This window comes from Homarus americanus, unplaced genomic scaffold (genome assembly GCF_018991925.1).
Source record: "Homarus americanus isolate GMGI-L3 unplaced genomic scaffold, GMGI_Hamer_2.0 scaffold38554, whole genome shotgun sequence".
NCBI lineage: Eukaryota > Metazoa > Arthropoda > Malacostraca > Decapoda > Nephropidae > Homarus > Homarus americanus.
In genome coordinates this window covers 120,713-192,801 of record NW_024744508.1, presented here as the reverse complement: position 1 = coordinate 192,801, position 72,089 = coordinate 120,713, and the positions used below count along the sequence as shown (strand labels likewise).

The following is a 72,089-nucleotide window of genomic DNA, read 5'->3' as shown; positions in this document are numbered from 1 at the left end:
GTACATTAAGATTAACAACCCAACCTAACCTAATCTCCAACTCTAACCCGCCCCCAGCTTATTGCACCTTAAGATTAACAACCAACCTAACTAACTAACCTAACCTAACCTAACCTAACCTAACCTAACCTAACCTAACCTGCCCCCACTTATTGTACCTTAAGATTAACAACCCAACCTATCCAACCCCTAACCTAACCCGCCCCCAGCTTATTGTACCTTAAGATAATAACCTCACCTACCTCACCTAACCAACCTGCCCAGTTATTGTACCTATTAACAACTCAACCTAACCTAACCTACCTAACCTAACCTAACTAACCTAACCTAACCCGCCCCCAGCTTATTGTACCTAAGATTAACAACCAACCACCTAACCTAACCTAACCTGCCCCCAGCTTATTGTACTAAGATTAACAACTATCTAACAACCTAACCAACCTAACCTAACCTGCCCCCAGCTTATTGTACCTTAAGATTAACAACCTAACCAACCTAACCTAACCTAACCTACTGTAACCATCTGCGTCAGGTACCGTTAAGGTGTTTAATATATTACGATGAAGTAAACTGAAGAGGATAATCTACAAGTGTTCCTCAAAACTTAATGGAAACAGTAGTAGTAGTTGTAGTAATAGTAGTAGTAGTAGTAGTAATAGTAGTTGTAGTAATAGTAGTTATAGAAGTAGTAGTAGTAGTAGCATAGTGTTCATTAGTATTAGCCCTAATCAATGTAGGGGTCAGGAGCTACCATGAGGTACGCCGCCTCACTATGAACAATATGTAAACAGGGGTGCGTGGCCGCGTCTCTGAACCTGCTTAGGACGATGACCTTGGACTGTTGCACCCTCCTCCCTCTTCCGGCACTCCTTCCTCCTCAACACCTCCTCCCCTACTCCTCTCACCCCCTCCCCTCAATTTGGGCATCTTCCTCCCTTCCCCCTCATTTTGTTGTCCATCCTTCGCCTTCACTAGATGCCCTTCGTTCTGGTTATCTCCCATCCCCCTCCTTAAATACTCCTTCGTTATAGCCACACCTTCCCCACCCTCTCCCTTCCCTACAAGACCCCCCTTGCCCTCTCCCTCCCCCCGACACTCCTTCGTTTTGGCCATTTCCTCACAACACCCCTCTCTGGCACTCCTCCCTGACACTCCTTCATTCGAACCCTCCTCCCCCTCCCCCACTCTGTCACCCAAACGCAATGTACTAAGGGCGCTACAATTCACCCATCCTACCAGCAGTAGAGTGACCGGCAGTTGAGTGACCGCAGTTGGGTGACCAGCATGATCAGATAAATCCTCGCCTTCTGATCAATCTCTCTGGGTGTAACATCGATCTCTTATCAGCTTCCGGGAGACTGTCGTGTTAGCCTCCCTTGTGTAGGTTGTGAGGTGTAGGTTGTGAGGTGTAGGTTGTGAGGTGTAGGTTGAGGTGCGGTCCGTGAGGTGTCGGTTGTGAGGTGTAGGTCGTGAGGTGGTTGTGAGGTGTAGGTTGTGGAGGTGTAGGTCGAGGTAAGTCGAGGTGTAAGTTCGTGAGGTGTAGGTCGAGGTGTAGGTCGAGGTGTAGGTCGAGGTGTAGGTTGGGGAGGTGTAGGTCGAGGTGTAGGTTGTGAGATGTAGGTTGGAGGTGTAGGTCGAGGTGTGGGAGGTGTAGGTCGAGGCGTAGGTTGTGAGGTTGTAGGTGAGGTGTAGGTTGTGAGGTTGTAGGTCTGTGAGGTAGGTTCGTGGAGGTGTAGGTTGTGGGGAGGTAGGTTGTGAGGTGGGTCGTGAGGTGGTTGTGGGAGGTGTAGGGTTGTGAGGTGTAGGTTGTGAGGTGTAGGTCGTGAGGTAGGTCGTGAGGTGTAGGTCGGGAGGTGTAGGTAGGAGGTGTAGGTCGAGGTGTAGGTTGGTGTGTAGGTTGTGAGGTGTAGGTCGTGAGGTGTGGTCCGTGAGGTGTAGGTCGAGGTGTAAGTCGAGGTGTAGGTTGTGGAGGTGTAGGTTCGTGAGGTGTAGGTTCGTGAGGTGTAGGTTCGTGAGGTGTAGGTCGTGAGGTGTAGGTTGAGAGGTGTAGTCGTGAGGTGGGTTGTGAGGTGTAGGTTGTGAGGTAGGTCGTGAGGTGTAGGTCGTGAGGTGTAGGGTTGTGAGGTGTAGGTTGTGAGGTGTAGGTCGTGAGGTGTAGGTCGTGAGGTGTAGGTTGGGAGGTGTAGGTCGTGAGGTGTAGGGTTGTGAGGTGTAGGTTGTGAGGTGTAGGTCGAGGTAGGTTGTGAGGTGTAGGGCTGGGGAGGTGTAGGTCGAGGCAGGCGAGGTGCAGGTCGGAGGTGTGGTGGGTGAGGTGTAGGTTGTGGGGTGTAGGTCGGTGGGTGTAGGCTGGAGGTGTAGGTCGAGGTGTAGGTCGAGGTGAGGTTGTGAGGTGTAGGTCGTGAGGTGGTGGTCGAGGTGTAGGTCGAGGTGGTGGTTGTGAGGTGTAGGTTGTGAGGTGTAGGTCGTGAGGTGTAGGTCGTGAGGTGGGTCGTGAGGTGTAGGTCGAGGTGTAGGTCGAGGTTGGTCGTGAGGTGTAGGTCGAGGTGTAGGTCGTGAGGTGTAGGTCGTGAGGTGGTCGTGAGGTGTAGGTCGAGGTGTAGGTCGGGTGTAGGTTGTGAGGTGTAGGTCGTGGGTGTAGGTCGTGAGGTGTAGGTCGTGAGGTGTAGGTCGTGAGGTGGTCGTGTGGGTGTAGGTCAGAGGTGTAGGGTCGTGAGGTGGTGGTCGAGGTGTAGGTCAGAGGGGAAGGCAGAGGTGCAGGTTGTGCACCTCCCCCCCACACCAGCACCCCCCACCAGCACCTCCCCCACACAGCACCTCCTCACACCAGCACCCCCTCACACCAGCACCTCCTCACACCCAGCACCTCCCCACACCAGCACTCACACCAGCACCTCCCCCTCGCACCAGCACCTCCCACACCAGCACCCCACACCAGCACCCTCACACCAGCACTCCCCTCAGGTTCTCACAGTTATAAACAGTAGTAGAGAGTCATTGCTACACCACAAGGCACTAACTACCCCATTAAGGTCGTTTGGGTTGTTAGTGCCTGTAGCCATAACTACACCCAGTGACTCGCTATGAGGGAAGTGATAGTGTTGTCGGATCACCTGAAGAATAGCTCCCTTGCTTATTTCATCTGGTGATTAAATAACCTAACCTAACCTAACCTAACCTAACATAAAACTAACGTAATCTAACCTAACCTTGAAAAGAAGCTTAGTACTGGGCGGGAATCACCACAAGTAAGGAGTGACCAGGTAGTTTGTTGAAGAGTCATCACCTTTCATTACCTGCCAGTGGTCCTATTAACGCTCTCTCCTCTCTAAATATGACCACATTATTTTCCTCTTCATAAAAAAAGCTTACAGTCGTTTTTCCTTCAACCTTCCTTCCACCATCACTCTCCCCACCATACCCCTCATCCTGACCTACCTCCCCCACCATACCCCCACCATACCTCATCCTGACCTCCTCCCCCACCATACCCCCCACCATACCCCTCATCCTGACTCACCTTCTCCCCACCACCACCTCAAGACATCAACAAAACACTTCACAGATTTCAATGTGTTTTCGTCAACAGATCTCACCCCTTAACCATTCCTTCCTCCCCTTCCCTTTCCTCCCTTTCCCTTCTTGTTGTTTTGCAGTTGTTGGTCATTAAACGACCCCCGGTGGTTCGTTTAATGACTAACACCCCCCCACCACCCCCCCTCCTTCAAGACCCTTCCATGGTCCTCCTCAACCATTATGCAGAAGGTCGGTGGGGGGAGGAGGGGGGGAGGAGGAGGAGGGGAGGAGGGGGGGTGGAGCACTTGGTCAAACACTAAATGTTCCCTTTCTGCGTGATTTGACTCCCATGGTCTAAGTGCCTCAACGATAAAGTCGAGTCCCTTCACTGAGTTCAAGTTACTACCGGTATTAAACTCCCAAGAAGACGGCAGTAAAAGTGTTCATTCTACGTAAGTTTGTGCCGTAAAATAAATGTAAATGAATGTATATGTGTGAAGGAAGGGGAGGGGGGAGGGGGAGGTGAGGGAGGGGAGGAGAGGAGGGAGGATTCTGTCACAAACAAGTTTAAGTGCCTTCCTTGTCTGCCCAAGAGTGTGTGTGTGTGTGTGGTTGAGTTTGGTTGTAGGTATTGGTGATGATGGTAGTGGTAGGTGGTAGTGGTAGTGGTGGTAGGTAGTGGTAATAGTAGTGGTAGGTGGTAGTGGTAGTGGTGGTAGGTAGTGGTAATAGTAGTGGTAGGTGGTAGGTAGTAATTGTGATGTTGGTAGTGGTAGTGGTGGTAGATGGTTGGTGTGGTAGTGGTGTTGGTGGTAGTGGTGGTGGTAGTAGTGATGGTATGGTAGTTGTGGTAATTGGTTCTTTCTTATAGGCAGCAAGTGGTTGAATGGTTGTGAATGAAGGAAGATTAAGGATGAAAGAAGGAAGATGGAGAATGAAAGAAGGAAAGGGGGGATGAAAGAAGGAAAATGGAGGATGAAAGAAGGAAGATGGAGAATGAAAGAAGGAAAATGGAGGATGAAAGAAGGAAATGAAGGATGAAAGAAGGAAAATGGAGAATGAAAGAAGGAAAATGGAGGAGGAAAGATGGTAGGGAATGAAAGAAGGAAGATAGAAGAATGAAAGAAGGTAGGGGATGAAAGAAGGAAGATAGAAGAATGAAAGAGGTAAAGAAAGAAGGAAAATAAAGAATGAAAGAATGAAAGAAGCATGTAGACTCCAGGGATAACGACGTCTATATATATATAAACTCCACAGTTACAAGGTAAAAATATAACAATGCATTGAACTGAACCACTTGAGATCATTGCATACATTGTACCGCCACTTGACCAGCTTCTATCACTACTGAGGGCTGGTGGGGGCTGTTGGGGGCTGGTGGTGAGGGCTGTTGGTGAGGGTTGTTGGAGGTTGTTGAGGGCTGGCTGGTGAGAGCTGGTGAGGGCTAGTGTGAGCTGGTGAGGGCTGGCTGTGAAAGCTGTTGGGGCTATTGGGGGCTTGTGAGGGCTGTTAGAACGACGTTATCATCACATGTAGTCACTATTGTTATTGTTATTATTATTGTTATTATTGTTGCTGTTGTTGTTGTTATTATTGTTGTTATTGTTGTTATTATTGTTATTGTTGTTACTTGAATCAACACTCGTGGGCCTCCAAAACGGTCATCACACCCTCCAACAGGTAACAGAACGACCTTTGAAGACCCCTCATAACGGTAATAACAGGAACTAACCGACAGCGTAATGATCTCTAAGGACCATTACGCAACGGTCAAATCACCAATACAGTAATAATGACAATAACGACGTGTCCGGCTGTTTGTTTGTCCTGTTGGGGCCGTTTCCGTTGTCGCTTAGAGAGAGAGAGAGAGAGAGAGAGAGAGATCAGCGTCACAACACAACCATATAACCATCTTGAAAAAAAAAATCCCCTTCATTTCTAAATTACATCATTCAGCAGTAACTAATGACTAAACCACAACTAATACCACCAAGTTAGATGTAAGGGGCGAGGGGTAATAGTGTTTATGGTGAGTATGGTGCCTTAGGAATGCCCATTGACCCATTAAGATAAGAATAAGGGGGATAACTCGCTTATGTATGCATATTCCTCCGGGCTGCCTTGAGCTATAGTACGCATCCCGCTGCTTACCACCGTCTTGATGTAAACAATGTGTTCGTATCCCTGCATGAGTTGGTGTGGCTGGTGGCTATGTGGAGTTATTATTATTATTGTTATTGTTATTATTGTTATTATTATTGTTATTATTATTATTATTATTATTATTATTATTATTATTATTATTATTATTATTATCTGTCTCTCTCAATAGCTGTTATCTTTTCTATCTACCTGCTGTCTAAATATCTCTCTCTCTCTCTCTCTCTCTCTCACTCTCACTCTCTTTACCTCTCCCTCTCTCTCTCTCATATATATATACACCCTTTAACACTACTAATAACACTCCTACAAAGCTCACAGCAGAACTCCATGAAGTTAAACACAAGAGAGTGACAAATACACAAGGTTATTCCAGCCCCAACACTTCACAAACTCTCAAACACAACGAATCACGTAGAATAAACAACCCTCCTGTGACAACAAACTGAAAATACACCTTTATTTATATCTTACATTGAGGTTATATTCCTTTAAACTGGAGATGAATTATGTTATATACCCAAGAAAGGGTAATAATCACCCTTATTGTATTTGTTAATAAGGACGATATTCATTTGGTATTGTTGGCTTTTCTTAGTCTCTCCTCCTTTCTCCTCTTCACCTTCTCTCCCCCGTCAGCTTCCAGTGTTACCAGATAATTAACCCCTTCTGCCCTCTCCTCCTCAACCTTGACTAAAAACAATGTTACCATATTTTTTTTTCTTTCTATTCTTCATGGCAACATTTGTCTGAGTGAGTGTTTGTCTTGTCGAGTTTGGTCAACCCTTCAGTGACGAAAAGCTCTTTCAAACCAGGTGCTTAATTAAAACCTTTACACCTGGCTTAGCATTTGTTTGATTAGTGTTTATATAATTAAATCATATATTAATTTAATTCCCTATAATTCTATTCCTATAATATCTAATACGCTTAATTATACATAACTTCTATAACTTCTTTATCATAATTATGCAAAGTTGAGTAATATTTAATTATCTTAGTGTTGATAATTTATGATAATTTGGGCTTCATTTTGGGTCATTGTTTTAGTGGTGATATTAATTACCTACTGGTCATATAAACTACTGGTCACAGGTCACACTTACAGGTCACAGATAACACACAGGTCACAGGACACACAGGTCCCACTCACAGGTCACAGCTACAGATATAATTAAGGACAACGCAACTTGGGACAAATAATAATAATAATAATAATAATAATAATAATAATAATAATAATAATAATAATAATAATAATAATAAAACACTAACTTCATCGTATTTAAGAAGTAACTAATGTAACACGAAACTGAAGTCAAAGCTACATATATTAGGAGACGTACAGGTAAGGCAGTGAGGGAGGGAGGGAGGGTGTGTCAGGCCCTGGGGTGATGTTTTCGCGTAGGTACTTGGAGGAGAATGTAGAGGAAGAGATAGAGAAGGAGGGAGAAACGAGCTGTATGGTCTCCTTCTCTCTGTCTCTCTCCCGTCTCCTCTCTGTCTCTCTCTCTCCCTCTTCCCATCTACCTTAAAATCATTTCCATTTTAATCTCATCTTTCACCACAACTGTCTCTCCTGATGGATCTCTCGCCGTCTACCACCACAGGCTAATAAGACCCTAAATCCCCTAGCAGATAGTACCCATATATGCCCAGCTACACCCCACCTTGGCTTGTGCCCACGGGGGTATTTCATCTAATCTGATTATGATGGAAATAACGCGAAATCCATTTGGCGAAGTGGTCGGACGGGGGAGTAGTTTTGGCGGTGGTGGTATTGTTGTCCTGTTGTTGTAAATAAGGTGGAAAATATGTAGGGGGGGTGGGAGGGGGAGGAGAGTGAGGAGGAGGGGTATTAAGTGTCTTTACCTGTGAGTGATTAAGTATCGCTGTATGACCTGTAGATTAGACACTGTTATTTTACCTGATGATTTAAACACCTTAATGTTAACTTGATTTAATTTTAACACTAATCTAATCTAACTCAACCTAATTTAACCCATAGGCCAAACCTCACCAACCTCCAACCCAACCCAACCCAATCTAATCTAACTAATCTAATCTAACTCAACCTAATTTAATCTCAGTTAAACTAACACTAACCTAACCTAACCTAACCTAACCTAACCTAACCTAACCTAACCTAACCTAACCTAACCTAACCTAACCTAATCTAACCTAACCTAACCTAACCTAACCTAACCTAACCTATACAATTAAATAATAAGGATAATGATTAAAAATTACTAGTATGTATGCAATTGTAGTCATGTAAGTATGAAAATATACATATAGCAATGATGTGTAAATTCATACATAGTTTTATACATTCATACATATACGTAATGACCTGATTGGGTGATTAAGACTTAATTGGTGATTCGCCATACATGAGGTAGTTAGTGTATGGGCTATGTATGGGTGGATGACGACGAAGGTGATGAATCATTGTTTGGTATGGGAGTCATCCAGCAGAGATTTATCCAGCAGAAAGTCATCCAGCAGAGAGTCATCCAGCAGAGAGTCATCCAGCAGAGAGTCATCCAGCATAGTCATTTAGCAGAGTCATCCAGCAGAGTCATCCAGCAGAGAGTCAGGTAGTGAGGTGAGAGATAGTCCGAGGAAGTGAGAGATAGTCCAAGGAAGCGAGAGATAGTCCAAGGAAGTGAGAGATAGTCCAAGGAAGCGAGAGATAGTCCGGGGAGGTGAGAGATAGTCCGGGGAGGTGAGAGATAGTCCGAGGAGGTGAGAGATAGTCCGAGGAGGTGAGAGATAGTCCAAGGAAGTGAGAGACAGATCTGAGAGATATTCAAGGTACTTCGACCACCACCACCACCACCACCACCACCGGGTAAAATATAGCTGTGGTCAGGGCACGGTAGCGATGCCCCGCCCCCTCGGTCAGTAGTCAGCGGGGGGCCCCACACCGTGCCCCGCCCCGCACTCCTCCCCAGACCGCAGTACATGGGCGTGGGCAAGAGGATTATATTCATTGTAGCGCTGACGACCAAGCATGTTGGCCTCGTGGTGGTAGTGATGGTAGTAGTGGTGGTGGTGGTAGTGGGTGGTGGTGGTAGTGATGGTGGTGGTGGTTGCGGTAGTGGTGGCGATGGTAGTGGTGGTGGTGGTGGTGGTGATGGTGGTGGGTAGATGGTGGTGGTGGTGATGGTGGTGGTAGTATGCAGGTGGTGGGTAGGTGGTGGTGGTAGGTGGTGGTGATGGTAGTGGTGATGGTAGTGGTGGTGGTTATGGTGGTAGTGGTGATGGTAGTGGTGGTGGTGGTGATGGTAGTGGTGATGGTAGTGGTGGTTATGGTGGTAGTAATGGTGGTAACAGAATACCAACAAACTAATTCCCCTCAGCACCACACACACATAGGTGAGGGGTCAGTTAGTTACCTTTCACATTATTATAAAGGGCAGGTGAGTTATGGTTCCACCTCTGCTACACGTTGCTTACCTGTTAGACGTGGCTACCCTGACCCTTCCTGCCTTAGTGGCGCTGAGAGAGAGAGAGAGAGAGAGAGAGAGAGAGAGAGAGAGAGTCATTATCACCCACAGGTCACTAAGGTATTCCACTATTCAGCCACTCTCTCACCCTGGTCACTACCTGGTCCTGTACCGTACGTGTGTCTGTGGCCTCCTGCAGGATCAGTGAGGTGTAGAGGGCACTGATCCCTTCATTCTTCTCTCCCTCCCTCCCTCCTTCCTTTCTTACTTCTCTTTCTTTCTTTCTTCCTTCCTCTCCCACCTTTCTTTTTCCTCCATTGTGTTGCCCTCCTCCTCCTCCTCCTTCCTTCCTCCCTCCCTCCCTTCCTTCCTCTCATCCCTCTCTTCCTTCCTCCTGCCTCCCTTCCTTCCCTCCCTACCACGGCCCCATGGACAATAAATCTCTGCTTGGTCAACAAAAGCGACAATTTGTAACAGGTGAAAACTGACGATTTCTTAAGTTCCTGTACACAAAGATCTGCCCAGGGTGGTGTGGTGTTACCTACCCAGGGTGTGGTCTTGCCCAGGGTGTGGTCTTATCTAGGGTGTGATCTTACCTGCCCAGGGTGGTGTGGTGTTACCTACCCAGGGTGTGGTCTTGCCCAGGGTGTGGTCTTATCTAGGGTGTGATCTTACCTGCCCAGGGTGGTGTGGTGTTACCTACCCAGGGTGTGGTCTTGCCCAGGGTGTGGTCTTATCTAGGGTGTGATCTTACCTGCCCAGGGTGGTGTGGTGTTACCTACCCAGGGTGTGGTCTTGCCCAGGGTGTGGTCTTATCTAAGGTGTGATCTTACCTACCTAGGGTGTGATTTTACCGAGGATGTGGCTTCTTGATGTAGAGAGAGAGAGAGAGAGAGAGAGAGAGAGAGAGAGAGAGAGAGACCCATTCCTTCTCCACCCATTAAGACGACCCATTTACATTACTTCTCTTATTTCTAACTACGATAAAAAGTTTAGGTAAGATAATTAGAGAATTTAGCCCACTAGTTCATTATTATCAACTTTATTAGTGTAAAAAAAAAGGCCCCGGGTACTTTAAACAGAGTCTCTGTGGTATAATGACGCCATCTTGGATTCTCACTCACTTGATTTTTAGTTACGAGGAAAGTCTTATCGTATGATCCTTTGAGGCGGGGAAAGGCGGCGTCTGTCTGTCTTCCCGTCGACCACACGTTGTATACAAAGAGGCGTGAAGACTTTTAATGTGGGGTAGACCGGCCTCTCACCACCTACCACCTCCCTCCCGCTCGCCCTTCCTCCCTCCCCTGGTGTGGTGACGAGGTGGTGACGGCTGGATGATGATGTGACGAGGTGGTGACGATGGTGTGATGACAGTGTAGTGAAGACGTTAAAGCTGTCCACACACACACACACACACACACACACACACACACACAAAGGTCCCTCAAATTTGCATAAGTAGCATATTTATCTTGTAAGCTAATAAGGTTGTTGATATTAACTTTCAAAGACAACTAATGACGAGCAAAACAGCTGATTCACCAGCCGCTCCCTGACTCATGTAAACAAACAAAGCTCCTCGGATTCTGAAGCGTTCGTGGCGATGAATCCGACTCACTCGCCCCTTAAAAGTAGACATAACAACGCCTTAAATTACCCTAAATATCTAAGCAAAAATATTCGACAAAAAGTCTAAAAATGGCGTCTAAAATGTGTTAAGACTTTATGGTAAATTAATATATTGTGTTTATGTTAATTTAGTGGTAAATATAATGTGAAATATTAAGGGGTTGAACGGTGATTTGTGAGCCTGAGTGCAAGCTTACCAGGCAGAGGCAGAGCTTGTAAGTGATAACACACACACACACACACACACACCCCGGCAACAGCTACATGTAAGGCACTCAGCGACAGTCGTGTAGGGATAGATAGCAACATTCGCTTTTAGGGTAGGTGACCTGAAGGGCGTCAGATGGTACACACACACACACACACACTTGGAGACAGTACCACTCAAGGCATCCATATATACTCGTACACAGTCAGCAACAGTCAGCATCAGTCAGCAACAGTCAGTCAGCAATAGAGATGAAAACACTTAATTATGACTTATGTATAATTATTAAATAAAAATACAAATAATAATGATAATGATGATGATGAAAAAAATGATAAACACAACAGTTAACATAATTTTAAAAGCTCAGGTGACACATTTATCACTTTCTTATTCACAAAAATTCGGTCAATGCTTTTCTAAATTTCGTGGTCGGGTGGAGGCGGGTCAGGGGGTGGTCGGGGCATATCGGGTCAGGGCGTATCGGGTCGTATCAGGTAGGGGCGTGTCGGGGCGTGTGGTTTTTAGGGAAAGGAGCAACAACAGCTGTGATGGTAGACACATGGGGCGTGACAGCTGTGCTCACCTGACAGCTGCTTCGTCCGCCCCCCTCACCTACCCCCTCACTCACCTCCCCCGCCTCCCTCACCTACCCCCTCACTCACCTCCCCCGCCTCCCTCATCTACTCAACCAGTAGATGGCGTTTGAGATAGGATCCTAGAGAGAGAGAGAGAGAGAGAGAGAGAGAGAGAGAGTTTTTAGTTTAACAAATTTATTGACAAAGCTTGTAGTACAGTTTGCCTATTCTGAGTAATTCAGTCAGGTCTCGACACTGAGGGTGGTATCACTACTCACTGCCACACAGGACAGAGGTTCATACACAAAGAAATAACTATATTCATTAGCAGTATATATGGGTCAGTGGATCACATACATTGGAGTCATATTCTAATTGAAGACTAATCAGTGTGGGCCAGCAGCAAATTTGGGATAAACAGCAAGAATGTCCTCAAGCACACCTGATTCAATGTAGTAATTACATAGTTCAAGATACAATAAGTCAGGTGGCTTGAAGTCTTTGACAGTGTCACATTCAATAATATAGTGTTTAAGTGTATGCTGTAGAGGTGTATCACAAAGTTTACATGCTGAGTGCTCCGGTATGGGTACAGCGTTACTAACCTGCCAGATGTGTCTGTATCCTAGCCTAATTCTGGCCACGACTACATCACATTGTCTGGTTCTGTCCTTATGCTGGCCATACCGGTACCTCCTGTTACAAAATTTGTCATATTTACTAATGCTACAACTGTCAGGTCTCTGTACTTCTCACTTCTTCTAGATCAGAGAGAGAGAATATGAAAGAGACGGAGAGTGAGCGAGGGACGGACGGACAGACAGACAGACAGACAGACAGACAGACAGACAGACAGACAAACGCTACAATGGAAGAGAGATAAGGTAAACAAAGAGGAAACACAGATAAAGAACAGAAAGATAAAAACGAAAGGAAAAAGAGAGAAATGATAAGAGATTAAAGGGAGAGAGGGAGGAAATGGCACGTGTGTGTTAGGGGGAAGGAAGGGGGAAGGAAGGGGGAAGGAAGGGGGTTTAAAAGTCAGTGACTATATATAGAGGCGTAGGGAGAACCTCATGAATGTCAGGGTAAGAAGGGCGTTTACATTCCTGGACGGGTTAAGGCCACACGTTAGCCGTTAAGGTCAAGGGTGGGAGGGGGAGGAGGAGGAAGAGGAGGGGGAAGAGGAGTACCGGAAGAGAAGAGAAGAGAGGAAGGGAAGGTAGACAGGAGGAGATAGAAGAGTTTTAGTTTAACTTTATTGGCAAAATTGAGGTAAAATTTGGCTAATCAGAGTACATAGGTTAGGTTAGGTTAGGTTAGGTTAGGTTAGGTTAGGTTATACTTGAGGACTAGTCAGTGTGGGCGAGGAAATTTAGAATAGACTTTCAGAATGTCCACAAACACTCCTGGGTCAATGTAGTAGTTAGTTAGTTCATGATACGATAAACTAGGTGGAATGAAGTGTTTGTCAGTGTTACATGTGTTTAAGTGTGTGTGTTTTAAAGGTTTATCACAAAGTTTACATGCTGAGTGTTCCGGTATGGGTACAGCGTTACTAACTTGCCAGATGTGTCTGTATCCTAGCCTAATTCTGGCCACGACTACATCACATTGTCTGGTTCTGTCCTTATGCTGGCCATACCGGTACCTCTTGTCACAGATTTTGTCATATTTACTAATGCTACAACTGTCAGGTCTCTCTCTATTTCTCAATTCTTCTAGATCAGAGTTCATGATTCTGTCTTGTATGTTTCTTAAGTACAGCATTGGAGAGGCTTAGGTAAGGGTCTATATGCGGTTGGTGAGGTGGGGCAAGGAGGAGGAAAGTCAGGGGGAGGAGTTGAGAGGTGAGGTGGGGCAAGGAGGAGGAAAGTCAGGGGGAGGAGTTCCTGAGGTGAGGTGGGGCAAGGAGGAGGCAAGTCAGTGGGAGGAGGAGGAGTTGAGAGGTGAGGTGGGGCAAGGAGGAGGAGGAGAGGAAGGTGAGAGATGTGGATGAGGTGATATCGTATGACCAACGAGGAAGCTGTCCATTGGTTGTGTTAGAAATCTATCTTAGTCTAAGTTAAGTTAACTCCAGAGCGTGTTGCTGAATAGCAATCCATCACGCAGTGTTATTCATCAACACGCTTTCATGGCAGACCTAAAGCTAGAGTCATTCTCAGTTGTCACCTCCCGGAGTACTGACGTGAGGCTCTGAATAGCAGAATCCCTGAGTGTAGCAACTATAACGGATCCACTGTGTTATGCCGTTAGGTACAGTACTTGAGGAGATGAATAATAATCATAATAAACACAGGCGTCACATTGACCACTCACACGTTATCCACAAAACAATGTTGCTGAATAATTTGTCCTTATTTGAGGCAGGAGGAACTGCATCTTAAAACAGTTTGTGTACCATGATCTAGGTACAGTGCGTGGGAGTCGTTTGTATACCATGATTCAGGTACAGTGGGGAGTCAGTTTGTATACCATGATCTAGGTACAGTGGTGGAGCAGTTTGTACCATGATCTAGGTACAGTGCGTGGGAGTTAGTTTGTGTACCATGATCTAGGTATAGTGCGTGGGGGAGTCAGTTTGTGTACCATGATCTAGGTACACAGTGTGGGGGAGTCAGTTTGTGTACCATGATTTAGGTACAGTGCGTGGGGGTCAGTTTGTGCACCATGATCTAGGTACAGTGCGTGGGGAGTCAGTTTGTGTACCATGATCTAGGTACAGTGCGTGGGGGAGTCAGTTTGTATATCAATATCGCATGTAATCATTATTTTCCCACGAGACGCTGGCTGGAGGTTCTCGATGACCTTAGTCAGTGAGGGAGAGCGAGTCCTTGGGGATCGTTTTAACGGTTCTCTATCAGAGCTGGGAGAGAATTACCTCTTTCATCAGGAACCCGAAGGAGTAAAACATCTCCGGTTGTCGTTAAGAGCCAAGATAATATCCATAGTAATATCAATATGAGCTATGCGGTTGTTGTGATGTATCTCTCGTAAACTTGGGCCAACGGAGACAGTTGCCTTCAGCCAATAGGTCAAATGATAACCACTTTTTGCTACGATCTCGACGGAGGACTTGACTACCCCGACCAGACCCCCTCTCAACGATAACGGGACTCAGTTGGACTGGAACCACACCAATGGAAGCGTCTCTATCCGTCCCGTTTACAGTAATCAAAAGACCTGTCTCACTATTCAGTAAACTCTTGAGCCCCGTCGCCGTTTTCCTACGTTTAGACAGGCGAGTTGACTTTCGGGACACTGACAGATACAACTATAGACAGACACAGATACAGACATACTGATGACCTCCCCTGAAACGACTGTAACTTACATTGTTGTGTTGTATCATGTTGTAGTAATGTATTATTGTTATTTACATTGTTATTATTATTGGGGTTATTATTCTTATTAGTGTTGTTGTTGTAGTTGTTATTGATGTTATTACAAGATACCACGTCTCCATTCAAACCTCTCGTTCTATCATCACCCCACGCCCTCCCACCCCCACCCCCTTCACACGCTTCTCCATGTCCCCCCCCACACCCCCACATGTCCTCCACGACCTTACCATGTTCCCCACACCCCCCCCCTCACGCCATCCTCCATCATCCCACACGTGTTAGTGGCAGCCGCGCCCCAGCCCTCACGCGCCTCCCCAACACGTGGCACCGTATGTTCCTCTCCCTCTCCCCCTCCCTCTCTCTCCCTCCCTCCCACAGCTGTTCCCTAGGCCAAGACCTTTAACTGCCTAACGAGAACACATGGTAAAAGAGAGAGAGAGAGAGAGAGAGAGAGAGAGAGAGAGGACGTGTTATTTTCACAGTTCAACAGCCACATTATCTTTCTCCTTGACCACCTGCGGTTAGTGATTGCTAAGATAAACCTTTTTCACCCACGCCTCCCTCCCTTTTTCTTACCCTCCCTTTTTCTTACCCTCCCTTTTTGTATCTCTCACTCTTCCTTCCTTCTTTTACTTTCCACCCTTTATCCACCCTTTCTTCCTTCCTCCTTTACCCTGTTTCTCCCTTTTTTCTTCTAATCACCACTCTTCTCTCTTTCATTCTTTCTTCCTTCTTCACCCTTCCTTCATTCCTCCTTCCTTCCTTTCCTCTTTCTTTCCCTCCTCCCTCTCCACCCCTCTTTCTCTCCCCTCTCCACCCCTCTTCCTCTCCCCTCTGTTTTTTTATATATTTTATTTACCATTATTATTTTTTTTAACCTTCCCCTCGTAGCAAAATATAATGTCTCTTCCCCTCTCTGTCTCTCCCCTCATTCTTCCCCTCACTTCCCCTCACTATTGTCCCCTTCGTCAATATAATCCCTTGGCGTTTATCGGTCACCCCCTCATCTCCCACACCCTTATCCCTGACCTCACCCAGTAACCTCCTCCCCTCATCCTTTCCCCTTATACCTCACCCCCTCATAGGATATATCTGTACGTGAATGATGGACCCAAAGTACTATAAAAAAAAACACGGACGCTACGTAAGAAACACGAACAACAATGAGGGTCGATCATCCCTCAAAAAAATGCATCGCGAAAAAAAATGAGTTTGCGGAAATCCAATTATCGCAAAAATATTGACGAATGCGATATTTGACGAGATTGCGAAGGCTTAAGCGAAACAAGTCGGACAGGTTTTTGATCGGATTAATATTAGCGATTTTGGGCGATTTTTTGGGGGTGGGGGTGGAGGGGGGTGGAGGGGTGGGGGAGGGGGGCGACTGCTTGAAGGGAAATTTACATATGAAGAGTCAGCTTACCAGAGTTGATTGTGACAGTCAGATGCTTCTAATCAGACAAGTTTCGAATAGGATTAGATAAAGGGTGATTGGAAGACGTGATCGGATTATTAATACAAATCAGGGGAAGGGGGAGGGAGGGAGGGAGGGGAAGGGGAGAAGGGAGGGAAGTGGGAGGAAGGGAGGGATTCGTAGGCAGAGGGATGTTCAAGGATAGATTGTGTGATCGACTTTAGGTAACGAGTGTATTTTCCCCTCCCTTCCTTCCTCCTTACCCACTACCCACCCTCCCTCTCACCTTCTCCTTTACCCCTTCCTTCACCATACCCCTTTCCTCCCTTTCCTTTCTCTTCAATTCTTCCTCCCCCCATCCCAACCCCCACTTATGAACGATACCTATGGCTAAAGAGAACACACACACACACACACACACACACACACACACACACACACACACACACACACACACACACACACACACACACACACACACACACACACACTCAGGGCTTTTCCCCCTACACGATCTGCCCACACTCAGGGCTTTTCCCCCTACACGATCTGCCCATTAACTGTCCCGTGTCGCTATAAGATGGTCATAATATATTCAGGTAGTTTCTTAGGGTTCCGATTGTCTGTCTGTCTGTCTGTCTGTCTGTCTGTCTGTCTGTCTGTCTTCCTTAGTCTTTTTCCTCTCTTCTTCCTTCTTTTCATCCCTCTCTCTCTCTCTCTCTCTCTCTCTCCTCCCTTCTCTCTCTCCCTCTTCCCCCAACACCTCTCACCCCACCCCCCCCCAACCTACACACATGGGTATAGTACACCCCAGGGGACACACACACACACACACACAGACCCCCACCCTATATACTACAAATAGGTGTACATGACTAAGTACTGTGTGGTGTACATGGTGTGCGTTTTAACATACAGTGTGCATGTGTGTGTGTGTGTGTGTGTGTGTGTGTGTGTGTGTGTGTGGTTTAATTGGTTCGTTTAAGTGATCAAATAGGCCCCTTTATTAATAGGTTCTAGTTCTATTAGGCCCTAACCTGATAATAACCCACCCATTAGAATAAGGGGTCCATTAGGATTGGAATAAAACCTTTGGAGGCTCCATTAGAACTAAGATTCATTAGTATTTCTCCCTATTAGAAATATGACCCCATTAGAATCATGACCCCTTTAGAATCATGACCCCTTTAGAATCATGACCCCTATAGAATCATGACCCCTTTAGAATCATGACCCCTTTAGAATCATGACCCCTTTAGAATCATGACCCCATTAAAATCATGACCCCATTAGAAATAGGACCCCCATTGATAGGCCAATACCCAAATATACCTCACCTACCCATTCTAAGGCAGCCATACCCCCACCTGAGACACACACACACACACATACACACACACACACACACACACACACACACACTGTTAAATACCCTCTGTTTCAACCCAAAATGTTATTTATGGTGAACGCTGCCCCAACAGACTCCCCCCACCTTATCTCCCCTCCCTCATTCCACCCTCCCCTCCACCCCCCCCTAGCTCGCGCGTGCACGTGGTAGTGAGGGGGAGGTGGAGGAGGAGGTTGCCGACACGTGCCTCGTTTTTAAGGTCTAAATTCTCATGTTTAAAGAACGTGATTTTGGCCTCTGTGATATCGAATGTAAACAAATGTTGCCAGAAGTGTTTTTTTTTTGCGTTTTTTTTTTACGTGTTGAGGTGGGTATGTGTGTTGTTGCTTTTGTTGTTTGTTGTTGTGTTCTAGGGTTATAGTAGTAGTAGTAGTAGTAGTAAGAAGTAATAGTAGCAGTAGTAAAAAAGTAGTAGTAGTAGTCGATAACGCCATGGTGTGCAAGAAGGGGAGCTTCATATGCATGAGGCATGACGAAGTAAGGGACCTCACAGCAAATATGTTGAAGGAAATCTGCCGTGACGTCAGGGTAGAACCGACCCTCCTTCCATTGGACGGTGAGAATTTCCAACATAGGACTTCAAACACATCCAACGAAGCCAGTGTGGACGTCAGTGCTCGAGGATTCTGGACGCGGGGACAGTGAGCCTTCTTCGACATCAGGATTTTTGATCCCATGGCCGCATGTCACCGTAACCTAGCTCTCGATGCTGCACATAGGAGGAACGAGAACGACAAGATAAGGGCATATGGGGAGAGAATCCAAAACGTTGATCAAGGCAGCTTCACTCCTCTGGTGTTCACAACCTCTGGTGGGATGGGACCAAGTGCAAGATGTTTCTACGCCAGACTCGCGGAGGTGCTACCCGAACAGAAGCAGCAGCCCAGAAGTTTTGTTACAGCCTGGATGAGATGTCGACTGTCCTTCTCTCGCCTTAGGTCAGCTTTGCTCTACCTCAGGGGAACGAGAGCATCGGCCCCAAAGCCGACAACAGTTGCAGATATTGACTATGAGGCAACAGTCACTGAATGCCGCATAGATCTGCGGCTCAACTAACTCAACACAGCCAGGGTAGCTACTTATGTATTAGGATATTTAATATTAAGGTAATACAATGGCGGCGAAGGTGTGGCTATTGGGGGAGGCTGGAGGCCACGTTATTAAAGTAGTAGTAATATCTCTCCCCACCTCCCCATTCACACTCCCATCCCCAACCCATTTCCCCATTTCTCATCATGTGACCATTATCAGTTGGATTAAAACCCTTAGGAACACCAACCAAAAATTAATGGGTAAGGAAGAGGTTAAGGGGAGGTCAGGGGAGGTAAGGGGGAGGTAAGGGGGGTTAGGAGGAGGTAAGGAAGGTAACGGGGAGGTTAGGGGGAGGTAAGGGGAGGTTAGGAGGAGGTAACGGGAGGTTAGTGGGAGGTAAGGCAGGTTAGGGGGGTAAGGGAGGTGGGTGTACCCATTAGCCACTTCTCAGGAGGTAAATAGGGAAGATCGAGTCAGTCAAGTCAGTTCTATAGGTAACACGTCTTGGGCAACAGACAGACAGACAGACAGACAGACAGACAGACAGATACAAACAGACACAGACACTGACAGACACTCGCCTTTACATCCTGGTGACGCCTTCTTCGCCTGAAATAACCATTGAGTAGAATACACGCTCATGCGGGTACGACGTGCACTGATTGGCTCCTTGTCCACAATAACACCAATTAGGATAGTCACAGGGTCATTTAGTGTAGCTGATATCATAGAGGTCAGGGGTCAAAGGTCAGGAGTTTAATAGGCCTCATTTCTAATAAGGCCCCGTTGCTAATAGATCCCAGTTCTAATAGGTCCAAGTTCGAATAGGCCCCTATCCTTACAGTTAGATTAGATTAGATTAGGTTAGGTTAGGTTAGATGAGATTAGATTATGTTAGGACCAATCAAAACACTCCATTACATATCGGATAAATAACTAGAGGTCCAATGAAAGCCCGAGATGCCCGCATAAGAGTGGGTTCTGCTTGGTGCCTGGGAGTCGGAGGGACGATCGGTCCAATTTTACTTATAAGGGATGGATACGGGCCGCCAATTCTCCCGTATTAAGTAGTAGTACTAGTGGTAGTAATAATAGTAGTAGCCACGTTACAAAAGTAGTGGTAGTAGATATTGTTTTGCTGGGCATCAGGTTTCGGTTTCTGGGCTAAGGGTCAGGGCTAAGGGTCAGGGCTAAGGGTCAGGGCTAAGCTTTATGGCTAGATGAAATAAATTGCTAGGGCTAAAGCATAAAGGTTTAAGCAGACTATTAGGGCTATGTTAAAGGTCAGGGTTCAGAAGACAGGTATTGGAAAGACTATCAGGGCTAGTCAGGGTGTGGCCGGGGTAGAGAGGGATCAAGGCCACGCGAGGTCTTTAAAACATATCTATCTATCTATCTATCCATCCATCTATCTATCCATCTATCTATCAGTCTGCGTAGTTGTAGAGGAGGTATCGCGTATAGGAGTGTGGAGGTGGTGGGTGGTTGGGTGGATGGGTGGAACGCACAAAACGCCCATGCGGAGGGGTGGACGGGTGACAGGACGCCCATGCGGAGGGGTGGACGGGTGACAGGACGCCCATGAGGAGGTGAGTGGCCGGGTGTCCTAGGGGAGCGTTCTTCCCACCCTCACACTAGGCCTATACCACCCAGGGCCGCCCACCCACCCACCTTTCTGAGGGCGTGGTATCTCCTCAGCACTTATCAAGCATCTACCTCTATACTTGGGGCGTCTACTGAGGTCTGAGCATCCTACCTCTCCTCCCCTCACACTATCCTCCCCACCTCCCCCTCTCCCATCCACCCTCCCCCTCCTCCCCTCTCCCTCACCCCTCCCCCTCTCCCTCACCCTCCCCCTCCTCCCTCTCCCCACTCTCCCCTCCCCCTCCCCCCCTCTCCCCTCTCCCTCACCCTCCCCCTCCCTTCCCTCCCCTCTCTCTCCCTCCCCCTCTCCCTCCCCACCCTCCCCCCACTCCTCCCCTCCCTCCCTCCCCCCTCCTCCCCCTCTCCCCTCCCACCCTCCCCACTCCCCCTCCCTCTCCCCCCTCTCCCTCCCCTCCCCTCCTCCCTCTCCCCCCCTCCTCCCTCTCCCCCCACTCTCCTCCACCCCTCCTCCCTCCTCCCTCACCCCTCCCCCCACTCTCCTCACCTCCCCTCCACCCCTCCCCACCCTCCCCTCCTCCCTCTCCCAGCATCATATTGTCCCAGGATGCTGAGGTTCCCCTCGACTAGCTGTTACGTTGTCAGTAAACATCGTTAAAATTAATTTGCTCGGTGGACAGGTAGAGGTGGGAGAGAGAAATGAGGTGGGCGGGGTGGGGGAGGGAAGGAGGTGAGGAGAAGGTGGGGAGGAGGAGGTTGAAAGAAAGAGGTGGGGGAGGGAGAGGAAGGAGGATGAGAGGGGTGGAGAAGGAGGACAGAGGTGGGGGGAAGGTTGATGTGGGAGGTGAGGAAGAAGAGGAGGAGGGTGAAGAAAAGGAAAGAAAAGGGGTGGAAAAAGGGGTGGAAAAAGAGGAGAGGGCAGAAGAAAGAGACATACGAATTTGGGGATAGTAAAAGAGTAGAGAAGAGAAGAGGAGGAATTATTATTTCTTATTCCTGACCTTTTTCTTCTCTTTAGTCTAATTGTTCCTAATCTTCTTTATCCTTTCTTCTCCTCCTTCGCTATTTTTCCCTCTTCCTTTCTTTCTCCCCCTCCTCTTCCTACTTATCGTATTATTCAAGAAATTTTTACACACACACACTGAGACACACACACACACACACACACTGAGAGACGTATTCACTAACTAATCGTCATTTTCGGGAGGCTAAAATATTCCCCAGTACATTGTGTATCTGCCAATCAGCTTCTCGGTATTCACAACTGAGTGTTTACATTGGCCATTTATTTTGTCAGGTGTCTCTTAATCCGAGAGCCCAGGTACACCCAGACACAGTTGCCAGTTAGGATAATCTCATTTCAGGTTAGGTTGAAAAGTTGCATTTTAATAAATTTCACTAAGCTAATTCTTGGTTCCATTGAGGTCTAGGTTGTGTTAAGGGGTGCAAAGGGAAAATGGGGGTAAAGGGGGTATGGGTAGTGGGTGAGGGGGTAGTGGGATAGGGGTTATTTTGATAGGGTAATGGTCAATGGGTCATTATTCTATATGGAAATCACTGGCAACTCCCTCCTTCATCTACCCTACTTATAAAAGCTCTTACAACAACATTGCACCACAAGCAAACGCTCCTGGGCCAACCTTTCATCAAGCAAGCATTCTCCCTGAAGGACATTAAGGGTGATGATGGCTCCCTCCCTTCCCACCCTCTCTCCCTCACCCACGTAATCCTCCCTCCCACTGACAACACGTAAACTAGAAACTCAATCTAGATTTCTATGACGGTGGATGGGTTTTATAGATAGAGAGGAAACTAGTAGTGGAGGTCGATGATAATGCCATCTGTTGAGTAGCGGCGGCGTTATCATCCATCCCTCACGCTTGTCAGGACTTCAATAGGTATGTAGGACTGGTCTCTACATTCTGCCCCTTCTCCTCACTACCTAATTCTACACCCTCCCCTCCTCGCTTCAACCCCCTTATCCCTCACTCTACACCCTCACCCCTCCTCACCCCCTCACTCTACACCCTCCCCTCCTCGCTTCACCCCCCTTATCCCTCACTCTACACCCTCACCCCTTATCCTCACTCACCCTCACTCACTCTACACCAGGGGGGGCAGGGAGGGGAGGGGGTCAGTCACTGTTATGGTAATGTGAGAGTTACCCCGCCCTTAAGACCGTCCCGAATAAAAACACACTAACCTCGTTGCCAACCTGTTAGGCTAGTTACTGAAAGGATCTCACGGGAAATTGTTTGTGGGACTCACCTGAAGATTAGCTCCCCTGCCGGACCTACCTACCCCCCCACCCCCACCGCCCACCTAAGCTTATGAGTCTATAACCTAACCCAACCTAAAGTAACCTAACCCAACCTAAACTAACCTAACCCAACCTAAACTAACCTAACCCAACCTAACCCAACCTAAACTAACCTAACCCAACCTAAACTAACCTAACCTAACCTAACCTAACCCAACCTAAACTACCCTAAACTAACCTAACCCAACCTAAACTAAACTAAACTAAACTATAAAAATTCTTAGTTAAATTCAATCGACTTTTCCTTCACTAACTTATATTCACTTTACATTTTACTTAATTATTTTACTTTACATTTTTACTTACATGACAAAACCAATTTAATTTTTTTTCGGATTATTAAATTTTTTTCTACCTTGCTACTTAACCCTTTCTGTTTTTTTTTTACTGTTGTCTGTTAATGGAAAAAGTATAACGGGGCTGTCTACCTGTTTAACCCCTCCACCTGTTGGCTCAGACGGGAGGAGGAGGAGGCGAAGGAGGGGGAAGGGGTAGGGAGAGGGAGAGGAGACGGGAGGGGTAGAAGGAGAGGAAAGGGAGGGGAGAATTGATAGAGGAGGAGGAGGAGGCGAAGGGTTTGGGGAGGCGCACACACACACACACACACACACACACACACACACACTCTACTAATTATCGAGAATCTAAAACCTGAAAATCTGGGACCACAAAATGTTTATTAACTTCCTGATGTCATCTCCCTCCTCCCCCCGTTAGGTACTCGGAACACCGTGACACCGCTGTTGGGGAGGAAGGGAGGAGGGAGGGAGAAGAGGGGGGAGAGACTTGAGGCCAACAGCAGGTATCATATGGTCAAATGAGTGAGAGGAGGGGGTGAGGGAGGGGGGTAAGGGAGGGGGGTGAGGGAAGGGGAGGGAGCGGGAGGAGTGATTTAACACCCTAACGTTAATCTAACCTAATCTAACTTAACGTAACACTAACCTAACGTAATTTAAACAAATATAACCTAACGCAAACCAAACCCAACGTAATCTAACCAAACACTAACGTAACCTAACAAAACGCTCACCTAAAATACACCCAAAATCGTATATAACAAACATCATTTATCACATACCATTAATTATATAACAAAATAGTACTTAATAAATCCTTCTATAATCATATAAAACTTGCAGACCAATTCTCAGTTAAATTTTAAGTAATTTTTGTGAAATAGAAAACGGGAATCGATGACAATCTTAGGAGGGGGGACTATTTTTGGGTGACTTATCTCATAGTTCACTAAAGGTGCTGAGGTTTTTGGCATAGTTTACCATCCAGTGCGTCTCTGGGCACTTATATACTTGGTGCTTTTTGGCGTATACGCATGTCTTAAGAAATTTACGTTTCGGGATCTCGAGGTATAGGAATGCGTCACTTACCATACATACGCATTAGTCGATCGGTATATACGTATCGGGAATCTTAGGGTATAGGAATGCGTCACTTACCATACATACGCATTAGTCGATCGGTATATACGTATCGGGAATCTTAGGGTATAGGAATGCGTCACTCATATACGCATTTAGTCCCTCGACGTATAGGCATAATAGATACGAGGTCTTAATACAGGTGTGTCGTCGGTCGAGGCCCTTCATTAAAGTTATTATGGCCAGGTAGACAGTGATGGGGTCTCACTCTATACGTCGCTCATAAACACGACCACGGGTAACTAGAGAGAGAGAGAGAGATATATATATGCAATATCAGAAGAACATTTTGGGGGCTGTATATCTCTCTCTCTCTCTCTCTCTCTCTCTCTCTCTCTCTCTCTCTCTCTCTCTCTCTCTCAACAGATCATCAAGGTAGGGGTGGGTCAGTCTCCCGACCATCTGACAGTCTCTGGTCGTAAGGTTGAAGTCTGTTAAATCAATACCTAGGACAGGGTCTGTTGAAGTAGGGGGTGGGGGAGGGGAGGGGTAGGAGGGGGGTGAGGGGAGGATAAGGGGTGGGAGGGGTGGTGGTGGGGGTAGATTATAGTTAGTTAGATAAATAGACAGACAAACAGACAGGAGGCAGATAAATAGAGAGGGAGAGAAGCAAAGGAAGGAAGGAGAGGAGTTTAGAGAGGACAGGTATGGTCATTAGGCCTGCAGGTGTAAAGGCACTGATTTAGCTTATATATTTTTGGCCTTGTGTTCAGGTAGAAAGGAAGGAGGGAGGAGGGAGGGAAGGAGGGAAGGAGGAGGGAGGGGAAGGAGGAATAGAGGGAAGGAGGAGGGAGGTAAGGAGGAGGGAGGGAGGAGGGAGGGAATGAGGGAGGGGAATGAGGTGGGAGGGAGGGAATGAGGGAGGGAGGGACAGAGGGAGGAGGGAATGAGGGGAGGGAGGGAATGAGGGAGGGAGGGAATGAGGGAGGGAGGGAGGGAGGAAGGAAGGAGGGAATGAGAAAGGGGAGGGAAGGAGGGAGGGAGGGAGGGGAGGGGGGTAAGGTGAGGGAGGGGAGGGGAGGGGAGGGAGGAGGGGAGGGAGGGAGGGAGGGAAGGCAGAGAGAGGAAGGGAAATTGAAAGAGGGAAAGAAGGATATAAAGCGAGAAGGATGAAGAAAAGGGCGAGAAGAAGGGTGAGAGAAGAAGGGAGGGAGGGAGGGAGGGAGGGAGGGAGGGAGGGCAGGTCAGTGACAGTCAGGTCATTGTTCTAGGTAACTCATCCTCATGATCAAATAACATGACTCGACCCACACGTGCCCACCCATCCACCCACTTCCAACCCACTCACCTACCCTCACCCACGGCCCACCCACCCACTCCCAACCCACTCACCCACCACCAGCCCACCCACACAGATACACTCCATTTCCCCTCCACCCACTCAACTTTCCTCCACCTACCCTCCACCTTCCCTCCACTACCTTTCAATACCCTCTATTACCCTCCACTACCCTCCACCTTCCCTCCATCACTACAGGTGTCGAAACAACAGAAAAAACCGTTGGATGTTTTGACGAGTTTTGTTAACGGTCGCCGGCTAGGCCCCCCCCTAAACAACCACAGTCCCTCCCTCCCTCCTTCCCTCTTATCGCTTACCTATGCCTACCTACTTACCTTTCCTCCCTCCCTCCTCCCATTGCACGCCTTCCTCGCCTCCCTCCCTCCCTCCTTCTCTTCTCCTTCCTTCCTTCTCGTTCCTTCCCTAACTCTTTCTTCCCTTTCCTTTCTTCTTTCCTTTCCTCCCTCGTTCCTTCCCTCCTCCTTTCTCCTCCTCGCCTCTTCCCCTCCTTCCTTTCTTTTCCCTCGCTCCTTCCTCCTTCTCTCCTCCTCCTTCCTTCCCCTCCTTCCTTCTCTCCCTCCCTCCTTCCTTCTCTCCCTCCTGACCAACCCACAGCAATAGTTTCTTCACTCTTGTGTTAATTCTTGTTTAATCTCTTCAATTCTCTCTCATTCATTGGGTCTTTATTGTCTCCTTCATTCTCTCTACATTTTTCCATTCTTCATCTTTATTGTGTTTTATATTATTTATTTATTTTATTTATTTACCTTCGTTTATTGATTTTTTTGGTAATACTAATACTGATAATTTATAAATTCTGGAATAGTTTATTATTATCACTGGGTGTCAGGGTGTTGGCAGATGTCAGGTGTTGGCAGTGGTGTCAGGGGTGTTGGCAGTGGTGTCAGGGTGTTGGCAGTGGTGTTGGCAGTGGTGTCAGGGTGTTGGCAGTGGTGTCAGGGTGTTGGCAGTGGTGTCAGGGTGTTGGCAGTGGTGTCAGGGTGTTGGCAGTGGTGTCAGGGTGACCACTAGGGAGTGTCACATGACCCTGGGAATGACCGCGTCCGCCATGTTAACATCAAATGACCTGTCGAACAAATGACCTTGTTTCATGGTTGAGTTGACCTGTGTGTGTGTGTGTGTGTGTGTGTGTGTGTTCTCCTCCACCCACAAACACACACAAACACACACACACACCCTCCACACACACACACACCCTCCACACACACACCCCACACACACACACACACACACACACACACCCCCTCCACACATACACACACACACCCCTCCACATACACACGCACACCCTCCACACACACACACACACACACCTCCACACACACACACACACCCTCCACACACACACGCACACCCTCCACACACACACACGCACACACCCTCCACACACACACACACCCTCCACACACACACACACCTCCACACACACACACCCTCCTCCCCCCACACACCCTCCACACACACCCACCCCCCCCCCCCCCCCCCCACACACACACACACACACCTGTTTGGACACACCTCTACGTGGGAACCTGAATATTCATACATATAGGCATAGGACACGCTTGGACACGTCTAATTACCTACGTTTCCTGGACACGGCCTTGGACATGGTAATGATGGGGGCAGAGAGAGAGAAAACAAAATAGGAAATATTGCAAACATACGACCAACTCTCTCTCTCTCTCTCTCTCTCTCCCAGCCTCACCTCCCTCCTCTCCCTCCATCCTCCGGACATCCTGACGACACAATTACAGGCTCCCTCCCTCATCCTTCCTTCCCTCCCTCCCCCTAGACAGGTGTGAGGGATGGAGGGAGGGAGGGAGGGAGGGATGTGTCTGTACTCAAACTAATCTCCTCCTTTCTCTTATTCTTCATCTTTATCTTCCTATTCCTCTCTTTATCACTTCCTTCCCCTTATCTCTCCAACATTTCCCCCTTCCATCCCTCCCTCCTTCTAACCTTCCTTCCCTCCTTTCCTCCCTCCCTCTTACCCCCCCTCCCTCCCTCTACTCCCCTCCTCTTACTCCCCTCCTTCCTTCACTCCCTCCCTCCCTCTACTCCCTCCCTCCCTCTTACCCCCCCTCCCTCCCTTACAGTAATTATCCTCACTATTACCTGTTCATCAACTGACACAAGCTGTAATTTGTAACTGTAATTACTGTATCGGGCTGTATCTTCCTGTATCTTACTGTATTTTGTTGTATTTTATTGTATATTACTGTATCTTGCTGTATTTTATTGTACATTACTGCATAAATCCCAAAAAGTGAAATAAAATACCTTCTCTAAATTAGTATAATCATTAGGTGTATAACTCAGGTAATTACAGGTGGAAATCATTAATTATCAAACAAGTTATAGATAATTATAATATGAATCTACATATCAAGTTTCATATCGATCCGAAAAGAACTTTGAAAGATATTGAAGAGAAAATATATCATGTGGGAACTCGGTTGGTATAAAGAATGTATAATCAGAATGGCTCTTTGTCGTGTGGTCAGCTTTGTAACACGGGAAGTATGATGGAATGGGAGGATGGGAAGGGAATTAATGTTTGTTTCCCCTCCCATCTGCCTATCTTTCCATTACATCCTCTCTCTCTCTCTCTCTCTCTCTCTCTCTCTCTCTCTCCCGTCCAGGTGATATGTATAGGAATGCCGACAGCATGTTGATCAAGCCTAGACCAGGTGTACTTTAGGCAGGTGTGCTGGGGCCGTCGGTAATTCTCTCTCTCTAACCAACCCACTCCCACCCACTATACCCCACCCTCTAACCCACCCACTCCACCCAAGTAACAAAACAGTGACGTAATAATTTAGACATCTTTAAAGGTTCAGGAGCCGCCGTAGTCGTCTTAAGCCGGAACATAAGACGCCTGAGGCCCTCACCTTGTCTCATCTCTCACTCGTGTCTTCCTGGTGAGAGTTAAAGATCTTCCTTACGTCACTTCCTTACCTGTTTCTTCTTCCTGGTTCAGAGAGAGAGAGAAAGAGAGAGAGAAAGAAAGAGAGAGAGAGAGAGAGAGTACAGGTGTACACACAAGGTTAGCTCACCTGTCCTGTCATATTTACCTGTCGTCAGCATATATACCTGTTGATTGGATTGACAGATCTTCTCTCTCTCTCTCTCTCTCTGTTTATATATTCCTCTGTCTCTCTCTGTCTGTCTCTGTTTATCTCTGTCTGTCCATTTTCTGTCTTCTCTCTCTCTCTCTCTCTCTCTCTCTCTCTCTCTCTCTCTCTCTCTCTCTCTCTCTCTCTCTCTCTCTCTCTCTCCCTTCTGCCTCTCTCTATATCTGCTTTCCTCCTCCTTCCTCTTTCCCTCTCCCCTCTCCCCTCTCTCTCTCTCTCTCTCTCTCTCTCTTCTGCCCTCTCTATCTGCTTTTCCTCCTCCTTCCCTCTTTCCTCTCCCCCCCTCTCTCCTCTCTCTCCCAGGGAGATCACCCCCAGGTAGCAGATGCCCCATGGAATGGTCAGTGAACAGCTGCTCCCCCTCCCCTGCTACCGGATTTCCTGCTGCTGCGCCTCCTACTGTTGCTGTCTGCTGTTGATGTCTGCTGTTGCTCCTGTTGTCTGTTGTTGATGTATGCTGCCTGCTGTTGGTGTCTGTTGTTGATGTCTGCTGTTGTGTCTGCTGTTGCTTGTTGTTGTCTGATGTTGCTCCTGTTGTGTTGTGTCTGTTTTGTCCCTGCCGTTGATGTCTGTTGTTGATGGTTGTGTGTCTGCTGTTGATGTCTGCTGTTTGTGTCTGATGTTGCTCCTGTCTGCCGTTGATGTCTGCTGTTGATGTCTGTGTTGTCCTGTCCTGCTGTTGATGTCTGATGTTGCTCCTGTCTGCCGTTGATGTCTGTTGTTGATGGTTGATGTGTCTGCTGTTGATGTCTGCTGTTTGTGTCTGATTGTTGCTCCTGTCTGCCGTTGATGTCTGCTGTTGTGTCTTTGCTCCTGCTGTTGATGTCTGTTGTTGATGGTTGATAGTGTCTGCTGTTGATGTCTGCCGTTGATGTCTGCTGTTGATGTCTGCTGTTTGTGTGTCTGATGTTGCTCCTGTCTGCCGTTGATGTCTGCTGTTGATGTCTGATATTGCTCCTGTCTGCTGTTGATGTCTGATGTTGCTCCTGTCTGCCGTTGATGTCTGCTGTTGATGTCTGATGTTGCTCCTGTCTGCTGTTGATGTCTGTATTGATGTCTGATATTGATCCTGTCTGCTGTTGATGTCTGTTGTTGATGGTTGATAGTTTCTGCTGTTGATGTCTGATGTTGCTCCTGTCTGCCGTTGATGTCTTGATGTCTGATGTGCTCTGTCGGCTGTTGATGTCTGATGTTGCTCCTGTCTGCCGTTGATGTCTGCTGTTGGTGTCTGATATTGCTCTGTCTGCTGTTGATGTCTGATGTTGCTCCTGTCTGCCGTTGATGTCTGTTGTTGATGGTTGATAGTGTCTGCTGTTGGTGTCTGATGTTGCTCTGTCTGCTGTTGATGTCTGATGTTGCTCCTGTCTGCCGTTGATGTCTGATGTTGCTCCTGTCTGCCGTTGATGTCTGTTGTTGATGGTTGATAGTTTCTGCTGTTGATGTCTGATGTTGCTCCTGTCTGCTGTTGATGTCTGATGTTGCTCTGTCTGCCGTTGATGTCTGCTGTTGATGTCTGCTGTTTGTGTCTGATGTTGCTCCGTCTGTCGTTGATGTCTGCTGTTGATGTCTGATATTGCTCCTGTCTGCTGTTGGTGTCTGATGTTGCTCCTGTCTGTTGATGTCTGTTGTTGATGGTTGATAGTGTCTGCTGTTGTTCTGATGTGTCTGTCTGCTGTTGATGTCTGATGTTGCTCCTGTCTGCTGTTGGTGTCTGATGTTGCTCCTGTCTGCTGTTGGTGTCTGATGTTGCTCCTGTCTGTGTGTCTGTTGTTGATGGTTGATAGTGTCTGCTGTTGATGTCTGCTGTTGGTGTCTGATGTTGCTCCTGTCTGCTGTTGTTGGCTGATAGTGTCTGCTTTTGGTGTCTACTGTTGTTATGTGTTATCTACTCCTGTTGTCTGCTGGTCTGCTCAGTTATTTTTCCCGTTAACTCCAATAGTCGTATTATCATTATTAACTATTGCCTTTGTAGATCACCACCTCAGACGGAAGACAGGCAAGCGTATGCCGGGCGAACGGTCTGTAATATTCTCCGTTTCTTCTTCCTCTTTCTTTCTCTCCCCTCCTGTCTCCCTCTTCCTTCCTCTCCTTCCTCTTCTCTCCCTCTTCCTTCCTTCCTATCCTTCCCTCTCCTCCCTCTCCCCTTCCTTCCTCTCCTTCCCTCTCTTCTCTCTCCTCTCCTTCCTCTCCTCTCTCCTTCCTTCTCTCCTTCCCTCTCTTCTCTCCCCTTCCTTCCTTTCCTTCCCTCTCCTCCTCCCTTCCCTCTCCTTCCCTCTCTTCTCTCCCCTTCCTCTCCTTCCTCTCTTCTCTCCCCTGCCTTCCTTTCCTTCCTCTCCTCCCTCTCCCTCCTCTCTTCCCTCTCCCCTCTCCCCGTATCATATATTACCTGGGCGTTTCAGTGCAACTTAACACGACCGGACGTGATGGTGAAGCCAGACACAACTTCCTTCCTTCTTGGGAGAGGAGAGAGAGAGAGGAGAGGGGGGGGGAGGTGGGGAGGAGAGAGAGAGAGAGAGAGAGAAGAGACTACTAAATTTCAACAGTCTCACCTCAACCTATCCACAAACTGCTAATAAAGGTTTCTTATAGGTCGAATGGGTCCCGGTTCTGATGGGTTCTGTTCTTAATGGGTCCCGTTCTTAATGGGTTCCGTTCTTAATGGGTCCTGTTCTTAATGGGTCCTGTTCTTAATGGGTTCTGTTCTTAATGGGTCTGTTCTTAATGGGTCCTGTTCTTAATGGGTTCTGTTCTTAATGGGTCCTGTTCTTAATGGGTCCTGTTCTTAATGGGTCCTGTTCTTAATGGGTCCTGTTCTTAATGGGTCCTGTTCTTAATGGGTCCTATTTCTTAATGGGTTCTGTCTGTGGCGGTCCTGTTCTTAATGGGTCCTGTTCTTAATGGGTTCTGTTCTTAATGGGATTCAGTTCTAATGGGCCCCACATTCCTTCCTTCTCAGTGCCCCATATAAGCTCCCCACAACACCACCTCATTCTCCACACCTCCCCTCTCTCTCCCCCCTCTTCCTCTCCCCCCCACAATCTCCTCCCACTATACCCCCCACCTCCCCAACCTTCCCCCTCCTGAAAAACGGTTACAAAATTCACTTTCTTAATGACGTGATTACCAACCATGTCTCCCTACCCAACAACGTGCCCCAGGTGTGCCCAGGTGTGCCCCACGTGCCCAGGTAACCAACCCACCTATCCACCCCACACACACACCTGTCAGCAATACCCCCTAACCTACCCTGCCTCCTAAGGGTATCTGGCGTCTCACAGGGTACGTCTTAGGTCCTTAGCGGTTCTATGGGATAATATAAAATAATAATACCTGGCCATTTTGGTAATAGAAACACTTAAGAAATAATACGGTTTAATACTGACTAATATTACACAATTTATATCAGATAATGAATTGGATACGTATAGAAAACTCTTTGGGGATAATACGTATTTGACTGATGTTAAATGTTGACTTAGTGAAATGTTAAGGTAATGTGTTTGTTTGAGGGGTAAAGGTAATTAATTAGTAATGAAAGATACCTGGTGTTACAGGATTGGTTATATAGGGAATATCTGGGGTTTTTTTTTTTTAACAATCCTTGATGTTATATAAATAATCTGACGTCACTTATCAATCCTGACGTCAATTATCAATCCATGACGTCACATAACCCATCCATGACGTCACTTAACCAATCAGAGTGGAGCATAGGTAATTCTGAGGTATTATTGATTAGCAGGTGTGTTGTGTCTCTTATCCTCAGGTGTACAGAGACAGCTCATTAAACACCTGTACTCCATGGTATATTATGGAGGTAAATGAATGGAGTATGGAGTAATATTTAACTCCACATCTTTACTCCATGTTAATTTTTGGAGGTTTAAGATTAGGGTATAAAATGGAGGAGGGAGGAGGGAGGGGAGGAGAGGAGGAGGGAGAGGGGAGGAGGGAGGGAGGGTCAGTGTTTCTCAAATGAGTTCAGGTGAGACATGAAGTTAGTAAGAGTAGGAAAAGGAGGATGGTGGGAGAGGTGGGTTAATGAGGCAGGTGTGAGGTGGGTTCAAGTGGGCCTCGACACGCTTCGGGCACCCACCTGCAAACCCATCAGTTTCCCCCCTCCCCCACCACCCACCCTCACCCACCTTCAGACATCTACTCCATCTCCTCCTCCTCTTCCTCTTTTGCCCCCACAATCCACCTCCACCCACCTTAACCCACCTCCACCTTCTCCTCCACCCACCTTAACCACCTCCACCCTACCTTACATAACCCACCTCCACCCACATTTTAAGACCCTATATTTTTTTCTATTAAATTTACACTCGTCCATCCATATCCATCCAGCCCTCTTCAACCCACCTCTTCAACCCGCCCTTCAACCCACCCCTCTTCCCTTTAACCCACTCATCTTAACACACCTCAAATACTTTTGGGGTGTCTTTCCTACCCCCCTCTCTCTCTCTCTCTCTCTCTCTCTCTCTCTCTCTAAAACACCCCAGTCAAGGGGCACAGATCACCTAATCAACTCAGTGAACCGTACAACACCGCCTTAAGCACCTCAGAATACACAAAAGGTTACCTGACGTATTGGTAGTCATCTGCAGGTCTAAGCTGGGATCTCAGGTGTGCACGGGCGGCAAGTCGAACCCGTGTACTCAAGAAGGCCACGTCCACAGTGACCCCCTGAGCCACCTGGAAATATGAAAATTAAATAAAAATAAAAAGATTTAGTAATTTTTTTTTTTTTTTTTTTATTAGATTGTTTGAGGGTTTTACTCTGTGTGTGTTTGGGTGTGTGTTTGATGTGTGTTTGGGTGTGTGTTTAGTTTTAATGAGTAGGTCATGATTAGGTAAGATAAACACAGTGTCTTGTTTACGCTGGTAGGCCTCTTGACAGGTGATGGTATAGACGAGTGTTAAGAATTAGTTACACCGATGTGAAAACACACTAGTAAATAATTCAAATTTTGGTAAAAACGTGAAAAAATACTTAAAATTAGCAAATAATTAAAGAAAAATACTTAAAATTAGCAAATAATTAAAGAAAAATACTTAAAATTAGCAAATAATTAAAGAAAAATACTTAAAATTAGCAAATAATTAAAGAAAAATACTTAAAATTAGCAAAAACTTAAAAAAATACTTAAAAATTACAGAAAAATTAAAAGAGAGATAATTTGGTCATATAATTAGGGATGAAGGGATATTAACAGACATAATTGGTAAAGGTGAGAGTAGGAGGATCAGGGGAAGGTAGAGACTAGGATAGATGGAAGAGAGACAAAAAGAACGGAGAGAATTGATAAAAACAGCCCGATAACATTTTGAGTGGAGGACTGTGGTCGCCAACCCTCAGATATCTAGATTCTACTCTTGATTGCTTGATTGATTGATTGTTTATTGATTGGTTATTGTTGGTTAAGGTTTACTAGGGTATTAGTTCACTATAACCAGTTCACTATAATACAAATTCACTATTACCAGTTACACAAGGTCACTATAAGAAAAGTTCACTATAACAAGTTCACTATAACACAAATTCATTATAGGCAGTTCACTATAACACAAGTTCACTATAAACCAAACTCACTATAACCAGTTACACGAGGTCACTATAGCCAGTTCACTATAACACAAATTCACGATAACACAAGTTCACTATAACCGAAACTCACTATAACCAGTTACACGAGGTCACTATAGCCAGTTCACTATAACAGTTGGTAAATAACACTATTGGTCACTATATCCGGGTGTTGCTGTGACAGGTCAAACAATAACAAGGAACAGTGTCTCTTGCTCTAATGAACGCCATCTGTTGCCCGGTGTTGTTACGACTGCAATTTACCCTTTGTCATGGAGAAATTGTACATACACACACACGTACATACCTATACACGCACATATATACACGCGTACACACACATATACGTATATACTTATACACGCACCCACACACACACACCAAAGTTTCAATTCATATACAATAAGGAGAGAGAGAGAGAGAGAGAGAGGGAGAGAGAGAGAGAGAGAGAGAGAGTTAAATTAGGTTTAGTTAACAGGATATCCAACACATAAGGTGAAGGAGGGAGGGAGGGAGGGATGAGGGGAGGGAAGGTGTGGGAGGGAGGGGTGGGAGGGGAGGGATGAGGGGAGGGGATGAGGAGGAAGGTGTGGGGAGGGAGGGGAATGAGGGAGGGAGGAGAGAAGGAGGGGTGGGGAGGGAGGGAAGGAGGAGGGGAGGGAAGGTGGGGAGGGAGGAAGGAGGAGGGGAGGGAAGGAGGAAGGAGGGAGGGAGGAGGAGGGATGAGGGGTGTGAGGGAAGGAAGGAGGAGGGTGTGAGAGAGGGAGGGAGGGAGAGAGGGAGGGTGTGAGGGGAGGGTGGAGGAGGGGAAGGAGTGAGGTGTGAGGAGGAGTGAGCAGAAGCCGGGTTATCGAACATTCCTCCCTCCCCCCTCACACACACCAGCCAGTATATTTCAACAAGTACACAAATTATCTATAGTGAGAATAAAACAAACAAATTTATCTCCCAAATTCACGTTTTCCAAGATACACAGCGTAAGAGAGAGAGAGAGAGAGAGAGAGAGAGAGAGAGAGAGAGAGCTAAGGTCCAAATATGTTTCCAAAGACAACACTCTTTTCACTCACACACACGTAAATAAATCGAAGTAAACGTTGTAAATAAAATATCTATCTTGTTTTCAATAATTCGTGGAAATTTGATGACCTGAGAGAGAGAGACGGAGAGAGAGGGGGATAGAGAAAGAGAGAGGGGGATAGAGAGAGAGTCAGTGGCTAGCCAGAACGCACTCTCCTACACACACATAATGTTTTGCCGCGTTTTCCCCTCCTACACAAAGCTACACCAGAGCCAACAGGAGTCAAATTTACCGCCAAAAAGCGCACGTGAGCCACTGACCCACCAACACGTATTTTCGCGCGTGCTGGACCGCCGCGCTTCTGGTCGTGGGGGAGGGGCGTGGGTGGTGATGTGGGACAGGAGAGGAGGAGGAAGAGGAGAGATGGGGGGTTTGGGAGGTGGAAGGGAAGTAAAGGGGGGTAAGGGAAAGGGGGGTTTGGTGGAGTGAGGTAATGGGAAGAGATGAGAGGAGGGAGAGGATGGAGGAGAGGAGAGAGGGGTTGTTGAGAGGAAATGGAAGGAAGGAAGGGGGAAGGAAAGGAATGGAAGCAAGAACAGGAGAGTGGAAGAGAGATGGTAGGAGGAGGGAGGGGAGGAAGACAATGAAAAGGAGAGTAGGAGAAGAAAAAAAAATAGAGAGAGAAAAGAGAAGGATGCTGAGAGGTGAGAACTGATAAAGAAGAGCAAGAGAGGAAAGAAGAGGATAAGGGAAGGAGGAGGAGAAGAAGAGGGACGAGAAGAGAATGATAGGAGAAGAGAAGAAGACGGAGGAGAAGAGGATAGGAGAAAGAGGAGGAGGATGAAAGGGGGAAAAGATGAGAGAGAAAAGGAGATCAGAAGGACGAAAGAAGGAGAAGATAGAGAGAAAGAGAGACAGACAGAGAGAGGGGAACCACCGAACATGACTTCCTTCCAACTACCCCTTTCCGACAGGTTACAAGGACGTATATGTAAAGGAATGAATGGAACGGATAGAGACTTTTAAAACAGCTGCCCCGGTCACCCACCCACCCGTCCACCCACCCGTCCATTTACCTTTCTGACCGTCCCTTACCTCTGCCATGTGTCGGAATGTTGCTGCCCACGACTACTGGCTGAGTCATGGGACGAAAGGTGGTTCAATTAGGCGTCGTTGATTACAGGTAAAGAGAAAGAGAGAGAGAGAGAGAGAGAGAGAGAGAGAGAGAGAGAGAGAGAGAGAGAGAGAGAGAGAGAGAGAGAGAGAGAGAGAGAGAGAGAGAGAGAGAGAGAGAGTTATGATACGTCTTTTATTTTTTGGTTTTCTTAAATTTATTGTTATTATTATTATTTCAATTTCCGTATTATTTTGGTTTATTGCTTCTTCTTCTTCATCCTATTAATTACTTTCTCTCTATCTTCTCTTTTATAACTTTGAAGGACGATGGTTTAACCCTTTGAGGACGATGACTTAACCCTTTGAGGACGATGACTTAACCCTTTGAGGACGATGACTTAACCCTTTGAGGACGATGATTTAACCCTTTGAGGACGATGACTTAACCCTTTGAGGACGATGACTTAACCCTTTGAGGACGATGACTTAACCCTTTGAGGACGATGATGATTTCAACCCTCGAGGACGATGGTTTAACCCTTTGAGGACGATGGTTTAACCCTTGATATATTATTTAGCCTAACCCTTGAGGAATGATGACTTAACCCTTGAGGAAGATGATTTAACCTTGAGGACGATGGTTTAACCCTTGAGGACGATGACTTAACCCTTGAGGACGATGACTTAACCTCTTTGAGGACGATGACTTAACCCTTTGAGGAAGATGATTTAACCTTTGAGGACGATGGTTTAACCTTTTGAGGACGATACGAACTTTTGAGGACGATGATTTAACCCTTTGAGGACGATGGTTTAACCCTTTGAGGACGATGACTTAACCCTTTGAGGACGATGATTTAACCCTTTGAGGACGATGACTTAACCCTTTGAGGACGATGATTTAACCCTTTGAGGACGATGACTTAACCCTTTGAAGACGATTGTATAATAACTTAAATCAATATACAGAGGAAATTTGCAATACACCAAAGTAGCGAAGCCAAGAGTGGGAAATCGGACACCGTCATTGAGACTGTCCGCCTGTGTGAAACTTTATGGATGTGAACTGAGCTGTGTGTTTACATTATAGAGACGAGGTTCTTATGGTGAGTAATTAAAGTTCTAATGTTCTTTCTGTAGGTTATAGTTCTGTTTGAGTGTTTATATATACACTAGAGGTAACAGTTGAAATGGTTATGGGAGTTAGAGATTAATGGACTTTTTTGTAGTTATAATTAATGAATGTAGATTGAGTTTAGTTCTGACGTGTTTATGGTTTGTATACTGTCAGGGTTAGTGTATGTGTGTGTGTGTGTGGTATAGCGATGATGATGGTGGTAGTTGGTGGTAGTGGTGGCATGTGATGGTCGTGACAACAGCTGTGGCAGAGGTGGCAGGCGTCAGTTGTTGCCGCAGGAAGTTACTTCCTCAGCTTCCTGTCTCTCTGTTATTATTCCCCTCCTTCCCTCTCCCCAGGCGTATTTTCCCTCACTCCTTCCTGGCCATCTTCCTGCTGGTCTTCCTCCCCCCCCCTCCTCCTCCTTCCCCTCCTCCTCTGCCTCCTCCTCCTGCTTCCTCCCCCCAGTGTGTCAGAGAGGAAGTAACATTCAACATGTGTTATGGTCAGCGGACTGCAACCTGGCCGCCCACGCCCACACTCTCCCTCCCTCCTCCTTCCCTCTCTCTCTCTATCCCAGCCTCCTCCTCTTCTACCTGTCTCTTCCTCTCTTCTTCCCCAGCCTCACCCCCCCCATTCCTTCTACCTTTCCATCCTCCTCCCTTTCCCTCCTTCCCAGCCTCCATCCCTTCCTTCCAACTTACCCCTCTCTCTCTCTCTCTCTCTCTCTCTCTCTCTCTCTCTCTCTCTCGTGTACCTAGGTGGGTGTTCAACAGGTTAGGTTCCACAGACCAGAACATCTCCTTGTTGATTCACGGTTCATGCTTCCCACACACACACACTGCTGCAACTTCCGTGGGATCTCTTTCTCTCTCTTTCTGTGTCTCTCCACGTCTCTCCTTCTCTCTTTTTCAATCTGTCTCTCTCTCCTGTCACTCGTATCGGACGAAAAATCTAACCAAGAGAAAGACGTGATAAAGGTTAGGTTAGATTAGGTTATGCAGTACTCAGTTAAGTTACACCACGGTACAGTACGGTACAATACGGTACAGTACGGTGATTAAACTCCCGCATCTCTTAAGAAATTACTCCAATTATCTGACTTGATGGATAAACTGGCTGTCCGGATATCCTTTAGGGCACAGTACCCGGTAAGTGTCCTCTCCTGATACCCTGGGGGCACTTCCCTCCACGTGCCCGGGTATGGTACTTACTCAGGCCGGATATCAAAGGCGGGTGGACACGGTAGGCGGCAGTCTTGTCTTCAGGTAATTTATATCCGGCTTGTAGTGGCTGGCTGACCGGATACTCTCTAACTGGCCGCTGTCAGTGTTAATCCGGCTGTTGTTGTTGTTGTGTGTGTGTGTGTGTGTGTGTGTGTGTGTGTCTTTATATCTGTCTTTCTTTCTGTCTGTCTGTCTGTCTGTCTGTCTGTCTGCAAAGGGCGTACCGTGTGTGGGCGCACGTGTGATATTACAGACACCGTCCAAACACCAAGCTGACGTGTGGGCGTGGGTGGCCTATGCTGCAGATGTCGAGGGAACAGAGAGATGCGGGCGTGGTTATTTTATCGGATGATCAGTAGCATGGGGGCGTGTGAGGGCGCAGATGTTGACAGGATACAAGGGCGTGTGTTTATGTGGGGGGAATGATGCGGGCGTGCAGAAAGATCCTCCTCCAGTGGGCGTTGCAGAAGGTTTACAGTGTGTAGGCGTGCGGAATGAAACTACCTACACGCTTTGTGGATAGTTATGGGCGTGTAGGCGTGGAAAAAGATACTCCTTGCGTGTGATTTATAGATAGGTAAAGGCGTGGAGGCGTGTAAGAGAGATACACGTATAGCGGGCGTGGGGGCGTGGGATCGTAGGTGTATGATATGTGATGATGGTATTAGTAGATTATATGAGAAAGATGCGGGCGAGGACACCTGGTAAGGGGGAGGTAAGGGTGAGAGGGAGGTGAGGGAGAGGTGAGGTGAAGGGAGAGGTGAGGTGAAGGGAAGGTGAGGTGGTCCCAAGGTGATACTGATGGTGGTCCCGATGGTGGTCCCAAAGTGATCCCAAGGTTGTCCCGACTACTCCCGAGGGTGGTCCCGACTCCCGACTAATTCCGAGGGTGGTCATAGTCTAGTCATGGGCTGGTCATGGGCTGATCATTAACCCCTAAGAGACAATGTAATCTTAATAAACACACACACCAAAAAAAAGAAAAAATGGATTCTAAAAATCTTTAAATGGCCGAAAACTTTTAAGGAGGAACAGATGGTGAACGGGTTGACTCCACCACCTGCCAGGAGAACGGTGGCTGAGGGTAGGGGTGGGGGAGGGGGGGAGGGGGAGGGGAGGGGGTGGGAACGGAGAGGTGGGTGATGGTGGTTGTGATGGGGAAAGATAAGAGGGAAGGGGTGAAAGGGGAAGGGGGGTGGGAGGGGAAGGGGGTGGGAGGGGAAGGGGGTGAAAGTGAAGGGGTGATGGGGGAGGAAGACAGAGAAGGTACCAATATCTCTCACTCCTTACCAAGAGACTGAGAGATAAAAGGAGGTACCGAACGCCACATAAACAAGTACCAAAGGTCTCTAGGTAAACAAAAGGTACCAGAGATCTCTCACGGTACCAAGAGAGACTGAGAAACCATTAAACCAAGTGTGATATGTATCTCTCAGGGAAGCACTTAAGAGATACGTTAAGGCACTTGTGACTTCTGGAGGGCCTCATTGTTGATGGTGTGTTCCGGTCGACCCCCTCCCCGTGGTGAGGATTGATAACAATAACAACTATTACTTCTTTTTTTTTTAACGTAGCCTCCAGCCTCCCCCAATAGCCACACCTTCGCCGCCATTGTATTACCTTAATATTAAATATCCTAATACATAAGTAGCTATCCTATCTGTGTTGAGTTAGTTGAGCCGCAGATCTAAGCGGTATTCAGTGACTGTAGCCTCATAGTCAATATCTGCAACTGTTGTCGGCATTGGGGCAGAAGCTCTCGTTCCCCTGAGGCAGAGCAAAGCCGACCTAAGGAGAGAGAAGGACAGTCGACATCTCATCCAGGCTGTAACATAACTTCTGGGCTGCTGCTTCTGTTCGGAGATCAGCTCCACGAGTCTGGCGTAGAAACATCTTGAACTTGGTCCCATCCCAACTACTACTGCAATAACTCTTCCTCCTTCCTCCCTCACATTAATAACCCCCCCCCCCACCAAGATAACATCAGTCTGACCCACCAACATAACAGACAACAATGGGACATCACAGCTGGGGAAAATCTACGATAACCCCAGGAAATATTGGTGAGGAAAACTGGTGAGGAAAACTAGTGAGGAAAACTGGTGAGGAAAACTGGTGAGGAAAACTGGTGAGGAAAACCGATGTAAACCAGTGAGGAAAACTGGTGAGGAAAACTGGTGAGGAAAACTGGTGAGGAAAACTAGTGAGGAAAACTGGTGAGGAAAACTAGTGAGGAAAACTGGTGAGGAAAACTGGTGAGGAAAACTAGTGAGGAAAACTGGTGAGGAAAACTGGTGAGGAAAACTAGTGAGGAAAACTGGTGAGGAAAACTAGTGAGGAAAACTGATGTAAACCAGTGAGGAAACTAGTGAGGAAAACTGGTGAGGAAAACTAGTGAGGAAAACTAGTGAGGAAAACATGAGAAAAATCAGAAAAATATTCACCCCCGATTCGATTATTCTTAACCCTATTGAACCCTTAAGGGAGATAGGCCTATACCTATTTACAAATCCCTATTGTTTGAACCTAAAGATACTAGGGCATAAGGTCTATTTTCTCTGGGTTTGTTTACGTCTATTGTACATTGTAGGCAGGAAGAGAATGCTATACTGTGTTGATGTCTCTGTTATGTGGGAATCTCTCTCTCTCGAACGAAAAAATATGACACTTTTCTGTAAAAATCTAAAAATTCTCTAAAAAAAAAAAATCAATCAAATAAATTTAATTAACTATACGAAAAGAAAAGAAAAATAATATGAACTTAACGAAACGACTAAACTTAACGAAGGGTTTGAACGATACATTAAGAGACACATCGATCACCAGTTGATTTAGTCGTGAGATTTACTACAGGGAGAGAGAGAGAGAGAGAGAGAGAGAGAGAGAGAGATCTTCCCACGAGATAAGATGAGATAGAGAGATGTAGGCCAGAGGGAGAGAGTAGGGAGGATAGGGGTTGACATAGAGGGAGGTAGGAAGGGAGGTAAAGAGGGAGAAGGGAAGGAAGATAGGAAGAGAAGGAAGGAAGGAAGGAAGGAAGGAAGGAAGGAAGGAAGGAAGGAAGGAAGGAAGGAAGGAAGGAAGGAAGGAAGGAAGGAAGAGAAGCCACGTACTCAATCCGACATCTGGCTCAGTGGGAACCTGACCCCGTTCTAGATCCTCAAATCACGAGTTCGAGTCTGTGTTTTTTTTTACACCCACTACCGTCGCAAAACATCATGAGACAGGTGACGGGATATGACGTGTTGAACTTGAGCTGACAGACATGATTGACTCTTAGATACATGATAGGTATCTCAATTTCACGTTAAGATTACTTAACCTTAACCTAACCTAACCTAACCTAACCTAACCTAACTTACCCAGGAGGTGTTAAGGTATCTAAACTTAAGATGAAATAAGCTGGGGTGTCTAAACTTAGGGTGAAATAAGCTGGGGTATCTAAACTTAGGGTGAAATAAGCTGGGGTATCTAAACTTAAGATGAAATAAGCTGGGGTGTCTAAACTTAAGATGAAATAAGCTGGGGTGTCTAAACTTAAGATGAAATAAGCTGGGGTATCTAAACTTAAGATGAAATAAGCTGGGGTGTCTAAACTTAGGGTGAAATAAGCTGGGGTGTCTAAACTTAGGGTGAAATAAGCTGGGGTGTCTAAACTTAGGGTGAAATAAGCTGGGGTGTCTAAACTTAGGGTGAAATAAGCTGGGGTATTCAAATCATGATGAAATAAGCTAGGTGTCTAAACTTTAAGATGAAATGTTTGGGTGTGTCTAAAACTTAAGATGAAATAAGCTGGGGTGTCTAAACTTAGGGTGAGAAATGTCGGGGTATCTAAACCAGGGGTGAAATGAAGTCAAACTAAATGTTGGGTGTCTAAACTTAAGATGAAATAAGTTGAGGGTCTAAACTTAAGATGAAATAAGCTGGGGTATCTAAACTTAGGTGAAATAATAGTACTAAATAGGTGAAATAAGCTGGGGTATCTAAACTTAGGGTGAAATAAGCTGGGGTGTCTAAACTTAGGGTGAAATAAGCTGGGGTATCTAAACTTAGGGTGAAATAAGCTGGGGTGTCTAAACTAAGGGTGAAATAAGCTGGGGTGTCTAAACTTCAGATGATCACACTTCAGGGATGTCATGCAGCGTGGAGTAAAACAGGGCGATAATCTCACGCTGTTCACAAGGTCGGGAATATGTGGGAATGGGATGGAATTTTGAGCTTTATGTTGGTGATAATGTCCTCGTGGTTCTGACTTGTGTGTTGTTTACCTTATCACCAGAGAGAGAGAGAGAGAGAGAGAGAGAGAGAGAGAGAGAGAGAGAGAGAGACCAACTTTAAATATTAGGTAGGTTGAAGTAGCTTTGGTTAGATTGGGGCCTACTAGGACTAGGGGCCTACTAGGACTAGGGGCCTACTAGGACTAGGGGCCTACAAGGACTAAGGGCCTACTAGGACTAAGGGCCTGCTACGATTAAGGGCCCACTAAGACGAACTTTTTTCCCCTTCCTACCCCTTCTCATTCCTTCCCACTTCCTCCCCTTCCTCCTTTACCACCCCTCCCTTCCCCCTCCCCTCCCCCTCCCCTTCCTCAGTCACTCCTCTTTTCAACTCCCACCCCTTATTCCCACCCCCCACCTCCTAGGCCAACCAGCCTGGCTGGCTCCGTGGGCGATATTTGATGGGTGGAACTGTGAGGTCGAGTGTCGTTCGAATCCCTCACGAAGCAGAGTCGAATCTTGGGTTTCTGTTGAGGTGGTGAGGCAGGTATGTTCTTGTTCTTATTGTTCTTGTTCTTATTGTTCTTGTTCTTAGTGTTCTTGTTCTTAGTGTTCTTGTTCTTAGTGTTCTTGTTCTTATTGTTCTTGTTCTTAGTGTTCTTGTTCTTATTGTTCTTGTTCTTAGTGTTCTTGTTCTTAGTGTTCTTGTTCTTATTGTTCTTGTTCTTATTGTTCTTGTTCTTATTGTTCTTGTTCTTAGTGTTCTTGTTCTTATTGTTCTTTAGTTTTCTTTCCTGTTACTACGGCACAGGAAAGAAATGACTTCCAAAATGGCGTCATAATCACACTGAGACTCTTAACTAAATACGTCTTACCACATCCTAACCTAACCTAACCTAACCTAACCTAACCCTAACCAGTGAGTTGGGAACCAATTGGTGAAAAGGATAAGTGAGAATGGGCGTGGTGAGCCATAAGGGTGAAATTATCCAGCCAATCAGGGTACAAATGATCCTTAAAGGGTGGTGTTCATTTATCTCTGTCTCTGAGTTCCTTATATACGCCCAGAACCTCGTGCGTATACGCCAGGAGATGAAGTGATTTTGTGGTAAATGGGCGTACATGTGTGTGTGTGTGTGTGTGTGTGTGTGTGTGTGTGTGTGTGTGTGTGTGTGTGTGCGTCTCTTATTATAGCTACTAATTACAACTATTATTATTATTTTTGTTGTTATTGTTATTATTTTTGTTCTTGTTGTTGTTGTTCTTCATCAAACGCTAACACCATTCGAATGCCCTTATAACATTAAACCTGAAATCAATACACATTCGAACACTTATATAGGGGAGTCGAACACTTATATAGGGGAGTCGAACACTTATATAGGGGATTCGAACACTTATATAGGGGAGTCGAACACTTATATAGGGGATTCGAACACTTATATAGGGGATTCGAACACTTATATAGGGGAGTCGAACACTTATATAGGGGAGTCGAACACTTATATATAGAGTCGAACACTTATATAGAGTCGAACACTTATATAGAAGTCGAACACTTATATAGAGTCGAACATATAGAGTCGAACATATATGAAGTCGAACACTTATATAGAGTCGAACACTTATATAGAGTCGAACATATATAGAGTCGAACACTTATATGGGGAGTCGAACATATATAGAGTCGAACACTTATATAGGATTCGAACACTTATGGGGAATCGAACACATATAGAGTCGAACTTGTATGAGGTCGAACACTTATATAATATTCGAGAACACTTATATAGGGGAGTCGAACACTTATATAGGGGAGTCGAACACTTATATAGGGGAGTCGAACACTTATATAAGCGATTCGAACACTTGTATAGGGGATCCGAACACATATAGGGGAGTCGAACACTTATATAGGGGAGTCGAACACTTATATAAGCGATTCGAACACTTATATAGGGGATCCGAACACCTCCCTCCTTCAGCGCACTACCACCTTCCTCAGGCAGTCTCAGTACCCACATCCGGCCCCACGTGTCAACAACCTGGCCAAGAGCTCCACCACCTCCTTGCTACCGGGTCTTTCCTGTAGAAGTACGTTCACCTCCTTCCTCCTCTTTGCTTCATCCTCCTCCTTCCTGGTTATGATTCTTCCTTCTTGTTCCACCTTCTTCCTTTTCCTCCCCTTCTCTTCCTCTCTTCCTCTTCCTCTCTTCCTCTTCTGCAATAACTCTCTATTACCGACACCGTTCCAGTCATTCCTGTAGGCAAATAATAGTACGTTGACCTCCTCCCCCTCCTCCTCCTCCTCCCCCTCCTCCTCCTCCTCTTCACCCCCCTCACCCCCCTCTCCTCCTCCCCTCCTCCTCCCTCCTCCCTCCCCCTCCTCCTCTTCCACCCCCCTCACCCCTCCCTTCCTCCTCCTCCTCCCCTCCTCCCCTCCTCCTCCCTCCTCCCCCTCCTCCTCCTCCTCCCCGCCTCCTCCTTCACCCCCCTCCCCCCCCACCCCTCCTCTTCTCCTCCTCCTCTTAACGGATTCATAAGTTATGGGACGCCGTACAAATTGGTTCCTGTAGATACCTAGAAGGACGTTCACCTCTACCTCCTCCTTCTTCTCCTCCTCCTCCTCCTCGTTCTTCCTTTTCCTCTTCCCTTTATTCCTCTTCCTAATACTCTTCTTCTGCTTCATTCTCATTCTACTCTTCTTCCTTCTTCTCTTACTCCTCATCTTCGTCTTCCTCTTCTACCTCCTCCTCTTCTTTTTCTTCCTCCTCCTCCTACTCCTCCTCCACGCCTCTTCCTCTTCTACCTCCTCCTTTTCTCCCATTCCTCCTCTTCTTCACCTCCTCTTCCTGATCTTCCCCCCTCCTCCTCCTCCTCCTCTTCCTCCTCTTCTCTTCTTCTTCTACAAACCGAAACAGACAGACAGACAGACAGAAACAGACAGACAGAAACAGACAGACAGACAGGCAGAAACAGACAGAAACAGACAGACAGACAGACAGACAGAAACAGACAGACAGAAACAGACACAAGGAGCAGAAACAGACAGACAGACAGACAGAAACAGACAGACAGAAACAGACAGACAGACAGACAGAAACAGACAGAAACAGACAGACAGACAGACAGAAAGACAGACAGACAGACAGAGAAAACAGACAAACAGAAACAGACACAGACAGAAACAGACAGAAACAGACAGACAGAGAAAGCAGACAGACAAGCAGAAACAGACAGACAGACAGACAGACAGACAGACAGACAGACACAAACAGACATTGAACACAAAGAAAAGCCCAAAGAACATAATACACACATACAAACGTACATACAAACAAACAATACACTGTAGACAATAAGATGACCTTTGACCTGCCAGGGGTGGGTCATATTGGTGGTAATTTGAGGTGAATGGGGCGTAGAAATATCAATTTATGTTAAGAAAAGGTAAAGGTATTGTTGTGGGTGGTTCTCTGTCTGTCTGTCTGTCTGTCTGTCTCTGCAACTCTCTCTCTCTCTCTCTCTCTCTCTCTCTCTCTCTCTCTCTGTCTCTACGGGTCACAAAATTGATCATTGTTACCAAGTCTTAACAGGGAAGGTCACTCAGTAGGGTCATTAACACTGATGAGGCTATTGAATGGGAATGCTGGCGCGAGAGAGAGAGAGAGAGAGAGAGAGGAGAGAGAGAGAGAGAGAGAGAGAGAGAGAGAGAGAGAGAGTGAGAGAGAGAGAGAGAGAGAGAGAGAGGAGAGAGAGAGAGAGAAAGAGGAGAGAGAGAGAGAGAGAGAGAGAGAGAGAGAGAGTGAGAGAAAGAGAGAGGAGGAGAGAGAGAGAGGAGCAGAGAGAGTGAGATAGAGAGAGAGTGAGATAGAGAGAGAGAGAGAGTAGAGTGAGAGAGAGTGAGATAGAGAGAGAGTCATTTAGGTACAAACTTTATGCGTCTACCTGTAATAACCTGAGATAATTGACGAGTTATATAGATCATTAAATCCTCCCCCCACCTTCTGTCTCTCTCTCTCTCTCTCTCTCTCTCTCTCTTTCTTTCTCTTTCTCTCCCAATCTTTATCTGTTACTTGTGATTCGCCAGTCGTATCAAAAGTGTCAATCCTCTGCCGTGACCAGGATTCGAACCTGGGTTATTGCGGCCACAACGCAATGTACTAACCACTATACGATCACGGCCACCTGGACCTGTGTGAGTTGGACAGGTGATGGCCATGTATGTAGATGGCCGTGTGTATGTGTGTGTGTGTATGTGTGTGTGTATGTAATGTGTGTATATAATGTATATGTATGTATGTATGTATGTATATATGTACGTATGTATGTATATGTGTGTATGTAGTTATGTCTGTCTGTCTCTCTCTTTCGTATTAAGAGACAGACAGACAGACAGAGAGAGAGAGAGAGAGAGAGAGAGAGAGAGAGAGAGAGAGAGAGAGAGAGATAAAAGAAAGTGAGAAAAAAACAACGAGAAAAAGAAAAGAAGAGACAAAATGAGAAAATAGAGAAAGGAAGAAAATTACTAAATTAGAGAAAGGGAGAAAGTGAGAGAGAATTAGAGATACAGCCTTCATAGCTCAGTGGCTAGAGCGCTGGTCTAGTAAACCAGAGGCCGGGAGTTCGATCCTCTCTGAAGGCAACGTGGATAATAATATTTTGTTGTGAATGTAAAGGGGAGAGTGAGAGAAAGCTTGAGAGAGAGTGAGAGAAAGCTTGAGAGAGAGTGAGAGAAAGCTTGAGAGAGTGAGAGAAAGCTTGAGAGAGAGTGAGAGAAAGCTTGAGAGAGAGTGAGAGAAAGCTTAAGAGAGAGTGAGAGAAAGAAAGCTTGGGAGTGAGTGAGAGAAGGATAGTTTGAGAGAGAATGAAAAGAAAAGCTTGAGAGTAAGAGCAGAAAAGCTTGAGAGAAAGTGAGAGAAAGCTTAAGAGAAAAATGAAATAGGTAGGTTAACAGTGAGAATAGGGTAACTTGAGAGAGAGAGTAAATGAGGGAATGAGAAGAGAAAGATATAAATAAATTAAGAAAATAAAGAAAAATCACACAAAAATACAGTATGTCTCAAAAATTATTCTTAACCAGTATATATTTTTTTGGTGCACACTGTTTCTCGTCCTCAGGTGTGGAGTGTGAGGCAGGTGAGGTGATCCAGGTGTGGGGGCGTGAGGCAGGTGAGGTGATCCAGGTGTGGGGGCGTGAGGCAGGTGAGGTGATCCAGGTGTGGGGGCGTGAGGCAGGTGAGGTGATCCAGGTGTGGGGCGTGAGGCAGGTGAGGCAGGTGAGGTGATCCAGGTGGCGTGAGGCAGGTGAGGTGATCCAGGTGTGAGGCAGGTGGTGATCCAGTGTGGGGCGTGAGGCAGGTGAGGATCCAGGTGTGGGGCGTGGAGGCAGGTGAGGTGACCCAGGTGACTCCCACAGGTAATTAATACACACAGAAGGAGGAGGAGGAGGAGGGGGGGGTAGAGGAAGGGGGTGGGGGTAGAAGGTAGATGTAGAGGAGGTGGAGGGTGATAAAGAGGAAGAGGTAGAAGAGGTGTGGCGACGGGGACGAGAAGGAAGAGGAAGAGAGGAGGAGGGGAAAGAACACCAGCAGGTAATCGTCTCACTGGCCCATATGGGAAGCCTCACTGGCAGATTTTTTTTTATCCGATCGTGAACGTGATCCAGTGTATTAATAACCTAACCTAACCTAACCTAACCTTAACCAAACCTAAAAATAACCAAACCTAAAATTAACCTAACCTAACATTAACCTAACCTAACCTTAACCAAACCTAACATTAACCTAACCTAACATTAACCTAACCTAACATTAACCTAACCTAACATTAACCTAACCTAACCTTAACCAAACCTAAAATTAACCTAACCTAACATTAACCTAACCTAACATTAACCTAACCTAACATTAACCTAACCTAACCTTAACCAAACCTAAAATTAACCTAACCTAACATTAACCTAACCTAACCTTAACCAAACCTAACATTAACCTAACCAAACATTAACCTAACCTAACATTAACCTAACCTAACATTAACCTAACCTAACCTTAACCAAACCTAAAATTAACCTAACCTAACATTAACCTAACCTAACATTAACCTAACCTAAAATTAACCTAACCTAACCTTAACCTAACCTAACCTTAACCTAACCTAACATTAACCTAACCTAACCTTAACCTAACCTAACATTAACCTAACCTAACATTAACCTAACCTAACATTAACCTAACCTAACATAACATTAACCTAACCTACTTAATCTAGGGTTAATTGACATAGGTAAAGACGACAAAGGTGTGTTAGGTTAGGTTAGGTTCTCATTTACAAGCTGATGTTACCTGGTGGTGGGGATACCTGTCTGGTCATCATCTGATAGGCCAGGTGGACACGTGCTGGCTCAGGTGTCGTCTCTTAAGTGTGCAGATGGTGTATGTAAGTCCCTGTTTGGTTAGGTTAGGGTTGGTTAGGGTTGTTAATTTCACCTAACGTTATCTGATGAGTTGGGTTAAGTTAGGTTAATATGGTTAATTTTACCTACAGATTCGGTTATTTACTTGAATATTAACCAAACCAAATCAAATCAAATCAAATCAAACCAAACCTAACATTAACCTAATCAAACCTAACCAAACCTAACATTAACCTAACCAAACCTAACCAAACCTAACATTAACCTAACCAAACCTAACATTAACCTAACATTAACCTAACATTAACCTAACATTAACCTAACATTAACCTAACCAAACCTAACATTAACCTAACCAAACCAATCTCACATTTCCATTTAAAACAAAAACAAATGAAATTATCCCACAAACGTCTTTCAAAATCAGGGTTGAAGAAGTTCTGGTTATAGGGGATAGAGACCAAAAAGACCCAACCTCTCCAGACCAGAGTAGACCAATTCTTGAAGCCATAAACATTCACTCATGCTAGGGGCCGCGACACGAGAGAGAGAGAGAGAGAGAGAGAGAGAGAGGCTTATCTATGGTGTTTCTGTGGCTGCTGGCTGTGGTAGACTGACTGCCCCCCCCATACTGTTGTCGCCTTTCAACATGTGATGCTTGGGAAAGATTGTGTAAGTTCTTGTTGATGTTTGGGGTGGGGTAGAGGGGAGAGGTTGGGAGAGGGAGAGGTTGTTGATGTTTGGGGTGGGGTAGAGGGGAGAGGTTGGGAGAGGGAGAGGTTGGGAGAGAGAGAGAGTGATTCGTGGAGACAGACAGAAAGGAATAGAGATAAACAGAGAAACATACAGGTAGAGAAAGTATGAGAGATAGAGAGATAGGAACAAAGAAACAGAGAGAGAGAGAGAAAAATACAAATCTTACGTCTTCAACATGTGGTGCCTAGGAAAGATTTATGCCTCCCGCTAATGTCGAGGAGGTGATGAAATGTTCCAATTGACGACAAAACAAGAGAGAGAGAGAGAGAGAGAGAGAGAGAGAGAGAAGGAAGGAAGGAGGGGTTGGGAGAGGAAGGAGGAGAAGAAGAGAAGGAAGGGAGGTTTACTTCTCGTCCTGATACTCGGGAAAGATTATGTTGTTACAGTTGACGTGTAGGAAAAAAAATGAACAAAAGTATTTCAGTTTTAGGATTAAAATGACAACAAGGGGATGATTTTGGCTAGAGAGACAGATAGACAGACCCAGGTAGCCCCCGACAAGTGAGCGGAGGCCAACAGGTGTTCACAAGATGGTCACTACACCTGTGTCAAGTGTTCTATGATAACGGTGTAAGATAACGTCCCCTGTAGTATGTGTGTGTGTGTGTGTGTGTGTGTGTGTGTATGTATGTATGTATGTATATATATGTGTATGTGTGTGTGTGTGTAAGGCAACAATTACAGATTTAACTAGACATAAGAGAAAACTCACACAAACACACACACACAGACACTCAAAAGTAAACACACACACACACACACACACACACAGGTAGGAAGGCCGTGACGTCACCATCAACTGTTTCCCACCTGCCCGTCAGCTGATTCTTGTTGACATACACTTAACGCTGGTCGCTCGACACCTGAGACCTCTCCCATGATCGTATCTCGTTCCCTCTTACCTATGCTCACCTGTTCATGAGCTGGACAGGTGTGAGTGCCGTGTATGAGTGCCGACCCAAGCGTACGTTCGTCTGGCGTAAGAGAAAGAAGTTCGTAGTTAGATGGCAAGTGAAAATATATAGGTTGGTAATAATAATAATAATAATAATAATAGTCGTACTACCACAACAACAACTGGTAGTAGTGTATCATATACGACCTCAGGAGCTGGTAGTCGTAGTGGTGGTGGTGGTGTAGTCTGAGAATGATACAAGCCCTAAAGATACCCCCGAGAAGCTGGTGGTGGTTGTCGTTGTGGTGGTGGTGGTTGTCGTGGTCGTGGTGATGGTAGTTGTAGTTGTCGTTGTGTTGGTAGTTGTCATCGTTGTGGTGGTGTTGTACGAGGGGTGGTGTAGTCTACAGAAGAGACGACAACCCGAAAAGCACTAAACTCAACCAACCAACCACACTGCGGTAGAACACGAAGCCGCAGGAGAGAGAGAAAAAAAAAATAATACCCCCAAGTCTGAGCCTGACCAAACCCTGACGATGTATTGTCAACCTTCACCACGTAGGCCTAGGTGCTGACCGAGGAGGAGGAGGGGAGAGGAAGGGGGAGAGGAGGAGGGAGAGGAAGGGGGGGGGAGTGGGGAGGGTACGAGTAGGCCTTTTTCTAAACAAACTGGATTTTTTTTTTTGCAGTTTTTAGGCTCGTTGTCGGTGAGGCTTTAACAGGTAATAGGGACGGTGGTGAGGAGGTAACCCAAAGCTCTATTTAAATTGAGGTTTGGGCCAATTACCTGGTGGTGTAGAGGTAAGCGACTGTGATTATGAATATTGTTGGTCGTGTCAAGCGTCTGGAGGTGATGTTCAGTAGTTTCCCCTCGCATTTGTTCCCGTTTTCTATACGACGGGGAGCACTGCCGTAGTTGTTATTCATATTTGTTGACATTTCAGGAGTTTAGGATAATAAATCACTCCATCTTTGTTGGTAAGTGAAATACAACATTAATACAACATTATACAATACTCTTATAGTCATACATTGAAGAATATTCAGTTAAATTATAATACAGAAGAATCGAAGGAGTTGAGACGATAAACATTGAGTAATAACTTGAACAGAAAACGTAATGTTGCCATAAATTTGTAAAATACACCGTGGCTATTCACCCGTCACCGGTTGAATAGCCTTGGTAGTCTACACAGCCGGGACTACTACATAGACAACCGGTGTATTCAGCCGTGAACCTACATTTGACAAGACCTGGACGTAAACACAAATTTCAGAACGAAATTTGGCCAAAAAAAAAAATTCATTCCTCAAAAAGCGTTTCCTCGCGTATCTCCCGGTAGGGAAGGTGGGTGAAGGGAAGAAGGGAAGAAAGGGAGGGAGAGAGAGGACGGAGGAGGGAGAAAGGGGAGGAGCTAATCTGCAGGTGATCCACAGCTGTTAATGACAGGTGTAGTGGTGTCAGTGGGTGGCTCAACCTGGCCATACGAACACACGAGGTGAGTCGTTGTGTCGTGTGTGGGTTACCTGTGTGTGTGTGTGTGTGTGTGTGTGTGTGTGTGGTGTGTGTGGTGTGTGTTGAGTGGGTCGCTGACTGGGTAACTGGTTGTGTAACTGGATGACCGTCTCGAGTGTTCAAGAATAGCAGAAGGTGATTGTCGACACTTCAAGCAGAATACCAGTCAGGAAAGGTGTCTGTCTCTGGGGTAAAGTTGAGGTCTTTGGAAGGAGGGAGGAGGAGGAAGAGGAAGGAGGAGGAAGAGAAGGAGGAGGAGAGGAAGGAGGAGGAGGAAGGGAGGGAGGAGAGAGGAAGGAGGAGGAGGAGAGGAAGGAGGGAGGGAGGAAGAGAGGAAGAGGAGGGAGAAGGAGGAGAAAGAAGGAGGAAGAGAGGAGGAGAGAAGGGAAGATGGAAGGGAGGAGGAAGAGAGGAAGGAGAAAACACGTGTCGTCTGATATTCTCAAAATATCGTTTTATTTTACCTCAACATTAACCAAACTAACTTAACCTAACCTTAACCATTCCTAATTTAACGCTAAGCTAACCTAAACCACCTTAATCTAACCCCTCCCCTCCCCTCTGAAGTCGATGGAGCCGGAGAGGACCATGGTCGACCACAATGGGCAGGTGTTCTCCCACGCTGCCGCCTTCTGGAAGTTTCCTCATCACTCAGACGGGTCTTAGTGACAACAAAGAGGGGCGTCTTAAGACTCTTTGTAAGACCAGCTGGACACGTGACCCTCCTCCCCCTCCCTCCATACCAGGGGTGGGGGTGGGGGTGTGAATGGAGAATAGGAGAAGTTGAATAGGTAAGAAGAGGAGGTGGGGGTGAGGAGAATGTAAGATGAAAGTAGAGATGGAGTGTACGGAGGAGGAGGAAGACGAGGGAGGAGAAGAGGAGAGAAAGTGAAAGTGGAGTTGGAGGAAAGTGGTATAGAAGGAGATGAAAATGGAAATGAGGAAAGGTGGATAAGGCGTAAGTGGATTAGAGAGAGAGATACGATTATTATTATTATCAATCATTTCATTTTTATATTTAATTATAGAACGTGTTAATTATTATCTGCCTGTTTTCTTCACCATTTTTTAGATTTTATTCAATTTTTTGTCTCAATTTCACATATTTTCTAACGGGTGACTCATATAGACCCCACAATTGTAGGTCATCTAATGCAACACCCCGTTGGAATGCAGGAGTTTAAGCCATTGATAACCTATTCTCAGTTCCCGCCACTTCTTTCCACCATATGACGTCACAACCACTCAGCCAATAGCCTCTCTTTCCCGCCAAATTTATGTTCGAACTCTTTCTCCTTACCGAGACAAATATTTTGATTATATGCTGATATTGATAAATTAATTAATGCTATTTTGTACGAATTATTAGTGTATATAATTAGTCAAGATAATAAAATATCACTGACTAAAGTAATTATATAATTAGAGGAATAATTAATTTAAGTCAAGAGTCAGATACACGAACAAGTCATTCTTGGAATCCTGAAAGGGTGACTCTTGACTCATTTGCGCATTACGGATTAAAAAATATTTCCACTTTTGCATTCCAGCGTACGAACCCCATTATAATTAACGCATAATCTTATTTAAATAAAAATAAAATAAAATAAATCCTTATATTTCAACAATTAAAGAATATTAATCATCAGGTATAGAAAAAAAACCCACATTTCATTATAAAAAATCCGTCAATGTTAAAATCGACACTAAAACACTAAAAACATAAATAAAACACCGATTTGAGTGTTTATTTTCCTATATAAACATTAACTCAATACTAAACATTAACTAGGGTTGGTTTAGAGAGAGAGGGGAGAGAGAGAGAGAGAGAGAGAGAGAGAGAGAGAGAGAGACACACACACACACACACACACACACACACACACACACACAGTTACGTGTGGTCGCTGGGTTAACACCTTTCTCCTAGCTAACGGAACAATTGAGTGCGTTGACCCAGTAACGGGCGCAGAGTGCGTTACCCTCTGACTGGTAGCATTGTTCTGTTAATTAATCACATACGGAGCATTGACCCCCAAGTAATGGTATAGGACATTGGTTTCAAGTGACAGTTTTTAGGAGCATTGACCGATAGTATAAGACATTGACTCGTAGTTTGGAGCATTGACCCCCAAGTAAATGATCAAGAAAGAGTATTAACCTCAAATAACGGCTTATTAAGGAGCATTTACCTATTAATGTAAGTAAACGGAGCATTTTCTTCTTGTAACAGTTAATAAAGAGCATTTTCCGGTAAGAAGGAGCATTTCCGGTAAGAAGGAGCATTTTCCGGAAAGAAGGAGCATTTTCCGGTAAGAAGGACATTTTCCCGGTAAGAAGGAGCATTTCGGTAAGAAGGAGCATTTTCCCGGTAAGAAGGAGCATTTTCCCGGTAATATAAAGAGAAACGCCAGTGTCCCGGTTCAGCGTAAGCATAACTGGTATGGCCGGACCTCTCCTACCCCTCCCCGGTTAGGTACGGCCCGGTAGTCGACCTCTACCGGAAATACCGACTGGGGTGAGTAACCGAAGTGACGTCACACCGGCTAATACGCCTGTGATTGGTAATTGATACGCCTGTGGTGATTGATGATTCGTGTACACCTGTGATTGATAACTGGAGACTCATACACCTGTTATTGGTGATTGATAACTGAGACTCATACACCTGTTATTGGTGATTGATGACTCGGTACACCTGTGATTGATAACTGGAGACTCATACACCTGTAGATTGATGACTCGTGTACACCTGTGATTGATAACTGGAGACTCATACACCTGTTATTGGTGATTGATGACTCGTGTACACCTGTGATTGATAACTGGAGACTCATACACCTGTTATTGGTGATTGATGACTCGTGTACACCTGTGATTGATGATAGGTAGTTTTAGTTCATCCACAGACACACGAAAGACACCTACAGGAGGAGGAGGGAGGGAGGGAGAGAAGTAGGAGGAGGAGGAGGAGGAGGAGAAAGATGAAGAAGAAGAAGAGGAGGAGGAGGAGGAGGAGGAGGAGGAGGAGGAGGAGGAAGAGGAGGAGGAGGAGGAGGAGGAGGAAGAGGAGGAGGAGGAGACACAGATCGCCCATACTCGATCTTAAAACTTTGTCATCAAGTGTGAAATGATTCCTTAAATAGGGAGTAGGAGGGGTGAGAGGGGTGAGAGGGGTGGTGAGAGGGGAGAGAGGAGAAGGGGGTGGGGGTGGAGAGGGGAGGGGGGAGAGAGGTGGAGGGGTGAGAGGGGAGAAGGGGTGGTGAGGGGTGGAGAAGGGGTGAGAGGGGAGAGGGGTGGTGAGGGGTGGAGAAGGGGTGAGAGGGGAGAGGGTGGGGGGGGGGGTGGGAAGGGTGAGAGGGGAGAGGGGTGGTGAGGGGGGAGAGGGGGTGAGAGGGGGAGAGGGTGGTGAGGAGAGGAGGGGTGAGAGGGTGGAGGGGGTGAATCTACATACAGTCACTAAATAATAATAATTACTGTAATGGTAATTTATAACGAAATCTGTACCCGTGTTTGTACTTCTGAAACCATAATTGAACACCCTTAAATCTGAATTTAAATTATATCTCTCGACACCTAAATCTGCACTAAATCTGAACACCCTAAATCTGAACACCAAATCTGACACTTAATCTGAACACCCTAAATCTGCACACACTTAAATCTGAACACCCTTAAATCTGAACACCCTTAAATCTGAACACCCTTAAATCTACAGAACACACCCTTAAATCTGTACATACCCTAATCTGTACATATCCCAAATCTGAACACCCTTTAAATCTGGACACAAATGCGGTCACCAGCTAACGCCCTTACAGCACCAGTTCAAGGCTAATTTTTAGCTGAAGGACACGACGCCTAAACATGCCCACTTGCTTTTTAGCTGACCTTAAGAGGCGTTGTGGGCGCTGGTGTAGGGAAGGGGCGTGGTGACTGTTGGGTGTAGTGTGAGGACGTAGGGGTGGGTGTAGGGGTGTGGGTGTAGACAGTTGGGTGTAGGTGAGGACAGTGGGGGCGTTGAGGTAGGGGTGGGGCGTAGGGTGGGGCGTAGAGTCAGATTGCTGGGTGTAGGGTGAGGACAAGGGCGTGGGTGTGTGGGCGTTGAGGTAGGGGTGGGTAGGGCATGGGCGTGGGGTGTGGGCGTAGGGCATGGGCGTAGGGTAAACAGAGTCCAAATGTGAATAAGAGTTTTTCTGTTGTGTTTGTTGATGTGTGTCTCTCTAACCTGTTATGTTAAGGCGCTTGTAGGGGACAAGATCGTACCCAAACACCTGAGAGAGAGAGAGAGAGAGAGAGAGAGGGAAACGGTAGGGGAATTAATATTTCCCGAATTAACTCGTATTAAAAAAAAAAAAAATCCGACCTGTGTTAAATGAATCTCCCCAACTCTTAATAGGTCCCCCAGTTGTAGTCGGTACCGGGTTTTATTGGCACTAGTTCTAATGGACCATGTTCCTTATGGCTCCAGTGTCTCTCTCTCTCTCTCCATCATCATCTACCACCGTCCTCAGTGTTGTTAAATTATACACCTACATTACATCACACTACATACACTACTCATACACCCACATACACCACCATACACACACTACTCACACACACTACCATACACCTACACACACACACTACTCATACACTACTCATACACTACTCATACACCCACACACACCACCCACACACCACCACACCACCACACACCCACACACACTACTCATACACCACCATACACCCACACACTACCCATACACCACCACACTACTCATACACCTACATACACTACTCATACACTACTCCATACACCACTCCACACACCCACATACACTACCACACACCTACATACACCACCATACACCACCACACACCCACACACACCACTCATACACTACTCATACACCACCACACCCACACACACACCACCACACACCACCATACACTACCATACACCACTCCATACACCTACATACACCACTCATACACCACCTACACACCACCACACACCACCACACCACCATACACCCACATACCACCACCACCATACACCACCACACACACACACACACCACACACCCACATACACCACTCATACACCACCACACACCACCCATACACCCACATACACTACTCATACACCACCACACACCACCATACACCACCATACACCTACATACACTACTCATACACTACCACACACCATCATACACTACCTACACACCTACATACACCACTATACACCACTCATACACCCACACACACTACACACTACCACACACCTACACACACACACATACACCACTCCATACACACCACACACTACTCATACACCTACATACACTACTCCATACACTACCCACACACCACCATACACCCACATACACCACTATACACCACCATACACCCACACACCACACACCCACACACACCACCACACACTACTCATACACCACCACACCCACATACACTACTCCATACACCACTCATACACCACCATACACTACTCATACACCACCCACACACCCATACACTACCATACACCACCACACACCCACATACACCTACACACCACCATACACTACCTCACACCTACACTATACACTACCATACACCCACACACCACTCCACACACACCTACATACACTACTCATACACCTACTCCCCTACACTACTCATACACCTACATACACTACTCTACACTACTCATACCCACACCTACATACACCTACTCCATACACCTACATACACTACTCATACACTACTCACTACACTACTCTACCCTACTCATACACCTACATACACTACTCACCTCATACACCTCCATACACCTACTCATACACCTACTCATACACTACTCCCTACATACACTACTCACTACACTACTCACCTCTCATACCCTACTCATACACCTACATACCTCACTACACTACTCCTTACACTACTCATACACCTCATACACTACTCATACACTACTCATACTCATACACTCTCCATACACCTACATACACTACTCATACACTACTCATACACTACTCATACACCTACATACACTACTCCCACACTACTCACACTACTCCTACACCTACATACACTACTCCCATACACACACACTACTCATACACTACTCATACACTACTCATACACCTACACCCTTTCTCATACTACTCATACACTACTCATACACTACTCATACACCTACATACACTACTCCTTACACTACTCATACACCTACATACACTACTCATACACCTACATACACTACTCACTACCACTCATACACTACCTCATACCTACATACCACCATACACCTACATACACTATATACACTACTCATACACCTACATACACTACTCATACACTACACCTACACACTACTCACTACTACTCCCTCACCTACATACACTACTCACCCACACTACTCATACACCTACACTACTACTCACCCTACTCACTTACACTACTCCACACCTACACCCCACTACTCACTACTCATACACCTACACACTACTCATACACCTACATACACTACTCATACACCTACATACACTACTCATACACCTACATACACTACTCATACACCTACATACACTACTCATACACTACTCATACACTACTCATACACTACTCATACACCTACATACACTACTCATACACCTACATACACTACTCATACACCTACATACACTACTCATACACTACTCATACACCTACATACACTACTCATACACCTACATACACTACTCATACACTACTCATACACCACTCATACACCGATGTTTATATTATAGTCTAATTGTATGGTCTCAGGGATCTCAAGCTGCGTCTGGTATCTCTATGTAATCCAATCTTGAGTGGCTGATTCATACTGGCTCATTGACTGGCTGGCTTGATGACTGACTGACTGACTGGCTTGATGACTGACTGACTGACTGACTGGCTGACGACTGACTGACTGATTAACAACAACAATAAGATTAGTCAAATTACGTCACGATTAGGACGATTGAGACAGGATTAGCACAGTGAGTTAACTTATATAACCCCTACTACTCACCCATAGGCGTTTCTCTCACTACTGACGCAACTGGTGAGAAGTGAGAGAAGGAGAGAGGTGAGAGAAGGAGAGAGGTGAGAGAAGGTGAGAGAACGTGAGAGACAAACTACTAGGAATAACGTGTGTCGGTCATGACGTCATAGATTTATACGTCCTCCTCATGACGTCATAGATTTATACGTCCTCCTCTGCCAACATAATAATGCTCACTTGATGGCAACACTTAGTATTATCCTTACGTTTATTTATTATTTTATTCTTATTTTATTTATTATATTTGTTATTATATTTGTTTATTTTAATTATTTATTTTTTTGTTTGTTTTGATAAGTTGAAGGAGAGTTATAATTGATTAAGTGATGATAAAATGCAATGAATTTTATCACAGATACGAATGTTGCTACCTACTAATGACGTCATGATGCAACCAATCCCCTGCTGCGTCTTTAACCAATCATAGGAGGAGTTTCGTCAGTATTAGCCAATCAGAGAACAGCTTACTGTCTCATCTAAGAACAACACACACATTGACTGCCACGTGAGGCGTATAGAAGAGATGCGTAGTTGGAGAGTCTGAGGAATAAATACGCCCTTACGCAATGGTTAATATACGCCTTATATAAACATTATTGAGAGGAATATTTAAGGGATATTATATCAAGCGTAGGGATGGGATAGGTAATACTCGTAGGTTTAAGTTAAGGCAATGATTCCCTCCCTATTCCCCCCCCCCTTTCCATCCCTCCTCCAACGTCTTCCTTCCCACATTATCTCACTCACTTGTCTTCAACACTCGTGGTATTATAGTTCCTTCCCTCCCTCCCTCCATTCCCTCTCTCTTCCCCTTCCTCCCTCCGGTCTGTTTTTCCCTCCCTAATTCACTCCCTCCTTTTTCTCTCTCTCTCTCCTCCCTCCCTCCACCTTCTTCTCTCCTCTCCTCCATCCTCCTTCCCTCCTCCCTCTCCCTCCATCCTCCCTCCCTCCCTCCTCCATCCTTCCTCCTCTCCCTCCATCCTTCCCTCCCTCTCCTCCCTCCATCTATCGCCCTCCTCCCTTCCCTCCTCCTTCTCTCCTCCTTCCCTCCTTCTCCATCCTCCTCCTCTCCCTCCATCCTCCTTCCCTCTCTCTCCTCCCTCCCTCCTCCTTCCCTCCCTCCCCTCTCTCTCTCTCTCTCTCTCTCCCTTCCCCTCTCTTCTCCATCCTCCTTCTCCCCTCCTCCCCTCTCCCTCCCTTCCCTCCTTCTCCCCTCTCCTCCCTCCTCCTTCCTTCCCTCCTCCCTCTCCCTCCTCCCTCCTCCTTCCTTCCCTCCCCTCCTCCCTCCCCTCCCTCCTCCCTCCACCTCCTTCTCCCTCCTCCCTCTCCTCCTTCCCCTCCTTCTCCCCCCCTCTCCCTCCATCCTCCTTCCCTCCCTCCCCCCCCTCCTCTCCCTCCTGGCATAAGTCGACTCAGGGAGGGAGTATATAACTTGCCTCTACCAACCCTCTAAGGTAATTAGTTAGCTCGTTAGTTGAGTAATTAGAGATTAATTAGCTAGTCGATTACTTTGATGACTGATTATATAATTAGTTAAATAGTTCATACTACTACTACTACTACTAATAACACTACCTTCAACAAAAACAACATCAACAATAATAATAACACTACCGTCAACAACATAACACGGAGATACGCTCAACATATCACAAGTGTTAAAACTCCACTCAAATTTACGCTTCAAGCAAATCCTTAAGAGCGTAACTTGACGCCTTGACGAGACATCGAGACGGAAACCTCTCCTCGAGCCGCCATTATTGTTTACATTTTGCTGATGACGTAAATTGGTGACGTCACTGAGGAATTCATCTGGGCGAATAGGGTTGCAGCATTCCATCTAGTATTATGTCATGCTGATGATGTCATTGGTTGGGAGGAATGTGACGTAATGGCTTATTTGATGGTGACGTTTAATTTCCACGAATACACTTGACTCCGGGAGACGACTCGACAGGTGCTGGGCAGATCAAGATGGCTTGCGTTAACCCTTGTGTGTGTGAGAGAGAGAGAGAGAGAAAGATAATGACACACAGGTAAACATCAGGTGTATAGTTTGACGAGCTTGATGATGTTGGTCTAAACACTGATGGTGAAGTCCCTCTGAACCTTCTCACACCTGTGTTTGAACCCTTATACTGATGCCTGAACCCTTATACTGATGCCTGAACCCTTATACTGATGCCTGAACCCTTAATCTCATGTCTGAACCCCTACATTTATCTCTGAACCCTTATACTTCGTGCTTGAACCTTTATATTGATGTCTGAACCCTTATATGTACCTTTGAACCCTTATACTTCGCGTCTGATCCCTTATACTGACTTTTGAACTCTCTCTCTCTCTCTCTCTCTCGTATTATATGTCCACATCCTGTTTCATTTCGTGGATAGGATAATGCATATGACAGTGATCACGTTACCTCTCTGGGGGTAATGGAAGGGAGAGGGAGAAGCTTAGTTGATAAGGGAAGATGAGTAGGGGAGGGTGTGGGGGGAGGGTGGGGGTGTGGGGAGAGGGGTGGGGGGGGGTGGGGGAGGGGTGTAGGGGGAGAGGGTGGGGGAGGAGGGTGTAGGGGGGTGGAGGGGAGGTGTAGGGGAGAGGGTGTAGGGAGAGGGTGTAGGAGGGAGGGTGTAGGAGGGAGGGGTGTAGGGGAGGGAGGGTGTAGGGGAGGGAGGGTATAGGGGGAGGGTGGGGAGAGGTGAGGGAGGGGAGGGTGTAGGGAGGGAGGGGTGTAGGGGAGGGAGGGTGTAGGAGGGAGGGGTGTAGGGGAGGGTGTAGGGGAGAGGGTGTAGGAGGGGAGGGTGTAGGGGAGAGGGGTGTAGGGGAGAGGGGTGTAGGGGGAGAGGGGTGTAGGGAGGGAGGGTGGAGGGAGGGGTGTAGGAGAGGGTGTAGGAGGGAGGGTGTAGGGAGGGAGGGTGTAGGGGAGGGAGGTGGGGTAGGGAGGGAGGTGTAGGAGGGAGGGTGTAGGAGGAGGGTGGGAGGGAGGGTGTAGAGGAGGGTGTAGGAGGGAGGGTGGGGTAGGGAGGGAGGTGTTCAGACCGTCATGTAACACCACGTACCAAACCTGCGGGTATTGGCTGATGTTGCCACAGTGATCAAACTCCCCACCCCCTCTCTCTCTCTCTCCTCTCACTCTCCTCAATCTCTCTCCCTATTTCATTCTCTCCCTTAGTCCTCCCCCCCACATTCTATCATTCTCTACTTCTTTCTCTTTCCAATTCTTTTCACCTAACAATTCTCTTCTTCTTCTTTCTTCTTCTTCTTCTCCTCCTCCTCCTCCTCCTCTCCTTCCTTTCTCTCCTCTTCCTCCTCCTCCTCTCCTTCCTTTCTCTCCTCTTCCCTCCCCCCTTCTCCTCCTCCTCCTCCTGTGGCGTGATCTAGGATTCAGGTGTCAGTCTGGATAACTTCAACGGAAATTTGCGGTCTCGTGTAGCTGACCCCAGATTCTTACGTTAAAGGGATCACTCGGAGATTAAATAACCTAACCTAACCTAACCTAACCTACTCTGACCTACTCGACTCGACCCGAGCCGAGCCTAGCCTAGCCTAACCTACCCTAATCTGACCTACTCTACCATAGCCTAACCTACCCTAATCTGACCTACTCGACTCGACCCGAGCCGAGCCTAGCCTAGCCTAACCTACCCTAATCTGACCTATTCTACCCTAGCCTAACCTACCCTAATCTGACCTATTCTACCCTAGCCTAACCTACCCTAATCTGACCTATTCTACCCTAGCCTAACCTACCCTAATCTGACCTACTCGAGTCGAGCCTAGCCTAGCCTAGCCTAGCCTAACCTAACCTATAGTAGACTCTCAGTGCAATTCCAACACCATCACACCCCCCTCCCTTTCTCTCTCCCTCCCCCTTCCCTCCCCTCCTCCTTCCCCCTCCGTGGTGTGGTTGTATCAGGAAGTCAGTCAGCCATGTTCAAGACCTCATTAGTACAGACAATAATATCCAGGTGAGGTATTTGGGGAAGGTTGGTCCAGGTAAATTAACCCTTTGAACTTACCTGTACATTTCGGAGGTCTTATTAGCCAACTTGGAATTTCGTTAAGGAATTTTTTAAAACTATTTTGTCCGTGTGTTTGTGTGTGTGTGCGTGTGTGTCTGTCCGTGTGTGTGCGTGTGTGTCTGTCTGTCTGTGTGTGCGTGTCTGTTTGTCTGTTGATGCGTCAGTGTGTTTTTATTATTATTATTATTATTCCTTTAACCTCTTTTATTATCATATATTTAGGTGACGCCGTTTGTTACATAGTGTGGGTGGAGGTGGGGGAGGGTGGGGAGGGGTGGAGGTGGGGGAGGGTGGGGGAGGTGGGGGAGGGTGGGGGTGGGGAGGGTGGGGCTGGGGGAGGGAGGGGATGGGGGAGGGGTGGGGGAGTGGGGGGTAATCTGAGGAACCTTGACGCTATAGGGGGTGAGGAGGTGAAGGGGGTGATTGGGGGGGGGGGGGGGGGGGTGGGGGAGGGGTATGAGGGGGTGGCTTTCGATCACCCGACACCCACCTCATTTCCGGCTTGATATTAATACTAATCACGGCGGCCCCCCCTTCCCCTCCCCCCTTCCCTTTCTCCCTTTACCAGTGGAGAGGGGGAGAGTGGTACGTGAGACCATATATACTCCTTATTTTCACATTCCCTCTCATTCTTCCTCTCCCTCTCCTCACCCTCTCCCCTCATCCCCCCCCTCCCACGCGCGTGCCACGAGGGAGCCACAAGCGACGCCCCTCTCAGATGCCATAACTGAACTAACCTAACACTACTGATCTCTCTCTCTCTCTCTCTCTCTCTCTCTCTCCCTTATATGTTAACTGTCTGATTGGGATGTGATAGTCTACACACACACACACGTACACACACACACACACGTACGTACACACACACACGTACACACACACACACACACAGGGGTTAAGCCAAGCCACAACAGATGTGCAGAAGACAGACACAGTAGGCCAACAGATGTACTGGTCTTGACAGATGTTCCGCCCACACCTGCGTACACTCATAGACAGATGACTCCAAGACGTGTGTAGGAGGTGGGGAGGGGGGGGAGGATGGAAGGAGGACGAAGGAGGAAGGAGGGTATTGGAGGGAGAGGTGAGAGGGAGGGAGAGAAAGAAGGAGGGACAGACAGACAGACAATACGCAGACAGAGACAGACATCCAAACAGAAAAAAACAGACAGACAGAGATCTAAACAAACAGACAGAAACAGAGAGAAAGACAGACAGAAAAAAAACGGGAAGGGGACACTACTAACCATGTATGACAGGTGAGTCATTGGTGTAATTAGCTACCTGTCATAGCTTAACTCAGGTGATACATGTTTCTACCTAGACGTTCATTCTTCTTTTTCTTCTTCTCCTCCTTGTTGTTGTTCTTATTCTTCTTCTTCTTCCTCCTCCTATTCCTCCATTTTCCTTCCCCTCCATCTAGCGCTCCTCCTCTCCCATCCAAATTCCTTTCCTTTTCCAACTTTTCCTTCTTCTCCATACATCTCTCTCTCTCTCTCTCTCTCTCTCTCTCTCTCTCTCTCTCTCTCTCTCTCTCTCTCTCTCTCTCGTCTATTTTCTATTAACGTATTTTCTTTATATTATCTTCCTCTTCCGTCTATGTATGTATGTATGTATGTATGTATGCATGTGTGTGTGTGTGTGTGTGCTATAGTACACATAGTTGCCGAGGTCACACTGTGGTTAGTAAGGTCAAAGTTCAGGAAGCGACCGTTATGGCGATGGCAGGAGAGAGAGAGAGAGAGAGAGAGAGAGAGAGAGAGAGAGAGAGAGAGAGAGAGACCCAAAAAAAAAACAATCATTTCAACATTTCCTAGTTATCAAATCTCTTCCCTGACCGTGAAGCCAACAGACCGTAACATCACCTATCCCGCTAATGGCACCCAGTTTTGGCATCCAGGATTGGCACCCAGTTTATGGTACCCAGTTACGACACCTATTTAATGCTTATTGGCACCTAGTTTATGGCACCGACTTATTGGCACCGACTTAATGGCACCGACTTATATATACACTTCAGTAGTAATCACAATTGCTAACTATATCCTCACTTAATCACAGCTGAGGAACGTGGTGAAAGGAACTGTCTGAGGAAGGACTTGTGTAGCTAAGAAATCCTCCAGGTGCAGGAGTTTCTGAGAGAGATCATTCGTGTTTACAGATACTCAGAGCTTATAGGTGGTGAGGATCTTAGCTGTGGTAGTAAGGAACTCTCTGACGAAGGAGTTATCTGGAAGTTAAGATAGAGTTCAGTATATCTTTCTTAGCTGATGGGTCAAAGCCACGTGAAACTTTTCCTCCAGATAAGAGAAGTAGCACCTCCAAATACCAGAAGTAGGACCTCCAAACACGAGAAATAGGACCTCCAAACACGAGAAATAGGTCCTCCAAACACGAGAAATAGGTCCTCCAAACACCTCCTTCTAAAACAAGAAATAGGGCTCTCTCTCTCTCTCTCTCTCTCTCTCTCTCTCTCTCTCTCTCTCTAGGACCTCAAGACAAAGAGGCCACGTCTATACAAGAGGGCCGGCAGAGACCTCCTGACCTCACACTATGTTAACAAGGAAGGTGTGAGGGCGACCGTAACAATGGATGGTCTTGTTGTGGCAGCTAAGACTAGTTCAACAGGGTCACATCAGAACAAAAGGGCAGTCGCTCCATAAGTAACAAAGACCCCCTGAAAACCCTAGACCATGTTAAACAATATCGAATACCTGTACAGAGAAATTCGACTGCGAAGCTTCAATTCCAAAGACCTTTTCGACGTTAATAAGAACTATAGGATCGCTAAAATAAATGTATATATCTCTCAAAGCTTCAATGACTTCAGTGTTTACAAGATGGTCAGACATAACAAAACAAAGGTGTACACATAAGCTTCATTTACCTCTAGTACCACGAACACCAAAAACAAAGGTACATCTCATAGCTTCGACGCCTTACAAATACTCAATGTTAACAAGATGACCTGGAATGCCGAGACAAAGGTACATTTCACCTTCCAGGACGTTCCAGCATGATCGTTCTCAACACAGAAGTCCACCTGCAGCATTCCTACGCCTTCGTCGGTATTGGGATTAACTTCTTCTCCCTCCTTCCTACCCCACTCTCTCCCTCTCCCCTACTCTCCTACCCCACTCTCTCCCTCCCTCTCCTACTCTCTGACCCTCCTTCCTCTCTATATTCGACCTTCCCCCCCCGTTCTCTCTCCCACCTTCTCCTAGACTCTCCTTCCTCCCTCTCCATCTACCTTTTCCTTCCTTTCCCCTTCCATCCACTCCCTCTACCTTCCCCCCTTTCCTTTACTCTCCCACCCCCTCCCACCTTATCTCCTACCCTCTACCCTCACCTCCCACCCTTTCCCCCACCCACTCTTACCCCTCTCTACACCCATCCTCCCTCCCTCCCTCCTCCCTCTCACCCCACAGTACCAAGAGGCCAAATAACAATCTCGTGGAGATATTTCTGGCCCTTGTTATAACATTTTACGGAGGTCGGTTCATTTTTCAATCACTAGGGTGAGAGGTAGTGGTTTGTGGTGCTGAGAATGTGTGATATTTAACCGGATTACCTGTAGATTAGACACCACGGATAGTTTCACCTGTAGAGTATACTCGCTCTAACGCTGACCTAATATAACCTAATCGGATCACCTGTAGATTAGATAACCCAGTTTATTTCACCTGTAGATTAAACACCTTAAACCTAACCAAACCTAACCTAACCTAACCTAACCTAACCTAACCTAACCTAACCTAACCTAACCTAACCTTCCAGAAACAGAAAAAAATAGAAAAAAAAAAATATATATATATACAAAGGAGTTAACAGGACCTGACGTCATTCCTTCGTCATAATCTCATTAGCATAATCACTTGGCATAGAATTATACCCGTGACAATTGGGGGGTGGGTAGGGGGTGGCAGAGGGGGGTGGGCAGGGGAGGGGTGGGTGTCCAGAGCTGGGGTGAGAGATAGACTTCAGGGGGAGGTGGGAAGGTGGGTGAGGAGAGGGAAATGAGGGAGGAGTGAAGAGGAAAGGTGAATGAAGGGAGAATGAGAGGGAAAGAGAGAGAGGGAGAGTGAGAGGGAAAGAGAGAGAGGGAGAGTGAGAGGGAGAGAGGGCCAAGCTTCCATAGAGTACCATAAGACCAGTCCATAGCTCTATATACATACATACATACATACATGTGGATGTGTGCGGTTAAATGTGGGTGGGTGTGGGTGGACGTATGAAACTGGGTGTGGATGTGAATGTAGGTGGATGTTAGTGGTTGTGGATGCGGGTGGATATATAAGGCAGGATGCGGATATGGGTGTAAGTGGATGCTAGTGGGCATGGTTGTATATATATATAAAGGTGAATGAAGGTGTAAACGAGTGTAAGTGGATGAGAGTGGATGAAGGTGTGGATGGGTGTGAGACTGTCAGCAGCAGATGGATGATGCTGTCAGCTGAGAGACGTCACGCTAAAGTGCTAAATTGCTGTCCTCGTCAGCTGTTTTCCAGGACTGTCACGTCTTGTAAGGGTCACCGTGTTGACAGCGGGTATAGCATATGTCGACAATGTGCAGTGATACCACCTCCGGGCGGCCTCCCTCTGTCCTTGTGAGTGTCATTGTCCTGTGTGTGTGTGTGTGTGTGTGTGTCTAAGGCAAACGCACTTTTCTGAAGACACAAAAAAAAACGAACCAAACAAAAAGACACAAACCACCATACTAATTCAGTGTCACGTAATTGAATATACACACAAACACAGACAGAATGAACATCAGGGTGTTATCATTTAAATTTCTGTCTGTCTGTCTGTCTGTCTGTCTGTGTAACACACTACTGTAGGCTAGGGAGTTTGTGACCACTGCTAACGTCACCAATATTTATTTAAAAGAATTCAATCGATAACATCTAGGTTAGGTTAGGTTAAATTGGCCACTCAGAGAGCACGACCTATAGGCCACTCAGAGAGCTTGACCTAGAGGCCACCATAGAGAGCACGACCTAGAGCCACTCAGAGAGCACGACCTAGAGGCCACTCAGAGAGCACGACCTAGAGGCCACTCAGAGAGCACGACCTAGAGGCCACTCAGAGAGCACGACCTAGAGGCCACTCAGAGAGCACGACCTAGGAGGCCACTCAGAGAGCACGACCTAGAGGCCACCAGAGAGCACGACCCAGAGGCCACTCAGAGAGCACGACCTAGAGGCCACCAGAGAGCACGACCTAGAGGCCACCAGAGAGCACGACCCAGGAGGCCACCAGAGACACGACCGAGAGGCCACTCAGAGAGCACGACCGAGAGGCCACTCAGAGAGCACGACCCAGAGGCCACCACAGAGAGCACGACCTAGAGGCCACCAGAGAGCATGACCGAGAGGCCACCTGAGAGCATGACCTAGAGGCCACCCAGAGAGCACGACCTAGAGGCCACTCAGAGAGCACGGCCTAGAGGCCACTCAGAGAGCATGACGTAGAAGCCACTCAGAGCATGACGTAGAAGCCACTCAGAGAGCATGACGTAGCCACTCAGAGAGCATGACGTAGAAGCCACCACAGAGAGCATGACATACAATTAGCGGTAGTATACTTGGGACAATAAACGATCCATCCGTACTGTGAAACTATGAACAAGAGTAAAACAAAGAGGTAACAAGACGGTAAACAAAGTCAACAAAAGCTAACGATCGTGAATGGAGGGAGGGAGGGGAGGGAGGGAGGGGAGGGAGGGAGGGAGGAGGGAGGGAGGGAGGGAAGGAGGGAGGGAGGAGGGGAGGAGGAGGGAGGGAGGAGGGAGGGTGGGAGGGAAGGATGGAGGGGAGGGAGGGAGGGAGGGGTGGGAGGGAGGGGTGGGAGGGAAGGAGGGAGGGAGGGAGGGGAGGGAGGGGAGGGAGAGAGGGGGGAGGGTGGGAGGGAAGGATGGAGGGAAGGTGATGGAGGGAGGGAGGGGAGGGAGGGAGGGAGGGAGGGGAGGAAGACCCTGATCTCTCCTCCCTCTCTCTGTCTCTCACCCACCTCTCAGATAAAAACCAAGAAGTAAAAAAAAAAGTAAGGAAGAAAAAAAATTGGGGATTTCACATTAGCAGTGCGGTCACGTCTTACGGCCGAGCGTACAGGGTGAGTCAGAGGCACAGCCGCCATCTTCACCATGACCTTCAACGTCCATATAACAATTTCTTCGGTTATTTTTTCTTCTGAGTTTAAATATTTATATAATTCTTGTCTTGGGATATAATTTTATGCTTTTGAAGATTTAATTTTTTTACGTTTTGGGGTAATTATTGCAAAAGGTTCCTTAACCACCCTGTAGGACGCTACTACGACACCCCTATTACCTCCATCTACCCCTCTCCTCACCCCGCCTGAGGGAGGGAGGGAGGGAGGTAGAAGGGACAGGGGTGAAACTCCTCACTCGACAGTGTTGCTACCCGAGGGACCAATAACAACCCCGATTCTGCAACTCTCACTAACCATTGGTTCAGACCTCAGTGAACTTGCTGCATGGGAGACAAATCACAATCCGGGATATCTGTGTGGGGGGGTTTCTGATTGGTTGACGGTGGGGTAGGAGTGCGGGTGAAGGTCCTGGGCGGTGCACACAGGGTAGTGGCCCGCGCATCATGATCCCCGTCTTACCATATGAGGCTGCAAGTGGACGCTCAACACCCGACTGTCCAAGCACCATTTTTTTATTCTCTGTCTCTCTCTATTCTCTCCTTTAACCATATAAACCCCACCCAAAACTCTCTATCTCAAGATTTATACAGAAAAAGCCTTACGGAGTTTATAAACACGTAAATAACAGCGATAAAACACGAGTAGACTTGGGGGTGTCATTGTACCAGATCCGTAGACAAGGTCACACAATACGGAGTAGCAACAGTCGCGTGGGTCAAGAGAAACAGAACACGCCAGGCGCTGTTGCCATAGTGACGACGACTCCCCGCTGTGCCAGCCTCCTGCCGCCCTCACCTTGATGCCACACCCACTTACCGTCTTCTCATTTTTTTTTTCCCTTGTTGTATACCAATGGTGGTCTGTAAATAAAGGACCTCTCTTGCTAGCGTCATGATCTGGCAACACTGTTTAGCATTCGAAGTTGATGCAAAAGTTATAATATATTTTTATCATGGATAATATTAACGTGGAACTTAATTAAAAATCATTATTATATATTAGTTATTATTATTTTTATTATTATTATTATTATTGTTATTATTGTTAGTTATTATTATTTATTATTATTATTATTATTATTAGACAGAGCAGCTGTTTAGTTTATCTCGTAAGAGCTTTATATAAAGTCGTAAGCATGGAAGGGTAGGTAGGTGGGAGAGGGAAGGAGGAGTGAGGCACGAGAGAGGGAGGAGGGGGGCGAGAGAGGGAAGGGGAGAGGGAGTGAGAGACAAGGGAGGGAGGGAGGGAGGGGGCACGAGAGAGGGAAGGGAGAGGGAGTGAGGGACAAGGAGGGAGGGAGAGGGGAGGGAGAGGGAGGGAGGGGGAGAGGGACAAGGGGGGGAGGGAGAAGGAGGGGGACAAGGGATGGAAGAAGGAGAGAGAGGGTAAATCTGGTACATGACCCTCTTTCCTCCCTCCCTCCTCCCTCCCTCCCTCCCTCTCCTCCCTCTCCTCTTTTTTTTTTTTTTTAGGACAACAAGAGACAAGGGTTAACGGAGCCTTAACGAGCGCCGTGGGTAGTTGGACAGTTAGTTAATAAACAAGATAATAGAGAGCATTTAACAAGGCAATTGGCTTGTGTTATCACTGTTAACGAGGCAAGACATGCATAGATAAGTCAAGGGTCATGAAGAACCTGTCTGTCTGTCTGTCTGTCTGTCTGTCTGTCTCTTTTCCCTTCACTCCCATTTTCTTTTCATTCCCTTTCTTTCTTCCTTTCTTTGTTCTCTCACTATCTCTAAGTTACACAAATTGTGGCCATGTAGCACAGTGTGGCCATGTTTTGTACAGTGTGGCCATGTTTTGTACAGTGTGGCTAAGTAACCCCAGTTGTGGCCAAATAAACCATAGTATAGGTAATTATCATAGTGTGGCCAAGTAGAATAAAGCATGGCCACGTATCATACAGTGGTGGCCAACTAGATCATACCATGGCCACGTATCATACAGTGGTGGCCAAGTAGATCATACCATGGCCACGTATCATACGGTGGTGGCCAACTAGATCATAGCATGGCCACGTATCATACAGTGGTGGCCAAGTAGATCATACCATGGCCACGTATCATACGGTGGTGGCCAACTAGATCATAGTATGGCCACGTATGATACAGTGGGTGGCCAAGTAGATCATACCATGGCCACGTATACGGTGGTGGCCAACTAGACATAGCATGGCCACGTATGATACAGTGGTGGCCAACTAGATCATACCATGGCCACGTAACATACGGTGGTGGCCAACTAGATCATAGCAGGCTACGTATCATACAGTGGTGGCCAACTAGATCATACCATGGCCACATGTCATACAGGTGGCCAACTAGATCATAGCATGGCCACGTAACATACAGTGGTGGCCAACTAGATCATAGCATGGCCACGTAACATACAGTGGTGGCCAACTAGATCA

The 72,089-nt window shown here is 46.6% G+C and overlaps 1 protein-coding gene and 2 non-coding genes across 3 annotated transcripts; 1 reads left to right on the top strand and 2 right to left on the bottom strand.

Moving 5' to 3' along the window:
* Positions 1-28,874: 28,874 nt before the first annotated feature.
* LOC121877949 (putative mediator of RNA polymerase II transcription subunit 26) lies at positions 28,875-66,557 on the bottom strand. Its single transcript, XM_042383923.1, has 3 exons — positions 66,504-66,557; positions 33,116-33,228; positions 28,875-30,375 (listed from the first exon to the last, which is right to left on the bottom strand). The coding sequence occupies exons 1-3, from the start codon at positions 66,555-66,557 to the stop codon at positions 28,875-28,877; spliced, it is 1,668 nt and encodes a 555-aa protein (XP_042239857.1).
* Trnah-gug lies at positions 46,928-46,999 on the bottom strand. Its single transcript has one exon. It is a non-coding gene; the product is annotated as a tRNA-His (tRNA).
* On the top strand, positions 47,387-47,459 carry Trnat-agu. The gene has a single exon. It is a non-coding gene; the product is annotated as a tRNA-Thr (tRNA).
* Positions 66,558-72,089: the final 5,532 nt, after the last annotated feature.

What these genes read in the sequence shown, in the direction of transcription:
- LOC121877949 (XM_042383923.1), bottom strand. Translation starts at nt 66,557, where the DNA reads ATGCTGCAGGTGGACTTCTGTGTTGAGAACGATCATGCTGGAACGTCC. An exon ending in ATGCTGGAACGTCCTGGAAG is followed by an intron (nt 33,229 to 66,503) that starts GTGAAATGTACC and finishes TCATATTTCCAG; the next exon opens with GTGGCTCAGGGGGTCACTGT. An exon ending in GATGACTACCAATACGTCAG is followed by an intron (nt 30,376 to 33,115) that starts GTAACCTTTTGT and finishes AGACACTATCAG; the next exon opens with CCAACAACAGCAGACAGGAG.